Source organism: Mytilus trossulus, chromosome 10 (genome assembly GCF_036588685.1).
Source record: "Mytilus trossulus isolate FHL-02 chromosome 10, PNRI_Mtr1.1.1.hap1, whole genome shotgun sequence".
NCBI classification, from domain to species: Eukaryota; Metazoa; Mollusca; class Bivalvia; order Mytilida; family Mytilidae; genus Mytilus; species Mytilus trossulus.
Window position 1 is genome coordinate 40464679 of NC_086382.1, and position 65410 is coordinate 40530088.

At 32.5% G+C, this 65410-nt stretch overlaps 1 protein-coding gene and 3 long non-coding RNA genes across 6 annotated transcripts in view; 1 reads left to right on the top strand and 3 right to left on the bottom strand.

The window, feature by feature from the left end:
- Positions 1 to 2587: 2587 nt before the first annotated feature.
- On the bottom strand, positions 2588 to 8525 carry LOC134686241 (uncharacterized). Of its 2 annotated transcripts, XR_010101573.1 has the most exons (4): positions 8266 to 8525; positions 6818 to 7029; positions 3355 to 3411; positions 2588 to 2798 (listed from the first exon to the last, which is right to left on the bottom strand). It is a non-coding gene; the product is annotated as an uncharacterized LOC134686241 (long non-coding RNA). The 2 variants fall into 2 exon arrangements; XR_010101572.1 differs by lacking the exons at positions 6818 to 7029; positions 8266 to 8525 and adding an exon at positions 3701 to 3777 and having other exon boundaries at positions 2589 to 2798.
- Positions 8526 to 10346: 1821 nt separating this feature from the next.
- LOC134686243 (uncharacterized) lies at positions 10347 to 13209 on the bottom strand. Its single transcript, XR_010101576.1, has 3 exons — positions 13139 to 13209; positions 11501 to 11711; positions 10347 to 10419 (listed from the first exon to the last, which is right to left on the bottom strand). It is a non-coding gene; the product is annotated as an uncharacterized LOC134686243 (long non-coding RNA).
- Positions 13210 to 13222: 13 nt separating this feature from the next.
- Positions 13223 to 33936, bottom strand: LOC134686242 (uncharacterized). 2 transcript variants are annotated; one of them, XR_010101575.1, is made up of 4 exons: positions 33840 to 33936; positions 26138 to 26213; positions 14320 to 14449; positions 13223 to 13614 (listed from the first exon to the last, which is right to left on the bottom strand). It is a non-coding gene; the product is annotated as an uncharacterized LOC134686242 (long non-coding RNA). The 2 variants fall into 2 exon arrangements; XR_010101574.1 differs by lacking the exons at positions 26138 to 26213; positions 33840 to 33936 and adding an exon at positions 16468 to 17123.
- A 27382-nt stretch (positions 33937 to 61318) lies between these two features.
- LOC134686244 (uncharacterized) overlaps positions 61319 to 65410 on the top strand; it is a 13316-nt gene continuing 9224 nt past the window's right edge. Inside the window, exon 1 of the mRNA XM_063545917.1 lies at positions 61319 to 61380. The gene's annotated coding sequence lies outside the window, so the exon portion shown is untranslated. The remainder of the gene's footprint in view (positions 61381 to 65410) is intronic.

Genomic DNA, 65410 nt, shown 5'->3' on the forward strand with positions numbered 1-65410 from the left:
AATATTTTGACATTTATGTTGCAAAAGATTATCCACAAATTCTGAAGGTCCACAAAAAAACTGATAATGTAACAAAACATCGAATAAATAAAGAAACTATACCTATTCACAGAAACTTAAAACATTGTTTATATAAAATAACAACAACAATAAAATATTAAAGTCACAAGATAGTCATTATTATATCATTATCCTCACTGTAACTAAAAATAACTATAAGGTTCAATCTCTTTCACTGATCTATAACTTTCCTACTTTTCTCATTTTAAAGATAAAAACTCTTTCATTCAATCCAATAAAGAGACAATTTTGAGCATAATCTCTTCATCCTGTCTGAACGCTAACAGTATGAAGATCATTAAACACAAGTATTTGTTTGTTTTTTTAATCAATTTTAAAATTTGACAAAATTGATATCCAAGCAGAATGATTAAGTAAAAGTATTATATCTATGTATATATATCATTGCAAAAATCAAGGTCATCTTTGAATTGAATTTTCTTTTTATATATTAAGTTCTTGCTAAAAAAAAATCAGACTTAAGCAAAACTTTACTGAATTTGAACTTTTCGGATATGTCCCTGTTATACACATGGAAACTTTTTTCTCAAGCTTCTTATACTATGTACATGATATAAGGGTGTATACAATAAACAGTGAAAAACAGTACTCATAATTATGATTTTTTTGTGCATAAATATGAACTTAATGGAAAGAACTGTGTAATACACTCTTTTGTTTGCAATACAGACTCATTTACTCCATGAAAAAATAATATTGAAAATTTGCAGACATAACAAACATTTACACTTAGTCTATCTATTGAAAAGTTGGAAAACTTTAGATGAATAATAATGTAAATTCAAGTCAAACAGAATAAATATATACATCCATGTGTTCTCTTTCCTGATTTTTTTTGTTTGCTTTGCATTTGCTTTGCATTTGCTTTGCATTTGGTCAAACTTATGGTAAAGTTGCATAACATAAAAAAGATCTGCTGTCATAGAACTGCATGACTAAACTAAAGGTCACAATATTTTCTTGAAGGGATTTTGTTATATATTAATATATTTTTTTATATTTTTACTTCACAGGCTTTTTTACTCTTCCTATTATCGACTTTCATCAATAAGACAACAAAAAAATTACGACATTTTGCAATACCATAGTTTTATCATAAGTAGATATACATTCAACTTATTTGAAATATGACACAAAGTATCCTGAATTTGTTGTTTCATATCAGATGAACTTTTTTAAATCTTAATGGGGCACTAGCTACGAGATATATAAAAAAAAATTATATATTATTTTTTTTGCTCAATCACTAATGAAATACAATGGTGAAATAATAATTCGCTTTTAGCAGCAAGTATGATTTAGTTCTGTCAAAATAAGCTAAAATCATTGATAATGAATTATTCACTTGCAAGTGAATAATTCAACCTCATAGAATTTGTATTAATGTGAACTTCAATTTAACTCCTTAGCTTGAAATGGATAACACATGAATTGAATGTGTAAAATTATTTAAAGGAAAAGAATATCAACATTGAAAGTGAAACAAAGGTAAATCAATTGATTGACTGATTTGATCCACAGAAAATCATTCTTATACAGATAAAAACGATGATAAACATTAATGTTTCATCTATAATATAAAATTAAATAGACCTAGAATAATCCAAGAGCATGAATTTGCTTGATCTATTTATATCTATATTTATGTTTACATCGCTTATATGGTCATTGAAAGACTAAGGTCTTTGCGTCGGAACTAAACACATTTATTCTAAAAACAGTTGTTGGCATGACACGGGTTATGTTCTTCTCATATATGTTATGATGGTATGATACTAAACCCCTTACGGGAAGGATTGTGCCTGATGTTCATATGATGAAATCATAATCTTTCAGTCAGTTTAATTGAAGTCTGGAGCTGGTATGTCAGTTAACTGCTAGTAGTCTGTTGTTATTTATGTATTATTGTCATTTTGTTTATTTTCTTTGGTTACATCTTCTGACATCAGACTCGGACTTCTCTTGAACTGAATTTTAATGTGCGTATTGTTATGCTTTTACTTTTCTACACTGGTTAGAGGTATAGGGGGAGGGTTGAGATCTCACAAACATGTTTAACCCCGCCGCATTTTTGCGCCTGTCCCAAGTCAGGAGCCTCTGGCCTTTGTTAGTCTTGTATTATTTAAATTTTAGTTTCTTGTGTACAATTTGGAAATTAGTATGGCGTTCATTATCACTGAACTAGTATATATTTGTTTAGGGGCCAGCTGAAGGACGCCTCCGGGTGCGGGAATTTCTCGCTACATTGAAGACCTGTTGGTGACCTTCTGCTGTTGTATTTTTTTATTTTGGTCGGGTTGTTGTCTCTTTGACACATTCCCCATTTCCATTCTCAATTTTATTTAGAGGTCAACTCAATAATTAATTAGATGGCGGTCTAGACTGCGAACACACGAAATGTAATTTTATACCGTGTCCTCTTAATAATTTTTTTAGACTTTAAATAGGTTGGATAAATGTTAACATTATCCATTATTATAAATCAAATACTAGAAATTAAGTAAAGTCGGTGAACATGCATTTGACAGCTAGTGCCCCTTTAACATTTAACATTTTTTTTTACAAGTTCTTTACACATATCTTCCTTCTTTTTCTTTTTTTCTCTGTCTTGTTTACATATGTTTTCAAGTTTTTAATAGTACCAATATCAGTCAGTCTTACTGTACACTTCTTGGATTCTGCTGCATCTATTTTCTTATTTCCTGATCTTTTTCTGCCTACAAAACATCAACTTATTTTACAAACTAAAAAGACTATTATTATGCAAATACATTGCTTTTAAAACTAGAGGCTCTAAAGAGCCTGTGTCGCTCACCTTGGTCTATGTGAATATTAAACAAAATCTTACTTTGCTGAACATTACTGCTGTTTACAGTTTATCTCTATCTATAATAATATTGAAGATAATAACCAAAAACAGCAAAAATTCCTTATAATTACCAATTCAGGGGCAGCAACCCAACAACGGGTTGTCCGATTCATCTGAAAATTTCGGGACAGATAGGTCTTGACCTGATCATCAATTTCACCCCCATGTCAGATTTGCTTTAAATGCTTTTGTTTTTGAGTTATAAGCCAAAAAATGCATGTTACCCCTATGTTCTATTTTTAACCATGGCGGTCATCTTGGTTGGTTGACCGGGACACCGGACACAATTCTTAAACTAGATACCCTAATAATGATTTTGGCAATGTTTGGTTAAATTTGGCTAAGCAGTTTCAGAGGAGAAGATTTTTTAACCAACTATTATTTTATACTAAATGATTTCTCACCTATTTCTGATTTTTTATCTTTTGTCGATGAATGATTAATAAGTCCTGTAATTGCATCTGAAATGAAAATCAGGATTAAAAAAAAAAAATTCATTCTAACCTTCCCTGAAATATTTGTATGGAATTAAAACAATTAAAACTATTTTAAATTTGCATTATGAAGATGAAACTTCTTTTCACAAACTGTTATCATCCTTTTCCAAATCTGAATAAAATTCTTTTATCAGTCAAATCTTCAAAAGTATACAAGTTGCAATTCAGAATGTAAATAAGATTTAAAAGACAAACTGTGAAAAAAAACAATCTTTGGACTGATATAAAGTTGTAAAAACTTTAGATTATTTACCCTTTTTAGTATTTTTACCAATCCTTTCATATTCTCCAGTAGTTTCACGGATCCTTTCTAAATTTTGGAAAACATCTATTGGATTATTTAAATCTGGAAAATTAAACAGTTGAGTAAAAATGTAAATGAAAAAGGAGAAAAAACAAGCTTATTCCACCAGGGATGATTCTAGGTGTTTCAAATTGGTCCCTAAAACATCAAATTGGGATTTTTTTAGAATAAAATCTAAGACGAAATAACATTGATTTCCTGTAAAAACGTAAAATGTATATCATTAAGTTTAACCTTTACACTGATGTTCATGTAAGTTGTAACATTTTGAATAATTCTGGATGGGCTACTGTAATTACATGAATATTTTTGAACATGAGGCACTTGTCTATCATCTTAGCTATAGTTACCTAGGCCTATTCCAAAAGCATTTCAGCTAACATAAATAAACCACTGAAAAAAATCATTCATCGGGTATTTTTTCAACAGCAGGTCATCTCTATAAATTTACCTTAATTCAAATGGAATAAATTATATGTTTATAGAACACAACCTTCAATGCCATGACAGGCAGATATTGGTTTAATATAAAATAACATATTAAGGTGTATGCAGTAATATAAAAACAAGAAACTGGAAAACAATAACAAAATGTGACAGATTTCTATTATTCAGATAATGAGTATTCTAATGCAATTTGGATGTAACAATTTTTTTTTCATTGGCTAAAATTTGCTGTCAAATCCACAGTTGGTCAGGCTTAACTAAGGAGGGACCCCCCCCCCCCCCCCCCCCATTTTGAATTGATTGAATCAACAAATGTTCGATTACTACTATATAATTGAAAATAAAACAACACCTACCTTGAATTTGGCGTTTTAATGTAATTTTATCGTAATTTATAGCGTACGGGTAAGGTAATAACCTCCAGTTTGTAAGTTTTCATTTGTATGACGTCACGTTTAGCCATGACATTTTTGTGCTAAAATAATTCATTAAATTTCGCGTTTTTTTGTTTCTAATTGTCAAGTTTAGTCGTTTTTTAAAGTTTTATCGTACTTTTTCTTTTTGTAATGCATTAGAATCGGAATAACAGTACTGTACTTGAACAGTTGTCACTGTCAATTTTAATTTGATGGTTGCAAATCACTGTTTTACTGTCTCTGATACTGTCTACTGTGTAACAATTGACGGTGGCAACTCTTCAACTACAGTACTGTTATTTCTAATGTAACAGAAAGTAAAAAAAAATATTGTTTTCTCTCATAAAAGTTGTACCTTTGTTTCCTGAATGATGTATTATGAATGATATAGTGTTGTGCATCATAGATGGAATGTCAGAACTGACAGATAGATTGAAAATGTCTTTATATGTCAAGCTGAGATATGAAGTTAATTCATCTCTCACTTCCTCAGATATGCCTCTAGTGTTGTCAACATAATGGTTAAACAGGATCTCCAACTTTTGGCAATGATTTAAATGGCTTATAATTCTGCAGATACTCTATAATTTCAGCTTTCATTTCTTTTGCTTTTATAACTAAGAAGGTGGGCATTCATGAGGAAATATTTTTCATTTACTTCAATTAAAATAAATAAAAAAAAGTATATAGGAACATGTAAGCTGTATTACTGTGAATTCATTTATTTTCGTGGGTACCAGTTTTCGTGGATTGTGGAAAAATTGTGTTTTTTTGTATGTTTCATTTCATGGTTTTTATTATGTGTTGAAACAAGCCTAGAGAAATTTGTGATTCACCTACACCCACGTTATCCACAAAAATTGGTATCCCACGAAAATCAATAAATCCACAGAATCTTAAAATATAAGCAAATAAATTGTTCCTCCTATTTTTATTGCATACAGTTTAATATCTCATTTCAATTTCACTCATTTGACTCATGTGTAGATCTTACTTTGCTGAACATTTTTTGCTGTAACATTTTATCTCTATATATCTCCAAAACAAAATTGAAGATAATAACCAAAAACAATAAAATTCCCTAAAAAATAACTATTTCGAAACAGTAACCCGACAATGGGTTGTTGGATATGTTTGAAAGTTACAATGCATATAGATCTTAACCTGATAATGACTTATTTTTATACCTAACTTCGCTGAATTTATTTACTTTAACTTCTCTCTATCTATAATAGAATTAACGATACAATGAAATAACCAACAAATCAACCATTTCGGGACGGTTACCAAACATGGGTTGTCCAATTGCACTGTTCATGTTATGGCAGATAGATCTTGTTCTATTACTTACATAAACCTCCATTATTTTTGCTCTAAGTGCTTTAGTGAGATATAAGCCCAAAACTGCATTTATCCTTTATATAAATAAGAAGACGTTGTATGAGTGCCAATGAGACAAATCTCCATCCAATTCACAATGAATTCAAATTTAACAATTGTAGGTCAAAGTAATGCCTTCTTCACAGAGCCTTGGCTCACATCCAACAGCAAGCTATAAAGAGTCCCAAAATGACCAGTGTTACACAATTCAAAAACAGGAAACAAAGGGTCTTATCTATTCACAAAACGAGAAACAATAAACATATATGAAACACACCAACAAACGACTTCCACTAAACAAAAGCCTCCTGACTAAGGACAGATGATATAATAAATGCAACAGGTGTGAATGTTTTAACAGACGCCAACCTTTACCCTAACCTCATTAACCTCATTTACAATAGTATAACTTTACAACATGAAAAGACGCACTAAAAAATTTAATTGAAAATGGCATAATTCTATTAAAAAGACACCAATTTCACAAAAACCACTAAACTATGTTCTTTTTCTTAGCAACAGCATCAAGATTTGTTGATGAATCAAATCATCAATTAAAATTTATAAACTATATACCCTAAGGAACATTCACTTTAAGTCTTTTTGAAGTATTTGACACATTAATTTCAGAACGGAAGATTCTGGAAATAATTCATGAGGATTATAGCAAGTGATGGCATAAGCTCAAATGACTATCTGGATCAAAAACTAAATTTCAGGATTTTGAATGGTTAAAGTAATGGTATTAACTTTCATTGTCCCCTATGTTAGCTTCCTCTTTTTAATGATAATAGGTATATAACATATTTATATTATCACTCACCTTTTATTGCTTTTAATGGAGAACTATCTTCACTTGTAAGGGATTTCCTAGCTTTTAATGGAGAACTATCTTCACTTGTAAGGGATTTCCTAGCTTTTAATGGAGAACTATCTTCACTTGTAAGGGATTTCCTAGCTTTTAATGGAAAACTATATCTTCATTTGTAAAGGATTTCCTAGCTTTTAATGAAGAATTGTCCACACTTCTTTTTCCTATAAAGAAATTAATTGTAAAGTGTTAGAAGTGAGTGTTACGAAGAAACTTGTGTATTCTTTTTTAAGTCAGCTTACTACACAGTTATGTCTAGAACAGAAAAAATATATCAACATACAAAATATAGAAAATACCTACCATTTCTTGCTTTAAATGGAGAACTGTCTTTGCTATTTAAGGATTTCCTAGCTTTTAATGGAGATCTGTCATCACTATCAAAGGATTTCTTATCTCTACTACTTACAATTATGTCATAGTTTATTGTTATACCTTGGTTGTATCAATAAGTGTGTATGCATAAACTGTTTCTTAAATTACTTAAAATGTTAATATTTATATGTTGTATCCTATAAGAACAATGAAAATAGGCCTATTGTGTTTTATTTTTGTACTATCAATTCCAAGTTTACTTTCCACAGCAGTCACTGTGACTCAGAGTGAGAGAAAGTATATTCCACTTCGTATATTATCACCTATTTTCCTACGTTAGTTCTAGGAGGAACCCCATTCCTAACTCTTCAAATAATCAATTTTCTTTGAGTCAGTGATCATGACTCCTTTCCGTACAAATTTATCGGTTCAAATTGCGATCGTTTTAAATAAAATACAACATTTATTGACAGAACGAGCTAATACTGGACATGTCGTTTGACTCAACATTTAAGGAAGTGAGACAACTCGAAACGATAATATGGTAGACTCCATTTCGCCTGAAGGGGTGTTCTATGATGATGACTACATTCATTTTTTTTAAATGATGCATATGATTTACAGATATGCAACAACAATAACCCTCAATAGCAGACATTCATAGAAAAGATCCCATGAGATATAAATTAATTGAGTGGGGAATCCAGAGCTAAAACCCCTTGAAGTCAAGAAATCTATACGCATGCGCATAATTACCAAAACAAACCTTTGAGCAAGATCGTATATTAAATGTTGACTAAACGACCTAGATGGTTCTCTATTTCTTTATGGAATTACAATGATCTTAAATATCAGTTTCATAACAATAACATATAAGAAAAACTCCACTTCATTTCTTATATGACAAAGATAGATTTATCTGAATTCCGAGAACTATCGTATTTTATCAAAACTGGGATTCCCTCTGACGTGTTTCTAAATTGATAAAAACACTCAATATAAATACTGCTTAATTCTGATTTTCCGTGTTGTTAAAAACACGCATATAAGTCAATGGAATTATCAAATAACATGTTATCACTCACCTTGTATTGCTTTTAATGGAGAACTGTCCTTGCTTGTAAAGGATTTCCTAGCAATTAATGGAGAGCTGTCCTCAGTTGTAAAGGATTTCCTAGCTTTTAATGGAGAACTATCTTCAGTTGTAAGATATTTCCTAGCTTTTAATGGAGAACTATCCTCACTTGTAAAGGATTTCCTAGCTTTTAATGGAGAATTGTCCTCACTTGTAAAGGATTTCCTAGCTTTCCTACCTTTTAATGGAATACTGTCCTCACTTGTAAAGGATTTCTTAGCTTTCCTAGCTTTTATTGGAGAAAATTCCTCACTTGTAAAGGAATATACACTTCTTTTTTCTAAAAAGTAATTAATTATAAGATGTTAGAAGTGACTTGTTAAGATGAAATGCTTCTGGCATGCAACATAATAAGCCTGATACATGTATAATTGAGTAGGAAATTTGTAGATGTGTAGAACAACAGCAATAAGTATTTCTAAATACAAATATTTAAAAATACCTACCATGTCTTGCTTTAAATGGAGATCTGTCATCACTATCAAAGGATTTCTTATCTTTTTTACCTAGAATTATGTCATAGAACTTTTTTTTATAGCTTGGTTATCTATAAAAGAACCTAAGTTAAGTGAGCAGGATCACATACCCCACATCCCTATATTGTCACTAGGCAAACAAAATATAAATCTATGATTTTCATCCTTTCCCCCCCCCCCCCCCCTGACAAAGTGGTCCACCTTAACCGATATCCAGCACTTCATTGAAATTTATAGGAAATCCAACAAAAAATAAATGTGCTTTCTACATGTTCTAGGCATAAAGCAAAAATCTATGATCTTTATCCAGTCTCCTCGTGTAAAAAGTCTCCCTCCTCTTATTTCTGTCAATAACAATCCCATCCAAGCTTTTTTGATACCGATGGACCAGTCAAAAATATTTTACCTTTCGTAACTTAAGTTGCATGGGGTATAAAAAATGTGTATAAATAAACTGCCTTAATTGTTAGTATTCTTTGTTATATCATATCTCCCCAGGTTGGCATAAACATGTTTCAAAAATATTGAAACAATATATCTACAGAAACAAGAGTCTCATTAAAGCCTGAAATTACTCACCTCTAATTTTTAGGGGCAGATTTTTTATAAATGATTATATATAATTCATGATGCCTTAAGTACAATTAAATACATTTTAAAAAATGATATTTCATTTTTCTGCCAAAAAGCTAAAAAAATAGATCAAAATCATCTTTTAAGAGAAAAAATGGAATAAGAGGTGAATTTTCAAATTTCAACTTACACAAATGAAAAACCTATCTGGTTTTATACTAAATCAATACAAATATAAAAAGTAAATAATATACTATGCAGAGTTAACATCTTGCACTATAAATGTTACTGGAGCATATTGATAAATATGTAAGATGGTTCAGACTTATCTGTAGAAACCAAACTGTTGTATGTTCAAAGAAATACTTGTGCAGTAGAAAACAGTACTAATCAGAACATTATAAATTAAAATACTTACACAAGTCAAGAATTACTTACTTGATTTAATCTGGTCTGATGTCCTTTTTGAAAACTTTTTGAATATTCTTCCTACAATTTTTTTTAAAAAGTGCTTGAATACGCGTTATCCTTAAAACAATGGTGAAGTTATTACAAAGTCTTAACATAATGTCACAAAGTCTTCATAACTTCCTACATTTTAAAGATTTTGCTTATTGTTGAAGGCCAAACAGTAACCAATAGTAGTTTACATCTATGCAAATTGGTCTATAGCTCATTGTTGTCTCCTTGAAAATCTTTTACACATTTTATATTTTCATTAATTAACTTATTGGAAATAAAATCAATTTGCTCTTATGTCCATGGCCAGTTAAACACGTTTCTACTATAAACCAGCAGAAACCAGTCAAAAGTCAACTTTATAATGATGTCAAACTTGAACTCGTAGAGAGCTTATTTAATACTTGTTCAATGTCGTAACTGGGTTTGGTACCAATGGCAATTATTCCACATATACGTACTTACGTTCAGATGTTTTTTTCAATATTCATTAATATGAAACTCACCTTCAACTGGACATATTAAAGCTTTGCCTTTTCTTGTCTGGCATGGAGAAATCTTATCATAATACTTCTGAGTGTTACTAATATACATATCTAAAACATAAATTAGAGGCTCTAAAGACCCTGTGTCGCTCACCTTAGTCTATGAAGGACACAGATGGATTCATGACAAACATGTGTTTGAAGATCTTACTTGACTGAACATTCTTGTTACTTACAATTTTTCTATCTATAATAAACTTGGCCCTTTAGATAGAAAGGAAAGTATTTTGTAAACCAATTTACCAAATTAATGAAAATTGTTAAAAATTTACTATAAAGGGCAATAACTCTTTCAGAGGTCAACTGACCATTTTGGTCATGTTGACTTATTTGTAGATCTTACTTTGCTGAACATTTATGCTGTTTACAATTTATCTCTATCTATAACAATATTCAAGATAATAACCAAAAAAGGCATTTTTTTTTCAAATTACCAATTGAGGGGGAGGCAACCCAACAATCATTTCTCCAAATCATCTGAAAATTTCAGGGAAAATAGATATTGACTAGATACCGATTCAATCCTTTGTCAGATTTGTTCTAAATGCTTTATTTTCAGAGTTATAATCTTCATTTTACCCCATATGTTCTATTTTTAGCCATGGCGGCCATCTTGATTGGTTGCCTGGGTCACTGCACACATTTTTTTTTCAAAAAGATACCCCAATAATGATTGTGGCTAAGTTTGGTTAAATTTGACTCAGTAGTTTCAGAGGAGAAGATTTTTGTAAAAGTTAACAACGATGTCGACGGAGACGAACAAAGGACGAGGAACGCCAAGTGATGAGAAAAGCTCACTTGGCCTTGTGGGCCAGGTGAGCTAAAAAAGCAATGAAAATTCTTTGATTGCAGCAGTTAAGTTAAAATTTAACCTTAAATAGTGACAAACGTTAATGACTGATGAATAAAACTGAAAGTGCAATGCAATGTGATATATGTGGAAATGCCAATGTAAAAAAAAACCTGCATGTTTAACCCAGCCACATTATCTATGCATGTGCCTATCCCAAGTCAGGAGCCTGTAATCGGTGGTTTGTTTATGTGTAACATATTTATTTTTTGTTCATTTTTATATTTAAATAAGGTCGTTAGTTTTCTATTTTTAATATTCAGACTGGTTACATTTGTGTACCTTCTAATACTTTGAGAGTATTTAAAACAAGCTGCCATGCATCTTTTCTAAAGTAGGTCTTCGCTGAAGTTTGTGTTTCGGGACATATTAAACAGAATATCTGTATGACTCAACAGATTTTCTGGCTTTGTTTCCACTTCTTCTTCAATCACAAACAGTACAGACTGTGCTCTTAAAACAGCATCTAGATCAGCCATATGATGTAAAAAGCCTGAAAAATTAAGATCTAACTATGTAGTTGAAACTTTTAATAAAATTTTGAAAAAGAGGCCATCAATAGGATGTGCTATTTCAAACAAACACTGAATTCAAAAGTCCTCCAGGGGCAGGTAGGAAAAAGTGGATATGACATTTGAAATCATGCAAATGGTTTAATCATTCAAAACAAATAAAACTTAACCTTAAATTGTGAAAAAACGTTAATGACTGATGAATGAAACTGAAAGTGCAATGCAATGTGATATATGTGGAAATGCCAATGTAAAAAAAAATTTGCATGTTTAACCCAGCCACATTATCTATGCATGTGCCTATCCCAAGTCAGGAGCCTGTAATCAGTGGTTGTCGTTTCGTTTGTTTATGTGTTACATATTTGTTTTTTGTTCATTATTATATTTAAATAAGGTCATTAGTTTTCTTGTTTGAATTGTTTTACATTAATATTGTCATATCGGGGCCTTTTATAGCTGACTATGCAGTATTGGCTTTGCTCATTGTTGAAGCCCATATTTTTGTCTCTTGTGGACAGTTGTCTGATTGGCAATCATACCACATCTTCTTTTTTTTTTTATATATAACAATATCATTAGTGGTTCCCCTTTAACAGCTTATATCTACAGTTTTCACATTTGAAATAAGTTTTTTTGAAGAATATTATACTTTTTCACATAAAAATAGACTGTCCATTTCAAACATACTTTTTAAGACAACTAATTTCTTTCAATGGCCACTTTTGTCCTAGCTTACAAAATTGGAATCAACCATATTTCCTATTTTCAATCATTTGGTTTGACCTTATGGTTGTACAGTCACAAACAAACTAAAATTGGAAGAACAAGGATGTGTCCAAAGTACACGGATGCCCCACTCGCACTATAATTTTCCATGTTCAATGGACCATGAAATTGGGTAAAAAATCTAATGTGGCATAAAAATTGGGAATATCATACCATAGGAAACATGTGTACTAAGTTTCAAGTTGATTGGACTTCAACATCATCAAAAACTACCTTGACCGAAAAATTTAACCTGAAACTCACACTTTCATTTTCAATATCTCAACACCATAACTCCTGAACTGTTTTCAGCTGGACCAAATCACTACTTTCTTGTAAAATTCTGGACCCAAATTTTTTACAGTGTAATTTCACCCCCTACTTACAATTTGAGGCATTAAACATGGAGAAATAAACTTGGAAGGGGTATAAAAATTATTGGCAAGTAACCCACTGTTAACACTAGGGACTATATTAATCAAGGGACGACAATTGTGGTCTCGGACCTACCAAATCCCATTGACTTATCACAAGTAGTTGCCTTTAAACAAATCTAAACACAAACTAATACATGTAAACTTAGCAAAATTTCAAAGTCAATATTCTTCTGACAGAAATAAAAGAGAAGCAAAAACAGACAAACCTGAATCAAAGTTGGATGGTCTGTGTATCAAAGTGCATGTAATAGTGACATGAATTAGACTTGGTACATGTATATCAAGGTGTTGCAAGGTGATTGGATGAACATTGTCACATAAATATTTTAGGATTGATGATCTTTGCTCCTAAGTAAAATTCCTAGTTTTATCAGCATAGTCCTCACAACTATTCGCGGGGTCTCCTACTTTTGGCATTAATTTAATGTAGTTGAACAATTTTGAATATATTTCAAAATATCGAGATGCATATTGCTTCTATCCAGCATTAATTTTGAAAATTCGCCTTTAGTAAATTTCTGTGCTTGATCTGACGTATTTTCGGGACAACATAAGAGGTTTTTGTGTTGTTTGTCCTTTGTTGATGAGTTTCATCAATCTTTTGTACATTAGTTGATTTTGTTTCAGAATTGTCTTTTCTTTTAGGAGGTTCCTCTTTACATAAATTTCTGATGATTTCCCCCTACAAATAAATTTAGATCTTTAGATACATTAAAATTGTAGAAAAAAATTTAGAAACGTTAAATGGAACAAACATTATAATGATAGTTTATGACTGAATATAGATCTTTACAAATCTTTAGGTTGTAATAGTGATGTTGGGTTTCCTCTCTTCTTCATTTAAACCCACATACAAGTTTATAGATAACACTTACAGGTTACATCTTCATACTCTGAACATAATGCAAATCATCTGATAAATAAGTATTGTTGAAGCGCAGCAAAATGTGAAGTATACATTGTATCAACAGAATTTATGAGAAAGTTTTAAGTTTTAAGAATTTTCAATTATGAAAATAATGCAAAGTTCATTTCTGTAATCTGAATGTTTTTCTTCTCTTGTGTGATTTTTTCATAATGTTGAGCTTCAATATACATAATATATAGATTTGAAAACAATATCTACATTTATTTCAGTGTTTTTGTTTTTTTACTCTGTAAATGTTATATAATAACAATTTCTTACATATTTAAAGAGGTTAACATCGTAAGCTGTAGGACTGTTTTTTCCTGAGGCCCATAAGAATATACATGTATTACTTAGGTGTACACACATTTTTATATCAATTTGTAGTCCTTATTCAGCTCCTTCATTTCAAAGATTAGTGCAAGAAAACTTTAAAGTTCATACCAAACTACATGTACATTATCATATCATTCACACTACCTTGGCAGCTATTTTAATTACTTTATTCTGCCATTAGCACGAAAATTGCTTGAGGACGATGTGCAGAGCTCACAATTTTTCACATTCACACTGTTATCATTTGTCACTGTACATGTACAATTTATAGCCTCTGAAAAAAAAATCTATAGTATTATCATTTACATCTACTTTACATACCTAGTACGCACAAACAAATATTTTGAACATAGGCTAGCTGAATATATAAAATATACAAATAACCGTCACACTATAAAAGATAAAAATGATAAAGACATTGATGGACATCCATCTCTTAGTTAGGGTTTATTTTATCGGCTTCGGTAAAAAAGCGATTTGTATAGAGTTTTGCTATTTTGCCGGTCTTATTAAGACAAACAATTTTACGAACAAGTAAGAACATCCTGACCTCAAATGTTGATGTGCTTGAAGAAAACCTCACATATAAAATGACAATACAAGTATTAATGGACAAAACAAGCATATAAACTGTTTACTGAGTCACATCTGACCTGATATCTCAAAATAAAATTCCAATCAAGAAGGTCAGTGTTCCTTATACAGAATGCACGATATCAACTGGTGATGAAAGACCAAGCAAACAAAAAACATGCACGAAGAGTGGGTCCAAGGATGGGTGTTGCAGCAATGAATAATTATTAAAACAAACATTTGAAAATCTAGTCTACTTTATACAATTTTCAAAAGTATAATCCTTTTTATTTAATCTTAAAGTCTCAGTTAATGAATATGTGAATTAACATTAAATAAGTCGGGTTTTTTTTCTATTTACCCTCATAATACGCAGTAAATAAATTAGTGCCATATTACTTTAAAGATATAAAGGTCAATTCTTAAAGGTCAAAGACTATGAATTTAGTTTTTTTCTGAATTACGAATTATCTAAAAAGAATTTATGTAATTTATTCTGTAAGTGTTATTACATTAAATAGTACTATACCAAAATAAAACAAACTGCTTAAAGTAAAAAATCAGAAATATTCTTAACTTTGTATGTAAAAAGTCTTAAAAATCTGTAAACTTCCCATGTCAAAGTAAAAAAACTGTAAACTTCCCATGTATAAAGTCATTAAAACTTAAAGATCCTAATGTAAATAGTGAACATAAGGTTGTTGTGTTAGGATTGTTAATTAAGTTTTCCGTTTATTATTTGGTGGTGGAACTGTTCGACATACGAAAGTATGGTTATCCTTTATCTAGTCGAAGACTAAAAGATTATAGAAATCTCACCTAGTAGCCACATATATCATGTGTGTTCATGATAATTTTTTTCAATAAAATGTATTTCATATAGTCCGGAGCCGGCAACATAGCCACTGCCTTTTACTTACCTTGCTTTCGATCGGTAGTTATTATATCCTGCATTCCTTGTTTACCTTTATATGTATTAGTCCATATGGACTGGTGTGAAGCCTCATATAAAATCAAACTAGTTGTTATATTGTATAAAACAGAATCCCGGTCCATTAGCCCTTATTCATGTTCTATCTAGTACATGTTTGCCCTGATTATTATGTTTTGTTGTTGTCTAGTTGCATAATGTTTATTATTAGAACAAAGTATATTAAAGTTTGTTGACAAACAATCGCTGAATATTTGTATTGACGCAACCAATTAATTATTTTCCTGTGATTTGCATAGACGAATTCTGGAATACAATGTATATCTTTATTGATATTTATTACCAATTTGATCTATTCAATCAATTTATGCATGCAGTAAAATAATAAATGACCTTTCGATAAAATATCCAAATTTCCTGATCTTTTGTAAACATATATGAAATTGTTTCACATTCAATCCAGACACTCACTAATCCCCACTGTTACGTATATTTTAGACACGAAAAAATTTAATGAAATTAAAAATGTTTTTTCTTTCTTAATAAGTTAAGGTAGGCTGTAGTATCTATTCGAAATAACATCAAACATGACTTGTGATCTAAACTTTAATTAGAAAGAAACAGATATTACAGTCATTCTTTAAACATTGTTCAAGTATAGATTTCAATTCTTGACAGTGCCCGAAGCGCTAGCCTGACCACTACTACCTAGTCTCTAGACAAATTTTACCAAATATTGAATTTGAATATATAAAAATAAATCGATGAATTATTGTCTTCCTACTTACCAATTGATAATTGACATTTTACATTTAATTTAGAAGCGACAGAGTTATCCGGTCATTCAAGGGTTTCCTAGAATCCTATCTCTCAAGGTCTATCCATAGTCCAAAACCAATTCTGTATCTTTCGGTATATTAACTTTAGACACCAAGAAAAGTTTCTCACAACTTTTTCCTTTTAAATTATCATGCACCACAGAAATAAGTTTAAAACTCGGAAACTGTTACGAAAGATTGAAATATCGTGCTTAATTTTCCTCTTAATTAAACAAAACTCCACGCTTATCCTTTTAGAATCTAACACTAAATTCGTTACAGGATCAAATACTGCTACTGGGGGCAAATTTTTCTCTGTATATTCCTTCTCGCGATCTTCATTTTCGGAACTTGTTCGGCGATGAAGGTCAACCGCCTCAGTTCAAACATTTACGTATCCAAGGTATATATCTTCAAATCAGTTCTTTTAACTGCAATGACAGACGACTTCAATGATTTGACAAAATCCTCAATATATAGAATAACTACCAACACGTCCCTTTGATGGCGATTTATTACTTTTTATTCGGGATTCTTAGGCATTTAGCGTGACGGTTTTCAACACTTATGTACTTGATTAACTCGACGTTCATAGTAAACTAATACACAGTTTAATTGAAATGTCAAATTTAATTTAGTCATTGTATGTCAAATTTAATTTAGTCATTGTATGTCGAAAAGTTTATACAGTGCTGGTATCGATTGTTAAGTCGACGCAAATATATATGAACCATTATGAATAACAAACAGAGGATGGGTTTATGAAGTCATCCCGTTAGTTTTGCTGTAATACAATTTGTGACCACAGAAGATCTATACAGCTCCATTAAAATCTTCCAGACATTAATGAAACTCTTAACTTGAGGCACGAACACATACATTTTGTATAAAAGGTGACATTGTGACAATTGCCAAACCTTTTAGAATACGTATTAACATTTGTACCTCCCTTTTAACGCTTTGTCAACACTTTGAGTCCGTTCATTCGTCCGTCCGTCTGTCGTCCATAGATCTCTCAACTTTAAACATTTTGTCTTCTCCACTAAAACAACTACATGTAGAGAAAAATGGAAATAAACTAAGCAGTAAGTCTTTCATATAATTTGCCCATTCTGACCAGATGGCCAATCGTTGTTACTAATTAACTGACCAAATTGCAATGGCTTCCGTTAAATTTACGAAGGGATGATTTCAACTTCACCATTTGGAACTCTTGTTTTAATAGCTTCCTTTATTAACAATTGGTTGAGGCAAACTCAATGTTGACAAGGGAAACGACAGAATTATCACTTTTCCATTAATAAAGGACTTAACCTATGAACTTATGAACTGTAAAAGTGACGCTCTTCAATTACAAGTTTGATTGTGTTTTGTGGTAAAAAGTATAACGTATAAATATTGTAACATTTGGTCAAATTGTTTCAGCGAATAAGACTTTTTATTTAAAACAGCAACAGGTGCAACCTAAGGGGAAAATCTCACATTCTAGTGTGGGTCAGGTGTGCTAAACATCTGTGAAAATGATTTTTAATCAGAAATCATAAATTACTAAAAAATGATAATTACTAATTCAACGAATTTAAACCGTTCTAACCAATTAAATAATTCGTTATCACAAATTACAAAAAATGTTTTGCACTCTTTTTACACAAAAAAAACCCTATATTTCCGGCCAGACGCGCGTTTCGTCTACATAAGACTCATCAGTGACGTTCGTATCAAAATATTTATCAATCCAAACAAGTATCGGACACGTAACTAGATACCCCAATTATGATTGTGGCCAAGAGTGGTTAAATTTGGCCCAGTAGTTTCAGAGGAGAAGATTTTTGTAAAAATTGACGGACGACGGACGCAGGACGATTGACGCAGGACGAATGACGCCAAGTGATGAGAAAAGCTCACTTAGCCCTTCGAAGCATGCTATCGCTGTTTTCATTTTGAGCTAAACTGCAAACCCTTTGTTATGTTATAGCAAAATTATTGAAATTAAATCAAACATCACTATAGTGATCGCCCTTATGTCCGCGTCTCACTGTCCTGATTTTTACGCCGATGGCAACTCGATTATGGAAATTTTCTAAATCGGGACTAATCGTTTCCAGATCGGGCTATTCGTGGTGCCATCTTTAACCATCGTAGAACCATTGGTCACTTTTTCAAGCCTCCTGGGACAACTTCGGAAAAGGTTTTTAATTTTTAACATGTTCGTAATCTCGTCGTGTTGCCATCGAATACAAGTACGAAGGCGAAAAGATGGAACTACGACGGCATTAAATCCAGCAAAATGTAAGCTTAATTTTCGCGCTAAAATACATTTTAAGTGCCATGCGCGATATGCACAGCTGGTCAGTCTAAGACCACAATTAAAAAAGACGTTCACAAAAAATGGAACTCATATCATATGATGCTATGAGATTCTAACAAAAAAAGGGAACTGCATTGTTTCTATTATTTCAAATAGAACAAGAAGAGCAGTTATTACAGGCTCAGGATTTACATTTACAAGTATTATATTATTTTTTGTCAATTTTTCATATCAAGTAACATAATGAAAATCATAAATGCGCCTCGTACACCAACACTGCAGGTACATGTATATAGGGAAACCAACTTTTTCTTCGTTATTCTGATTATTTATGTATCGTTTGAGTTGTTGTCACACGAATGTTTACTCCATAACCATTTTGTTTTCTATATGTCATATTTTGTCGCATTTGATGATTTCCCCACATCCTTAGCTTCCGTGTGTCTATATTATAATGATATTCAACTGGAAAGAGCTCGTTTTGCATTACCTTACCTTTAAGATAGACCAGAAAACATGGGCATAAATATGGGTGATTATTCAGACTAGTAGACACATTTTACAGTTCAAACAAGGCAATGCCGAGCCTGGCATGTCCTCGTATATCACATATTGGGGAAAAATATGGACACTATATGTGTCATATACATGCAGAAAATTGTAAATTGAACGTAAAAAATATCAGTTCATTACAAGGAGGAAGAACATACCAAATGTGTTTTGAAGCATAATGGTTTTAGAGTGTCCACAAGGGTGATATTGCCATGTATTACAACTGCCACTGTGACCTTGACCTTTGAACTTTAAAGTCAATAGTGCTTAAGATTTTCTTAACGAGTAACACCATACCAAGTTTTGAGCATTTTTGTTCTAGAGTGTCCATAACAGTTAATCTACACGCAACTTACATGTAGTAGGCGAGGGGACAATAAACTAAGTTTCATAAGAATTAGACAAACAGATCGATTTCCCCCATGCATGGCAGCCTTGTACAGATACGATATGTTGTCGAAATTATGTTCGTACCATAAAAAAATCAAAACAGGTAGAACGCCGTTTTGATCGTTTTCATACATGTATTATGTACATACATGTATTTTACCTTTATGCATCTTGTTTGTTTTCGCACCATCGTCGTAATCAATCGTGTAGCATTCGTAATCCATCGTGTACATAGCCTTCGTGATCCATCGTGTAGGCTTCGGCTGAGATATGAAGCTTAAATACACGTCTTCGGTAACCTTCAAATGTCCATCTTTTGCTATCATATATAATTTCGACACCATCGTATAGACTTCGTTATTCATCGTTCTTGCTTCGGTCTCTTTTTGATATTTTAACGAGATCGGGAACAACTTCGTACGAACTTAAAATTTTCCCATTCGGGTGTCCATCGTATATAATACTCGGAATAGTGTGACGCAGGCATTAATAAAAGAGGGAAGAAAGATACCAAAGAAATAGTCAAATTCATAAATCGAAAAAAGTGACAACGCCATGGCTAAAAATGAAAAAGACAAACTGACAAAAAAAATACACACGACACAACATATAAAACTGAATAATAAGCAACACGAACCCCACCAAAAACATTAACTTGATGTATTTCAGAGATTGGTTGATTGATTGGAGGTTAACGCCTTTTTTGGAAATATTGGACTATTTAGTGGCAAAGGCGGGTCCAAGTAGGACCTTTTGTATGACAATTTGGTTGATTATATATGGAATGACCGAAGCATGATTGCCCCCCCCCCCTTTTGTTTGCTCAGCCAGCGGCCTGTCCCTAATAAAAACTATAAAAAATGAAGATGTGGTATGATTGTCCATGTAACATCTTATATATAACATAAAGACACTAAGTACAGATCTGAGAGTACTTGCAGTTACTGAAAATCATTTCAAAGCCACTGGTATATTTCGGCCCTTTTATTTATGTAATTGTGTCATGAAACCCTTACTGAATAACTTGAAGCTAAAGATCGCTCTTTCTTACGTACATGTACAACCGTTTACATCATTTCTTAAATTCCAAACTAAGAAAATATTCAGTTGACGATCGCACTTTCCTACCTTCCGTGCAAGTTTAATATTTCAAAGTCTTTAACTTGCACAATAATGCAGTGATCATGCAATAACTACCCAGAAAGAGTATTCTCAAATAAAGAGCGAACTTAAGCAGAATTTAACAAGAAAGATAATGATGTGTAACTATTGAAGTTGGAAATTGAAAGAGAGTTGGATGAAAAATGCGGAAAGCAAACATTATCTGAATATTTTATTTTGTCAAAATTAATGTCCATTGCTAAAATAAATTTAAGTTGTTAAAATGTAAACGTATTTTTTCTCTTGACGAAAAAAACGTTATTCATAACGAAATGTTCCTTCCGATTAAAACAAAAAAGGAGGTTTTTGTAGAAAAAAACATACAAACAAACTATCGCTGTGTTCATTCTTAACAGAACTCTAAACCAGAGATTTAAACGGTTAAAACCAAATCAAACATATTTAACCAATGATCGCCCATCACTTTTAAAATGTATAGGATAGTTTTATAGATTTGCTTTAAAGATAACGACTATAAAATTACAGATACGAATACACGATTTATATCTTGTTATTCTATCATAAATTCCCATACGAATGACATTCCTTTTGTCGAACACTACACATTGTGACACAGAGTGAGACAAAGGTTGAAATAATACATAGAAACATGAAAATATATACAACTATCGCTGTCTACATTTTTATAAGCAGAACGTCACAAGAAAGATAATGATGTGTGTTAAAGTTGGAAAAGGCAGAATACCAAAATATTCATAATGTAATCATCCTGACATAAACTATTCTCTAGGTAAAAATTAAGTTGTTGATTGATCTTTTGTACCTTAAAGTAAATTAATATTCACTTGCAAACAAAAAAACCCAATCACACTAAGTTTTTTTTTCAATTATGACATAGAAAAAAGATTATTAGCAAAAACAAGAAAAACATATCGCTGTCTTTGTTATTAGAACAACTCCATATCGAACGTTTAGCCGCAAACATAGATAAAACCCGATCGCCTTTCCTATCATTAAAAATAGGATAGTGATGTGCATCAAAGAAAAAAAGCTGCAAAAATGATCTTTTTTTATGTTATTGTGTTATAAACCTTTTACTGACGAAATATAGGCCTTAGCTCTTTCCTACCCACAACCGTTAATTATGTCACAAACTTCATACTTAAAAGAAAATTTAAGTTGACGATCGCTCTTTCCCACCTTCACGCCTTCGATTTAGTGTCATTTTCACTTGAATAAAAAATTAAACTTTCTTTTTACAATTATGAAACAGAAAAATAAAAGTTGACAAAAAAACCAACAAGAAGCTCTCAAGAACTTGAATCTTTCACCTGTAATTCTTTTATCTATGATTTTTGTTTGTTTTTCAATATAGTACATTAATCAATGACTTAAAATTTCCTTTGAAATGATCTTTGTATCTGTTTTATTTTCTTCAAAATCAAAGAAATGCACTTTACCCATATGTTCCATTTTAGTCCTAGTTGCTATGGTTCTTGACAAAGAAATTAAATATAAAATTTATAGTAGATACTTTGAAACTCATTCGGCCCAAATTTGGCTGAAATTGTTTCAGCAGTTTCAAAGGAGCAGATTAAATAAACAAATTGTGATTTTTTTAAAAGGGCAATAACACCTTTAGGGGAAAATTGACAATATTGGTCATTGAACTTATTTGTTGATAGAACTTTGTTTGAAATAGTATACACTAGACGCACAACGACGACAGACGGAAACGACGACGACAGACGGAGTCGATGAACGCCAAGTAATGGCTAAAAAAAGAAACAGATATTTCTGTCTGCGTTATAAAAATAACTTGATATCGAATTAATATTGATATATATATTAATAACAATCGCCCTTTCCATCATTCACAATATGACGTAGAGATGCATCAAGAAAAAAAAGCTGAAAAGGTGGAATGCCAAAATGATCAATGTTCTTCAACTGCGTACTTTATTTGACCTTTTAAACATTTTTGAATTAGAGCGTCACTGATGAGTCTTTTGTAGACGAAACGCGCGTCTGGCGTATATACTAAATTTAGTCCTGGTATCTATGATAAGTTTATTTGATGTTATTGAGAAATGAACCCCCCCTCCCCCACCCCCCCCCCCCCGCCCCACTGAGAGACTTACATTGTACATTTAAAGATCGCACTTTCCTACCTACTTCTTTTTAAATTCCGTCATAATGGTTTTTTTTAATATTCAAGTTGCCGATCGCTCTTTCTAGACCATCTAGATTGAATTAATAATTTAGCTTCCGGTGGCCTAGTGCTTGTTCTAAAAAAGATCAAATTGATAAATATGTATAAATATATATATATATATATATACAACTCGTCTAAACATCAACCCAACAATGTTAGATCTGTAAATTTGCATTCGCAAATATTCTGTTCTTCCCTCGCCGGGATTCGAACCCATGCTACTGTGATATCGTGACACCAAATCGCCTGCACTGCGGCCGTCCCGCTAGACCACACGGCCACATGGGCTCTACAAAAATAAAGCTTTCAGTGGCCGTGTGTTACCTTTCCTCGTCAGTTTTAATCTAGCGTCGTACTACAGTACATGATATATAAGGCATGGAGATGTTATTGTTACTTATATATGAATATCAATTATATGGTCAGTTTTATAAATTTTCTGTTTACAAAACTTTGAATTTTTCGAAAAACTAAGGATTTTCTTACCCCAGGAGTAGATAACCTTAGCCGTATTTGGCACAACTTTTTGGAATTTTGGATCCTCAATGCTCTTCAACTTTGTATTTATTTGGCTTTTTAACTATTTTGATCTGAGCGTCACTGATGAGTCTTATGTAGACGAAACGCGCGTCTGGCGTATAAAATTATAATCCTGGTACTTTTGATAACTATTTACACCACTGGGTCGATGCCACTGCTGGTGGACGTTTCGTCCCCGAGGGTATCACCAGCCCAGTAGTCATCACTTCGGTGTTGACATGAATATCAATTATTTGGTCATTTTTATAAATTTTCTGTATACAAAACTTTGAATTTTTCGAAAAACTAAGGATTTTCTTACCCCAGGAGTAGATAACCTTAGCCGTATTTGGCACAACTTTTTGGAATTTTGGATCCTCAATGCTCTTCAACTTTGTATTTATTTGGCTTTTTAACTATTTTGATCTGAGCGTCACTGATGAGTCTTATGTAGACGAAACGCGCGTCTGGCGTATAAAATTATAATCCTGGTACTTTTGATAACTAATTATATATATATATATTTCTCTAATTCTTCGTCAATTTATCCCTTTCTGTACCCATTGTATACCAAAAATTTAATCAATGTGTGGTTCGTTTGATCTCAGTACTTCATTGGTTAAAATCAGATTGTGACGTCGAATTTTCTTGCTTTCCTCTGAATTTCCTATTGTGACGGCATGAAAAAGGCGACCATGCCTGACGACGTCACATAGAAAGAACACATCTTTTTGCAGATCATTCGAAAAGAAAGAATATGTTTGCCTGCATAATGTTAGAAAATCATTAGAGAAACAGATTCCACCACCAAATATCGTGTAATACGATATTTATCCACTCTCAACAGTTAAATTATCAATTTAAAAGTCCTTGCTGAGGCGGCTCGGACTTAAAATTTGAAAATGTAACTGTCTCGAGTGGATAAATATCGTATTACACTCGATGCAGTGGTAGAATCTATATACAAATCAAAAAAAGAAACGATACCCAACATTTTTTCATAATATTTTTTATTGACAAAATAATATTTATTGCGACTAGTTATATGTTCGAAAAGAGTCATAAGTCTGTAGGGTACTTCACTTTTGTTTTTATTTTACCGGACAATAACGTCATTTTAGCGTCTTTTTGAATTCGAGCCGAACCACATTTATGCCGTCCGAACAGGGGTTTTCAATTTAATGAGGGTGATTAAATATCCGGTCAACACAGGTAAACAAAAGGTGATTGAAGGTGACATTCACAAAAGGGGATTTCATATGCCTCGCAAACATGAGCGTGATAGAGCTGTGGGAATGGTACAAGCAGATATGCGTCATATTGACGTCGCAAACAACGTTGGTGTTTCTAAATTGACAATAACAGGATCAATGAGTCGTCTAAGACAGACTGGGTTCTCAAATGACAGACGACGTAGTGGACGTCCAAGAGAAACGACGTTACGCCAAGATCGTCGAATAAGATTCACACATCTCAGGAATCTTTTTTTACCAGCTACAATTACCGCTAGACAATCACCTGGAAGCCATTATCCAAGGATATCAGCCCAAACAGTACGTAATAGGCTAAGAGAGGCTGGTTTACGTTCACGACGTCTAGTAGTAGGAGCCATTCTAAAACAGTGTCATCGAACTGCACGCCTACATTGGGCAAATGCACATTTGTATTGGAATCGTGTAAGGTGGCAAAACGTCATTATTAGCGATGAGTCAAGATTTCTCTTACGTAGAAGTGATTGCAGAATGAGAGTGAACCGACGTCAAAATGAACGTTATGCAGACGCGTGTGTACATGAATGTGATCGCTTTGGTGGTGGTGGTGTGATGGTTTGGGCATGCAGGAATCACGCATTGTGGACGAACTGACTTGACATTCATTAACGAAAGCCTTACTGGAGTTCGTTATCGTGATATATTTCTCTCTCCCATTGTACAACCATTCATTGCAAGGCATAGAAATCGGCATAGTTTCCAACAGGACAATGCTAGGTGCCACGTGGCACGTGTATCAACACAATATCTTGGACAAAATAACATTGACATTCTTCCATGGCCAGCTTTATCACCAAATCTATCACCCATTGAACATTTATGGGATGAACTTGATAAACGTTTTCGCAGACGTCATCAACCACCAGAGTCAGTCAACCAGCTACGAGCCGCTTTAGTGGGAGAGTGAAATAACATTCAACAAGCATTTATTCTTAACGATTACTTGGATCAATGCGTCGGCGATTGACTGCTTTTATCGACGCAAGAGGTGGCCATACGCGATATTTACTCTTCAACTTTTGGTTTTGACAACAACAACTTCAACAGTCCGTGCAATAAGGAAAATTATTTTTGATTTGTTATCTTTATTAAGTTTGTGTGCTTTGATGTTATTGTTTCATAAAATACAAAACAAAAACAATATTGTTGAAAAATAAAGTAGATATTTTTTATAAAAATCAGGTATCGTTTCTTTTGTGGCTAGTATATATATCATTCCTAAATACTGAACAAAAAGTTCAGTTGACGATCGCTTTTTCCTACCTTTTCTACCTATGTGTATTTTAATTCTAATCGTTGTGTTCATAAAAGATCAGTAACTGTATATTGCCCTGCAATTCTGAAACAAAACAAAAAAGACTGGTATAATTCGACCATAATCAAAACAAGGGGAAACATACTGCCGTACAATCTAACTATCAGTCAAAATGTAACCATTGGAAAGTATATACACAGTGTACGGTTTTTAAATATTTTGGTAATTCGGGAGACTACATGTCAAGCGGGGTTCCGACATTCGACAAAAAACAAGTTGCTTGATTAAAACTTTTATGAACCAGTATAGAAGTATAGTATGGGTAGTATAGTTTGCCAACGATTGCAGAGTAAAGCTCTCAAGTGATTGTACAGGAAAGTTTCAAGTGATTGTACAGTTAGATCGCAAGCGATTCAAGAAAACTATTCGACATGGATAAAAATAATGTATTTGGGTTTTTACTGCGACAATGGTTTTAAATCATCAAGACAGGTAAGACTATAATATACCAGAAATGGTACACGTGAACATTCTGGTAGTAACGATTGTTTTCTTGATGTTTTTTTGACATTTTGTATCGCTTTTGTGTGGCAGTTTCGATCGTTTTACTCGGAGCTCCTCCATCCTAAAGAACACGTTAGGATGGATATTTTTTTTTTACCATTTGATTGATTCATATTTATATGTTGAATGTTTTAGCTACCGAAACTTGAAGCAGAAACGTTAAACAGTAAGATGAATTTCATAAAAATTTTCATCAAGCAGCTTCATATGTCATATGTCGGAGCCCCGCTTGACAGTCTCCCGAATAACCAAACTATTAGAAAACCATACAGTTCCGTCCCCAGCTTCCCACACTGTAATATACAGTTGATACATTTACAGATCGGACTAATGGTCTAGATTTTATTTTTAAATATCTAAATGAGTTGACCTTAACGAGACGTGGGTGTTATTGGCAGAGCCCGGAACTGTATCAGTGGAGCCTAGGGCGACAATACATTGGTTATGTTTTAAGAATGATAAGAGCAAAAACTATGTTTGCATATTATTTTATTTGAAGAATTCATAAGTGTTTTTTTCTTGTTTTTTGCTTTGATTTTTATAAGAATTTGCGTTTTCCTAAAAAAAAAACTTTTTTCCGAAAATAATAGTAAATAATAATAAAAAAACAACATTTTCCTGGTTTAGATTTTTTACCAATTTTTGTTTGAAAAAATAAATTTTCAATTTTCAGAGAAAGTCATGATATAATTCGGTCTATTCTCATTTTTTACACTTCTGGTCTGAATTAAGATTACTGAACTCTTAAAAATAAGAAGTGTGTTGGTCTCGTAAGTTATCTCCAAATGAAACATTGTTAAACTTGTTAATTCTCCAAACAACGTAAATAGTTATTGGAGTGCCGTGTTTCTGTAGATATAAACGAACAATGACTTTTCCATATCTGGTTTACAATTTTAATTTGATATCTGCATGCTACAAATAAAGTCTATAATATATTACAGAATGAGATTTAGAACGATTTGTATTAAAATAAAGACCTTACAATTGCCCTTTTGTTAAATGATAGAGTAGTTAATTGTAGTAGTTGACAGGTAAATGTTAAACTTTAGTGCACTAATCATATAACTTGCTGGCCTTGCATCGTGGTGAAATTGATTTTATACAAATAAAATTTAGGGATGATTGTCTACTTAAATAGAAAATTGCGCAAAAAGATGTCAACACGGTCGATTAATGAAAATTTATGTCACGTATATTATAGATGTACATTTTTGTATTTAAAGAAAAAATATAACATCAAAAATATAAATTTTCATTCACTAGAATAGATAACTGGTTATTGATCGAATGATGACCGTGAAAGAAAATGCATGTGTGTTCTACTGACCGTTTATGAATGTACACGCTGAAGGGTCAAGAAGAATTCCCTGACCAGTTTTAACAAGAAAATTTCACAACCTGTACATTTATAGAAAATATTTAAACCGCAACATTTTCGATACATGCGATAGTCGGTTAAAGAGCTCTCGAATGGTGCTCATTTGTTGTCTGGTATTATGTATATCATATGTCAGCTTAAAATAAAACTTACTAACTTTCTTTCGCGTTATAAACAGTGAAAAACATTTGTTTATCTCTTGGACGATTCATTCATTGAATCTTCCGTATGTCATATTTCCAGAGAGTTCGCCAAAGTACACCCAGCTACATGTAGGTCACGCGTCTACTTAACACGCTGGATCACACATTCACGATTTGTACGTCCGTCCTGTTTAAAATTAAAACTTTTATTAAAACTTGAAAAACCTTCATTTAATCACAACAACAATCAGTTTGTTCTGGAAGCGTCAAAACAAATATTTTCCATCCAAACTTGTACCGATTATCCCGTCCTCCATCCGATTTTAGTCCGATTTGCATCTTTCCCATGGTTAAAAACGACCGAATATATCTCGACAGCGTCCCTATTAAGCTGTATGCGACGCAACAGACATCAGACAGTGACCAGACAGTGAACCGACGCTGATGGAAGATATCCGTTAGAAAACTGTCTCTATATTTGGGATGATCAGGTACTGTCGGAACACAACCCTATCACAGTTTGCTGGACAACATTTCAAACGGCTTTGTATAGACTCATATCGTGTTCTGTAATTTTCAGGATTCAGACGAGGGTCCTATTGCTAATTTCGTATTAATAACGGGACTGTTCCGGAACGGTTTCGTCACAGACGGTTCGTATTCAGGATGTGGATTCAACCGGCAAAACATAGCAATGACAAATCGCACCAGATCATGCCCGGTCCATAGGACAAAGTCTACATTGTAACTCAGAACATTGTTACGATTTTGATCCGATACAGCAGAGTCTGTCGTGACATAATCAAGATTGTAATCCGACTAGACAAAATCGGATGAGTGTTCCCGAATGTTACGAGACGCATCTAACTATTTGGGGTGCTTCGATCCGTTCGAATATGTAACGAATTAATTTCGAACGTTTACAACAGCATTTAGCCAAAAAAAGGACACTCCAGATCATTGTGGAATCCGACTTTTTTACTTTTCGTGTTTAAACGATGTCTGATTTCAAACGGGAGCAATAATCGGCACTGTGTGAACGCCGCGTAAACGTTTCAATTTTCAGTTACAATTCACAGGATCTTAATCAGACTTGGGACAAATTCGAATCTAGAATTGTCCTGTCAAGGACAACAGTAAAAATCTAAATTAAAAATCGTGAATGTGTAACCCTGGCTTAAATCGACTCTATTTTAATGTTTCCGTGACAAATTGTCAGCGGGGCTTATTTTTTTATATCCCTGTCTTTCCGCCTGTAAATCTAATTTACAATAACAGTGGTATATATATTAAATGCTACCTCTCTATCAGCATATATGCTAAATCCCAAGTTAAGTTAAGTTTCTGCTTCAATGTAAATTTTTTAAACATTTTTGAAATGGGTTATCTAAGCAAAAGCAAATTCAGGATATGATTTAGATGTTTTTCTTTCTGTAGAACCTCTAGTCTTGTTTTCATTCTGAATTTTGCCCAATATTGTAATTATCTATAGGCGAGCGCCAAAACACGGATTCTGAGGGTTTTAATGCACCTACCGAACCCTATATACTAGAATATATATAATTGAGTTGAATTTTGAATAGGGAAGTATAAATCCAGAGTACTTCATGTGGCTGTTTCATATCTCTATCTTTGTTTCGGGTTGTCTTTTCTTATTTGAACAACAATAGTGTATGTTTCTATAAGGGCAACTACAATACTCAGCTTATATTGTTATGTAAAGTATTTGGAATTTGCTTTTATGCATTATAACAAAGGGACAATCAAACTCATTACCAGAAGACAAACTAACATCGCACACACGTCATAGAAAAAAATCAAACAATAAAAAAAGACCAGCGCCAGTCTTCAAAGCACTACACAGAAACCTAAGGATCAACAAATACCTAACAAATACTGGAAGAGGTCTTAGATGCCCCTAAAGGGTTAGCAGATCCTGCTCCACATGTGACACTAGTCTTGATGGTCATGTTTAATTCAGCTGACAAGTCTCGAGCATTCTAAGTGATGTCATACTTGAGAAAGATTACAGAGGAATGTGGTATCAACACTTGGAAAATATCCGTGTCTCAGATATCCCCTAATGTTCAACCAACTCGTGATGGGTCCGTAAATCAGTCAAGGCAGGACTGCAATTTTATCTGGTCGATATCCTAGGTTTTATGAGCTTCTTTGTAAGCAGCAACCCTCTACCACATAAATCATGTAAACTTCATAACATGAAATCAATTTGGATATTTCCTCCATATAAAGGAACTTCATCCATAGAAAATGTAATGTTCACAATAAGGAAGCTGAAACTATAATTGTAAGTCTACTCACAATAGCATTCCCCAATTCCGCACTACTCTATGCACATCCTCATGTCTTGTACTATAACCGTCCATCCTTCTATACCAAACCATTCGTTACGGAGGAGCTGCGTTTACCAGACAAATTAACAGACATGCAGACCAAATGACAGATGGACACGGACACACGAATGGATGGACATGGTGATTCGTATACACACCTAAAGCTTTGCTTACAGGAGGTATACTCATGATTCCTTTTGTATTATTCACAGCAGACCATATATAGCTCAAGGTTAGATAAGGTTTGTAAACAATTATATCTGTGTTAACCTTGACGTTAATTTGATGTACGACGAATCCAGAGTCACATATTTGAAATGTTTAAACTTAGATGATTGGCCATGGCCAAATTATTTTTATTTCAAAAGTAGTCAATTATATTTTTAGTTAACGTCGCTCGACTCTGGTAATCTTTTAGTAACGTGAATGCTTTGCACGTATACGTATGAAGTACTAGGGTCGTTCTTGGTCGGCTATTGGTATTTGCAACCCGATCCCAAGCACGCACTCAGTTGGGGCGACCTGGTAGAAACCTATTTTTCATTCTTCTATACTATCAGATTATTACGTGGCATTTCCCAGATAAATTATGGGATAACCTTTGTACATTCATGGTTTCATGAGAAATAAACTATCTAATAAACTATTTATCAGCAGAGGGATCTGTGTCAGTCCTCGAGTCTTTGCGTCGTGGGCTTACATTGACCGAAGAATTATAATACATCTGTGGCTGTGTCAACGAAACTGTCATATAACTAGGACGTGTCTTAGGATGGTCTCAGAACAATACATTGTTTACTTAACTATAGAAACCACTAAATAAATAACCAGCAAAGCCCCTGAATGACTGCGGGTACTAGGCAGAATAACCAGTGGCAGATCACGAGGGCCGTAGAGGGTGTACGCACCTCTTACTTGCACTTTTCTTTTTATTAGGACTATACTATAATTAATCCCACTAGATATCGTTGTTAACCTTGTCATTTCACGTATATCTATTTTGTATGGGACAATTCGTTATATATAAATAATTTGTTTGTTTCTATTTACGTGTAATAAATTATTGATTAATATTTCAACGTAACATGATTTGGCAAATTGCCACCGTGGAGTTGACCAACGTCCCTCGGTCATTATTAAAGTTAATAAACTCATCATAGATACCAGGACTAAATTTTGTATATACGCCAGACGCGTGTTTCGTCTACAAAAGACTCACAAGTGACGCTCGAATACTCAGGATTGCTTAGGTTAAAAATGACAGGCTTGATGCCTTTAAAGCGACAAAGGATGGAACAAGGACGTATTGACCCCTATTTCACAATTCCACCCAACAGAAGGTAATACTCTATTACAGTCACATGATAACAAAATGTTCCACAGCTTAAGTATTTACATACAAAACATGTTTAACCCCACACGCCCCAGTCCATTTGTGCCTGATTGATAATAATCCCCAGTCAGTAATTCCTTTTATTAAATTTATTAATTTATTATTTTAAATTAAAAGTCAATAGTACGGACCATTTGATTTTCTCAGAGGGGAAGGAGAGGAAAGGGTAGGGATAATTTTGAACTTGTTTGTTTTTGAAACAACTATGATTGTACCTTGGTTGAAAACAGTAATCTAGTCCATTTGTTTTTCTATAAGACAAAATTAATTTCAAACAAATTCATTATTTGAATTTTTATTTTTACTATTTTTATAAAAGAAGACCAACGTATTTTTTTTTCGCATGTAAATCCCAGGCAATCCCCCTAAAAATCAAATGGTACGTGCCTTAACATTTGTTGGTTTTTGAATTACTTTTCTTCTTTTCCTTAATGTTTTTAACAGGATATGACTGTAACCGGAAAATCTGTTTCGCCGAAATGTTATACTGAGTCCTTTTTGCAAGGACCGACTGCAACTTGCCTACTGGGAATCCCCCTTTCTCAACCGTCATTCACAACTTAATTGTCATTTAAGACTCATTCGTATAAAGCCTTTGATTGATATTGAACCACTCATTTCCCTTGTTGGGTGAAACATTTCAACCGTACATTTGAATAAAAAATGCTTGTTTGTCTTTCTTTATTTAAGTCGCGGTCGTATCTTACATTTCATTAAATGACCGTAAATCTTGTTTACAACAAGAAAACTGTGAGGTTATGCTAATTAATCTTACAACAAACGTCAGTCACCGTTGCAATTATAGTCATCTCTCCTTCGACTTGACTAGGATAGTGATCCGGTTTTATCCTGCAATATTGTGTCCTACACTGTAAAAACAGTGTTTAGATCCTAAACACTTATCTAAACACTTTTTCTGTGTACGTTTTGAAACGCGTTTAGCATCTAAACATGTTTAGATTTAAACAAGTGTTTAGATTTCAACAAGTGTTTATATGTTATATGTTTAGACCTTCCAACGGTTAGCCTACTAGTACTTTGATTTCACAGGAACTACTTGTGCGGTACAGCACTACAGGTTGAATAGTCCACACTGTTTTGTAAAATATACTATGCACGTGTACATTTCTGCTTTCATGTTCTTGCAATGATTTTTACCCTAATAAAATTATTTTACTATACAGATACAGCCTACAGCCCTACATATATCGCTATCTTGTATCTGTATACTATACAGATATTGCTGTAAAGCTCCGCCCACTGATGGACTGAGTATTGTATGAACCTGCGTGACCTCAGAATGTGTATTGCAGTCGCATTCCAATGACGTATTGTTTGACCTTATGCGAATTAATGATTACTTTTATACGTTGTGTTTGTTTTCAAACATTGCATAAGAGCAATACGAATTACCCCAATTTTGTGATAACATACACACACGAACAGCAGATGACAATTGTCGATTTCAAAACTTGAATGTGTAACAAAATCAACCATGTAAATTTTAGCATGCATGTTTAGTGAATGTCAAGTCTGAAGCGTAAGACAACTCATACACTTCTGTTTCAAATTGGACAATGTTTTGTTATTTGTTTCTACTGTTAAAATAAGTTGTTATGTTAATAGTTATCAAAAGTACCAGGATTATAACTTAGTACCCAGACGCACGTTTCGCCTACATAAGACTCATCAGTGACGCTCAGATAAAAAATATTTAAAAAGCCAAACAAGTACAAAAATGTACAAAGTTGAAGAGCATTGAGGATTTAAAATTCAAAAAAAGTCGTGCCAAATACGGCTAAAGTAATCTATGTCTGGGATAGGAAAATCCTTAGTTTTTCGAAATAAATTAAAGTAAAAGAGATAACTATTCACCTTGAGCGATGTATTATTGTTGACCATTCCAGATTCTTTTTTTGATAACCAATCTCCAGCTGAATATGTGATTTAATTTTACTACTCTTGCCTCAGGAGATTTCAAATCGAAAATAAATGCAAAATAAAGTGATTGCTTGTGTCATTCAAAAGACAAACAATAACAGAATTAATTTCAGGATAAAGTCAATAACTGTTCAGTGTCTTAAAATATCAGCGGTATTTGTACTCGGCTCGAAACAGAAGAAATAGCCTGCTTATGCTCGCATTACACCTGTTTCTTAGCCTCGTACAAATACAGCTAATATTTAAAGACACTTATATTATATTTATTGTCTATTTAACTTCACTTTTACACTATATGTTCACGTAACAAACCGTCAAATATGTGCTAATTTATGTTTCGGCCAATAAAGGGTTAGTAATGTTTTTGCTTTGCTCCGCTAGCCGAAAGATTCTATTCTACGTCTCCTTTCCAAAGTCCTGATTATACCATTTCTTGTATCCGAGAAAATATGATATGTCATTGTATATCAAAGCTGTCCTAAGATACGTAGTCATACCTGTGCATGATGCTCGTATGGCTGTCATGACTTAGGGACACATTTCCTTTGGTTTAAATAGACAAAAACAAATAAAAAAATGACCATTCTCATTATTTACGACTCTGCGTTCATGTTTTTTCGAACCGGAATGATTATCTGAATATATATAACGACTCGTACATCGAGTACCTACATTTGTACTTAACGAAATGCCGCGCAAAAAACGTTTATAAAGTACTAAATAAGGAAAGATATAATATGTATAGTTATTATATACAAAATCATGGGTAAGAAAAATAGTCTAAGATTTACGTAGCAGGAAATCCAAATTTTAATTGACGAAGTGGAGAAAAACAAATCTTTACTATTTAGCCGACTGAGCAACACAACTATTATTTCTATCATAATTAACATGAAAATAATCACCGAAAGTAACTTACATTTTAGTTGATAACCATAAGGCCATCACCAGACGGGTCAGTCATATCGGGAAAACTCTTCAATTCTTCAATTCTCAATTTAAGATTTACGAAAAATGTTATGACATATCGTAACTTTGGACAGTTTTGAAAACAAATCTTATGACTATGGCATGTCCTACAGCTATCATAAGACATGGCTCAGTCAAAAGATATTTTTGAAAACCAAGCCCTTTGTCAATAAAAATATTAAAAGACCTGATTATCATAAAAGCGAGCACTAAAAAACATAATAAATATATTATTGATTATGGACTTTTTGCACTTGCAAGTATATATAGTCTTACATTTCCAGTGCGAAATAATAATCTAAAAGAGTACAAGATATTATACTTGAAGTAAAGAATGTCAAAAAACACATATGATCGCACATCTAATGACTTATCAAAACCAGCCGGTATTTAGGTAATAGGAAGATGTGGTATGAGTGCCAATAAGACAACACTCCATCCAAATAATAATTTATAAAAGTAAACCATTATAGGTTAATGTACGGCCTTCAACACGGAGCATTGGCTCTTGTCGAACAACAAGCTATAAAGGGCCCCACAGTTACAAGTGTTAAACCATTCAAACCAGAAAACCAACGATCTAATCTATATAACAAGAACGAGAAACGAAAAACACGTATAATTACATCAACAAACGACAACTACTGTACATCAGATTCATGACTGAGGACAGGTGCAAACATTTGAAGCGGGATTAAACGTACAAAACCTTCTCCTTATTACTGAGACAATAGTCACAACATAGAAAAACACGCGATAAAATATCAATTGGAAAGCTTGACTCAATCAAAATACGTAAATTAACACACTATGAACGAATAAATTTGAGATGCGATAACTGAATGCATATACATAGTACATTGTATAGATCAGCAACACTGCAATAGACATATCTTGACGAAAATTGCATCTGGTGCAATTAATTTGTATCCATAGCATTTGTTCATGTTTGGATTTTAATAGCATGCAATCTGTATTGTTTGTGGTTTGTTCTTGGTTGAAGGTCAAATAGTGACAGCCCATTGCTTCTACGGGTGTGTTTAACAACATTGACTACTCATGAAAGTCCTGTGAGTTGTCAATTTGACTATCATATCACATTTCCTGTATCTTTCTATCAGATTTCCTCCATTTTTGTACACAATATTTGACACTGAACGTTAGACGCCCATTTGTCACTGTCAGTATTGTGGTGTCTTTTTCACGTTTTTGCATGCCGTCTAATATATATATATATATAATGATGGTGGAACTTTCTAAATCATGATTTTTTTTTATGTGTTTTGTATTTCAAAATCAATGAATATATACACATGAAAAAAGTAATGCAACGCCGTATTTTCTTTTTAACCTTAGAGACTAGCCTCCTTTTTTTTGGATAAGATATGATAAAGTATTTGTATAATAATAAATAAACATTGTTTTAAGATAACTGGATTCGATTTAATGGTAGATTTTTTTTATCGTTTCTGTTAAATTTATACTCAATTTTTATATAAAAAAGTGACGAAATTGTGTAGAGACCTCTATTGTTGAATACTACTATATGTTGCCCCCTATATATGTCCTTAACTTGTGTTTGTTGTACGATTGCTGTCCTATTGACGTATAATCTACATCTCCAGACCTACAGTTTTAGTTCGGTTTGGTGTAATTTTTGAATATGTTAGAAAAATCAAAATTGACAGGGTTATTGAGTTAAGATAAGTTGCATTTCATAGATATACATCACAGTTTTGCCAGAGATTACCAAAAAAAAATGTGTTTTTATCGGTTGGACTTTTAAACACTGATTTGGATTTACATTGAATACAAAAATAAATCATACATTAAGTTCCCACCTATTGAATGGAAAACAAATACAGTGTTTAATCGTAAAATTGTCAAAAATTTTGCTAGTCTCGCTACACACGATGATGTTGTTTTTTTTTTTTGTTTTTTTTTTTGTTTTTTTTTTTTAAATCAAATGGAATTACACACCTTTCAAAATCCAGGGTCTGCTCCTACAGGTCAGAGTATTTTACACTGTGCAAAATATCTGATGTAGTTTATGCACACTTTTACTGTGCATTATCCATATTATAGCACAGTAATAAAAAAGAGACTTTACCCAGGTTATGTGTTGAAAACAATGAGGATAAACGCAGTTGTTATGCTGTTTACGGGAACAGTAAATAGAACTTATCGAGTCGACATTTATTTCGATTAAACTCAAGCGATGTTTAAATAATGTTTAAATAGTCCTATTTCAATAACTTATATCACAAAACAATATAGAGCGTTTTTTATTTTCAATTTCAAAATACCTTTTTCCATGTGTATTTATAGACTGTTCAAGAATCTTAATGATGAAACTTATTTTACGGCAGTTTGTAGGATGTTAGACTAGAAGTAAAAGTCGAAGTCTTTTGGGCTTCAGGTATATAGCTAGCTAGGACACACAAGATGTTGTTTCAAGGTTAATATAGTTAAACCGATTTAAATAGCAATTACAGTCAATCTTATGAAAAGACAGAGTCACTGCGGATTATTAGAGAAACTATGATGAGCTGCGTATTGATAGTACAAATGTATAACATTGTCATTTTGTAACATTCAAATAACATCGACCTAATAAACATTTTCGTAAATTCCATATTCTACAAGCCGTGCACTTGCCTGTCTAAACTGATTAGTGTATTAATATGCAATGTAGGCATTTTAATTACATCATTTTGAAATTGGCGTACCACACGGCCGTTTCTTCATTGAAAATGACACATTGTATTATCATAACAAATATTAGGTGAACACAAATTTAAAATAAACTGAAAATAGGTGCATATCCCTTGTTGATGTGTGCAAATGTTAAATGCTTATTCAGCAAAGTGAAATTGCCTTTTAAATTTGTTACACACTATATTTTCTAAATAAAACGTAAAGTTGTCACACATTATTTTGGTACTAAATTTTATATTTCAAACTGTCTAATTATATTGATTTCTATTATGTACATTTCGTATACTGCATGCGTATTTAATTTATTCAATAATAAGAATGATCTCGAAAGTCGCTATGAATTTACATGTCCGAAATATTTGTTTACATCTGAAACATGTAAGATCATAAATTTCTGTTTGTCAATAACCTTTTAATCTTTAAGCTAATGCAAACATGTTACAAGTTCGTTATGCAACTTTTATACGGTCATATCAAATACATGTATACACATGATTTATTTCACCGATAGATTGATCACCTATCGTAATTCTCTTTGATAAACGTATTCAATTTGTTATCTAATTTCTGTTGACGAAATGACCATTACAAACTTTGTTGTAAGCAACGCTATTTGGTATTTAAAGAAAGATAAATGTATATTCAGGAACTCCGTTTGGATATGCCAACAAGAGCACATGAACTGCGTTCGGATTTTCCATCGCATTCATATACATTGTTTTTGATTTAAAATAACTAAGTTGTAATACTGATACTTTATATTTGGACTTAATAAAATGAATTTGGACTTTACCAATTTGTTTATGTTTACTGTATTGAACTGCCGACTTGTGTGTGAATAAAGAGCTAGTACCCCGCATTGTGGATCGTTCCCAAAGACGGAATCTCACCCAAAGCCGTTCTGGCCATAGTTATTTAGAAAGTATCAAAATCTTTCTTCATAATTTGGTGAACTTTCTTAAACCTATACGATTGTCTTTTCTATGAAAAAGAAGCTTATTGTGCACGCCGCTTGATATGCATGACACAATTATGTAAGTATTGAATAAAGATGTAAAATATTTATCACTGAGGCAGCAAACTAACAGACAAAATAAAAACAAAACACATGCGTTTGGTACCCATCTTCTGATTTTCTTTGTTGGAATCAATATAGTTCAGCTCTAAATCGATTAGGGTGTAAAAAGGGAGTCGTAACATCTAAAGGAGAGATATTCCATTTCATAAAGAACAAAAACCTTAAGTTGATATGACGACTTTTATTGTTCACGGTTTTTGAGATTTTTTTCGAGGTTTATAAATTTTGATGATTGATAAACTATAACAAGGTTAATGAGAGAACATTCATTGAATGCATGTGCAATATTTACCGCGCTGAAGTATGTTCATTATTCATTTTTCATTATTAAGAATTCAATAATGAATAATGAAATAGTTCATTATTCACTATTCTATGTTAAATCATGAATAATAAATAATGATATAGTTTATATTTAATTATTCAAATTGAAAAATGCCTAATGAAATAAAATAAAAAATGACTGTAACACTAGTACTTAGTCTTTATGCCGTATTTTGGAACTCGTCGATTTGGTGCTATCCAACAAATATTCAAACTAATTTACTAGAAAAAAGCCACTCTTTGAAATTTTCCTCTTTATCTTTTTTTTTTAACTTTCGGAGCTTAAACGAGGTGATTTCCCTATCTATTTTAACAGAATTTTCTTTGTAAATGATAATAAACGATATAAACGACCTACATATATACCAAAACATTGAAAAAAAAATATCATACATTGTCTTGTTTTTAGTTTACAGATATATCTTATATCACATTCGAAGCTCACCAAAAGAGTAATAAAAGGTATATAATAAATATGTTCCACGACGCCTATTAGAGGAGTTACGGAAAACCTAAATGTCGAAATACGCGTGAACATTAAAAAATAGCTTATTTTGAATAATGGACTGCTGCGACCCGCCATTCCTTACGGACAGAACACTTTATACACCTTCTGAAAACTTGTTGATAGAAGAACAAAATAGATATAAAACAATATGTGCCACAATGACGTAAGATAGGTTATGGAGGACATAAATACTAAAATTCGATTGAAAATTCAGAAATAGCCAATTTTGAATAATGGAATGGACATTTTAGATAAAGGAACGGATTGCTGTGACACTTTAAAATTACATATATGTCTTATACCTTATTCGCAAGCTTATCAATAGAGGAACATAAGGTACATAGTAAATATGTTCCGCAACGCATATTAGAGAAGTCACGGAGAACATAAATGTCAAAACACGCGTGCATTTTAAAAAAAAAAAACTATTTTAAAGAAAAGAATGGATTGCTGCGACCAGTTAGCCTGTATTTTCATACATATATTATATAAAAAAGAAGATGTGGTATGACTGCAAATGAGACAACTACCCGCAAACAGACCAAAATGAAACAAACATTAACAACTATAGGTCACCGTACGGCCTTCAACAATGAGCAAAGCCCATACCGCATAGTCAGCTATAAAGGGCCCCGATAAGACAATGTAAAATAATTCAAACGAGGAAACTAACGGCCTTATTTATGCAAATATATGAACGGAAAACAAATATGTAACACATAAACAAACGAAAACCATCGAGTTACAGGCTCCAGACTTGGGACAGGCATATACTTAAATAATGTGACGGGGTAAAACATGTTAGCGGGATCCCAAACCTCCCTCTGACCTGGGACAGTGGTATAACAGTACAACATAAGAACGAACTATTAAAAATCAGTTGAAAAAGGCTTAACTCATCAGATAGACAATAGTTATCAAAAGTACCAGGATTATAGTTATATACGCCAGACGCGCGTTTCGTCTACATAAGACTCATCAGTGACGCTCAGATCAAAATAGTTAAAAAGCCAAATAAATACAAAGTTGAAGAGTATTGAGGATCCAAAATTCCAAAAAAGTTGTTCCAAATATGGCTACGGTAATCTACTCCTGGGGTAAGCAAATCCTTAGTTTTTTCGAAAAATTCAAAGTTTTGAAAACAGAAAATTTATAAAAATGACCATATAATTGATATTCATGTCAACACCGAAGTGCTGACTACTGGGCTGGTGATACCCTCGGGGACGAAACGTCCACCAGCAGTGGCATCGACCAAAACATACAAAACATACAAGTGGACGTGGCCGGGTACTTATACATCCCGACACAAAAAGACACAATGAACAGATCTGAGAGCACTCGCAGTTTTCTGACAGCTAGTTCAAAGCCACTTACAACTAATAAAAAAATCTTGCCTCTAAGACTAAACAATCAATCCGTACACATCCAACATACAATGGATTTAGGGGAAAGACGTCACAAACAAACAGAGAAAAACATTATACCCAATTCGAAAACTCATCAATAGAGATACAATAGGTGAATTGTAAATATGTTCTGCAACGCCTATTAGAGGAGTAACGGAGAACCTAAATGTCGAAATACGCGTGAACATTAAGAAATAACTTATTCTTATAATATAACAGACCCATCAGCCATACAGAAAATGTCGTACACCTTTTGAAAGGTTGTTGATAGAGGAACAAAATGGGTATAAACAATATGTGACGCAACGACAATAAGGGGTTACGGAGGACCTATATGCCAAAAATTACGCATGAAAATTCAAAAATATCCAATTTTGGATGATGGAATGGATATATTAAATAATAGAATGCATGGACTGCTGCGACTCTTCATCCCATAATTAAAAAAATAGTGTTTACACCTCATTCGAAAGCTAAATAATAGAGGAGCAAAATATATATACATTTAGGTGTATAGTAAATATGTTCCTCAATTAGAGGAGTCAAGGAAAACCTAAATGTCGAAATACGCGTGAACATTAACAGAAATAACTTCTTTTAAATAATGAAATGGACTGATGCGACCCACTAGTCCCTTTGTTAGAAAAGTTTATACACCTTAGAAAGCGTGTTGATAGAAGAACAACATGCATGGATATGATAAATATGTGCCGCAATGACTATTAGAGAGGTTACAGAGGTCATGAATACCAAAATACACATGAACATTTAGAATTAGCCAACTTTGAATAACAAAAAAGACTGCTGCGGCACTTCGGGCCATAATTACAGATGTATTTTATACCTCATTCGAAAGCTTACCAATAGAGGTACACAAGGTGTAATTGTATATAGTAAATTTGTTCCGCAACGCATATTAGAGGAGTAACGGAGAACCTAAATGTCGAAATACGCGTAAACATTAAGAAATTGCTTATTTTGACTAATGGCATTGACTGGTGCGAGCCTCTAGCGCCTATATACATAACAGTAAATAAACTTTTTAAAAGCTTGTTGATAATGGAACAAAATGGGTATACACAGTAAGTGACTTAATAACAATATTAGGGGTTATGGAGAGCATGAATGCCAAATTTAAATAAGAAAGAGCCATTTTTGATTAATGGAATGGACTGCTGCGACTCTTCAGCCCCTTATTACTTATATGTCTTAGACCTCATTCGAAAGCCAATCAAAAGAGGAACCAAAGGCATAAAACTAATATGCCCCGCAACGCCTATAAGGAGAGTCACGGAGAATCTAAATGTCAAAATACGCGTGAGCATTAAGAAATAGCTTATTTTGAATAATCCAATGGACTGCTGCCACTAATTACTAAAATATTATATGCCTCATTTCAAAGCTTACCAATAGAGTATCTAGGGGCATGCTCATGCGGATTTGAACATATAGCTTCAAATCTGTTTTGTTAATTCCTCTTTCAACAATCTGAAAAGGGTGAATAAACTTTCTGTAGAAAGGGTTTGCGGGTCCCAGCAGGCCATTTCATTATTTAAGATAAGTTATTTCTTAATGTTCATGCGTATTTCGACATTTAGGTTCTTCCTTTCTCCTCTAATAGCCGTTGCGGAACATATTGAATTTATACTTTTTGTTGCTCTGTTGATTAGCTTTTGAATATTTCAAGTAAACAGAATCGCTGTGCATCATGTCACTTTAAGCCTTTTTCTTGAAGCACATGGGGGTATCTGGTTTAGTAGCTTATTCTTAAATGACTTGGTTAGTATCTTAAATAGATAATATAATCGCAATTTTACATTAGACGTTTTACTAAAACACTTAGTAAATTAAAATAGGGAAGTAAAAAGATGCAGAGAGAGCAGAACAGCTCTTCTTATTCCACTGATTGAAAAGTTCTAACCGACTTTTTTAAACTGCTTCTGCCACTAAAATTCAGTGCAAAAAATGATGCTGCAATTCATCCACTTTATATCAAACCAATGTATCGTTCTGTCATTAATGAGTTTTATTTACTTAATTCAAATGGACTTAATTCACAGGGACATATAGGTGTAGAAGATTTTATGAGGTTATTGCATGAACTTAAAACCTATCATGCTCATCATTTAGTGCACATTTTACCAGTTTGTTTGAGATGCACTGGATATAGACATGAAGGACTAAATCAGCGTTCAGAATGTACTTATGCGACACCTTACCATATTCCTATTATAGTCCTGTCTGTCCGATTTACTAGTAGAACTACAACAGGTCATGATACATAATTAGTACACAATTGATTACCATTTGTCTTTATTTTAATCATATATAAGTTACTAGTAGTTATTGATTTGTTGACAGAAAAAAAACACACTGAAAAACAATAAACAGAAAAAAAGATTTGAAAAGGCCATATTTTGAATGAACATTCATTTTTTGTAGCATTTTCAAAGGTCTCAAGGTCTATTGATTCACAGAAATGTGTGTTTTTTTATGTATTAATGAAACAATTTCTCATTAAATTTCCAAATAAAGGCAACCAATGTTCAATATTCATAATTCGATAAAAAGGAAACAAATCTAGGCTGCAAACAAAAACTAAGGGAAACGCATCAGTCGCTAAAAGAAAATAAAGGAACAACCGAAATACAAAACTTCAAACAAAATATCTATGTAAAACAATCTCTTATAGCCTGGCCAAAAGAAACGCTCGAAAGCTTATAGATACGGACCAACTAATAAACAACTGTCACATTATTGACTTGGTACATGCCATTATTTAAAAACAAATAGAAAAATGTTTTAGTTCAACCAGGTTTATGTGTTTTTATTGTTTGTTATTGTTTTAATTTATTATTGTGTATCATTCAGCTTGTTGATTTTTTGGCTTTGTTACTTTGTTACTTGTGTAGCTCATTTGACAAAATAATGTCCTTTTTCAATTACTGTTGTACAGGGAACTTAGACTCTCTTGATTGGGTATTTTAAAGTTTCTCAACGTGACAGTTTTATTTCTTATTTTCCTCCTTTAAAGTCATTAATCCTACATGCATACCTGGAATAACTTTTTTAGTTAGGTAATTAGGTTTCATGATTGCTTATGGTCTACTCACCAACCAAAGACACAAGGATATGAATATTACAGTATAGCCTTCATCATGAACAAACTCTTTGATTGTCTTTAAAGCAACAGAAGTATACCGCTGTTCAATAGTCATAAATTTAAATCTAATCAAACAATAAAACAAATTCGAATTACAAGTCAAAACCGAACAATCAATTAATAAAAGGAAAACAGAACATCAAAAGCACTGAACTACAACGAAAACAAACGGCAAGTTGAACATACATAGAAACTGTATTGTCAGGAATAACATCTAGAGAAACAGTTCAAAGAGATTATTCAAAAGCAGAGACCAAGTTAAGGGTAAATGTTGATTGAGCTTCTAGCATATTAAAGCATATAAAATATCAGGACCCTATCATTTCTGTCATCAATACAAGTGTTATCTACAGATAAAAGATCAATTTCAACCGGTAAATAAGCCATATGGTACTAGAATCATATTCAAAACAGTGTGGTCCTGGCCATTGATTGACGACCTAAATTATCCCATTGACTGGGACAGATTAGGTGAACGTTTGTCTGTAACGACCATTGCTTACTTCTTACTTCTTACATAATTTAAACTTTGGGGTCACCAAAGGTTCTTAACACCTTTAATAATAAAATAATTCAAAAAATTATTCAGGAATAACCTTTATGTTTTGATTTATATTATTGATATAAATCAACACATCGTATTAATCCGGATTCGTTTTTCGAATTGCTTTATTTAGGTGTTGAGAACCTTTGGTGACCCCACAGATTCAGTGTCCTTAACAAGTACATAGTGAGCAGTGATTGTTACCGACTTCCTAATCTGTCCCAGTCAATGTGATAGTTTAGGTCGTCAATCAATTGCCAGGACCACACTGTTTTATGATTCTAGTATGAAACATCAGCTCACTTAACAGACCTAAACAAAAATTATATGCTTTCTCCGAAAATTGAAGTTTTTTTTTTAGCATTGATAGCATAAAGAACTCGCATTACATTTGATAAACAATGCGCCTCCGGAGTACAGATGGGTGCGGTCCTAACCTTGACACAAGTTAACTTAGAGTTAACTTGTTGACTGCTTTCTAAGTTAACTTGCGAATTTTTAAGCAGTCAAGCAAGTTAACTTCGTCGTTGGTGGACCAGACCTACGGTCTGCTTTTTTAGGACTGCTGCAGACCTATCGACAAGTCTGCTCCAGACCAGACCTGTGGACAAGTCTGCTTTTGACCAATCCTGAGGACAGGTCTGCCCCAGACCAGACCTGTGGACAAGTCTGCTTTTGACCAGTCCTGAGGACAGGTCTGCCTCAGACCAGACCTGTGGACAGGTCTGCTCCTGACCAGACCTGAGGACAGGTCTGCTTTTGACCAGACCTGTGGACAAGCCTGCTATTGACCAGACCTGAGGACAGGTCTGCTTATGACAGATTATCGTTATAAGAGTTTTCATATCAGACTTGAGCTTTCATTAAAATATGTAAACAACATTCGCATTGTTTTTCCACAGATATCATTTATTATTCACTCGCTAGACTCTACTAGATATTATACAAATGCTCTCTTTTATTTGATATACATGTATTCTTATATAAATAAAAAATGGCTATACGATCGCACAGAGTTTTTTTTGTTAGAAGGCGGATAGAAAGGTTATCCAACGCATCGGAACAATATTCTTTTATCACGGGATATCGGCAACATTGTCTACGTTACTTCGTTCCCCGTTGTTTACCTGTCCCTTCCTAAATTTTACTTTATGCATAAATTTATACTTGCATGGATATTTCATTGATATTCAACTTGTTTGCATTGGATTTACTATTCTATTTCCCGCAGAATATTCTAACAGAAATTGTACAGTGTCCGTAAGCATACGGTGTGGTAAAACTATCAACAGTCTCGTCAAATTCGTCAGATTTATCGAGAGATTTGTCATTGCCGATATTTATATGGGACGTCTTAAAATTATACTCAATGCACACTTTAATGAAATAGTTGCCACTTGACGTTTAACTATAAACAAAATCAATCAACCGACATAATAGATTCCAAGAAGAGAACCTCGTATACTTTTTTTTTATTAAATCATTGTAAATAGTATGAATTCAGACATGTCAGTGTTGGTACTTTGATGATGTGGCATAATAGTTTTGTTTTACACGTACACCATCATGAACTCCTATATATGATGTGACTGTTATCATGAATAAAGAGATGAAATTCTGACATTCTCAATTTATTCAGAATATTTTTTGCATTAATAGTTTTCCAATATTATTGATTACGTGTACATTTACGGTCCTACCAAGGATTTGTATAGTTATACAAATCCTTGGTCCTACTAAAATGTGAACAGGAGCGCCAGGAGAAGACATTAAGGCACTCGATACAATGGTGTGCGGGTATATAGATTTGCAAATAGAAGTGCACATATGATCAGTTTTGGTCAAATAGTTTTGTTTTCCAAGTCAGCATGAGGTATATTAAAACTACTGAAATTTTGTTACGTATAAATATTTTGAATAAAAGGAGGACACGCTGGTATCCTAAATTTATGCGAACAAAAATTTGTTGTTATTAAATTGCAATATTGCTGTCAATTGTCATGATTGTATTATACATTGATTCCTGACATAAAAAATATGGCAGATTAATACTATGTGGGTACGTCATGGTGTATTTAGATTTACAAATTAAAGTGCACATATGGTCAGTTTTGGTAATGCGGTCAAATAATTTTGTTGTACAAGTCAGCTGGAGGTATCAAAACTACTGAAATTTTGTTACGTATCAATATTTTGAATAAAATGAGGACATGCTGGTATCCTAAATTTATGCAAACAAAAATTTGTTGTTATAATATTGCAATATTGCTGTCCATTGTCATGATTGTATTATACATTGAATCCTGACATAAAAAATATGGCTGATTTACTATGTGGGTATATAGATTAACAATTAAAGTGCACATATGGTCAGTTTTGGTGGATGCGGTCAAACAATTTTGTTGTACAAGTCAGCTGGGGGTATCAAAACTACTTAAATTTTGTTACGTATCAATATTTTGAATAAAATGAGGACATGCTGGTATCCTAAATTTATGTGAACAAAAATTTGTTGTTATTATATTGCAATATTGCTGTCCATTGTCATGATTGTATTATACGTTGATTCTGGCATAATAAATATGGCTGATTAACTATGCGGGTATATAGATTTACAAATTAAAGCGCACATATGGTCAGTTTTGTTTGATGCGGTCAAATAGTTTTGTTGTACAAGTCAACTGGAGGTATCAAAACTACTGAAATTGTGTTACGTATCAATATTTTGAATAAACTGAGGACATGCTGGTATCCTAAATTTATGCGAACAAAAATTTGTTGTTATAATATTGCAATATTGCTGTCCATTGTCATGATTATATTATACATTGAATCCTGACATAAAAAATATGGCTGATTTACTATGCGGGTATATAGATTTACAAATTAAAGTGCACATATGGTCAGTTTTGTTTGATGCGGTCAAATAGTTTTGTTGTACAAGTCAACTGGAGGTATCAAAACTACTGAAATTGTGTTACATATCAATATTTTGAATAAACTGAGGACATGCTGGTATCCTAAATTTATGCGAACAAAAATTTGTTGTTATAATATTGCAATATTGCTGTCCATTGTCATGATTGTATTATACATTGATTCCTGACATAAAAAATATGGCAGATTAATACTATGCGGGTACGTCATGGTGTATAGATTTACAAATTAAAGTGCACATATGGTCAGTTTTGGTAATGCGGTCAAATAATTTTGTTGTACAAGTCAGCTGGAGGTATCAAAACTACTGAAATTTTGTTACGTATCAATATTTTGAATAAACTTAGGACATGCTGGTATCCTAAATTTATGCGAACAAAAATTTGTTGTTATAATATTGCAATATTGCTGTCCATTGTCATGATAATATTATACATTGAATCCTGACATAAAAAATATGGCTGATTTACTATGTGGGTATATAGATTTACAAATTAAAGTGCACATATGGTCAGTTTTGGTGGATGCAGTCAAACAATTTTGTTGTACAAGTCAGCTGGGGGTATCAAAACTACTTAAATTTTTGTTACATATCAATATTTTGAATAAAATGAGGACATGCTGATATCCTAAATTTATGTGAACAAAAATTTGTTGTTATTATATTGCAATATTGCTGTCCATTGTCATGATTGTATTATAGGTTGATTCTGGCATAATAAATATGGCTGATTAACTATGCGGGTATATAGATTTACAAATTAAAGTGCACATATGGTCAGTTTTGGTTGATGCGGTCAAATAGTTTTGTTGTACAAGTCAACTGGGGGTATCAAAACTACTGAAATTGTGTTACGTATCAATATTTTGAATAAAATGAGGACATGCTGGTATCCTAAATTTATGCGAACAAAAATTTGTTGTTATTATATTGCACTATTGCTGTCCATTGTCATGATTGTATTATACATTGATTCCTGACATAAAAAATATGGCTGATTTACTATGCTGGTATACAGATTTACAAATTAAAGGGCACATATGGTCAGTTTTGGTGGATGCGTCAAACAATTTTGTTGTACAAGTCAGCTGGGGGTATCAAAACTACTAAAATTTTGTTACGTATCAGTATTTTAAGTAAAAAGAGGACATGCTGGTATCCTAAATTTATGCGAACAAAAATTTGTTGTTATGATATTGCAATATTGCTGTCCATTGTCATGATAGTATCATACATTAAATCCTGACATAAAAAAATGACTGATTTACTGTCCTGGTATATAGATTTTCAAATTAAAGTGAACATATGGTCAGTTTTAGTGCATGCGGTCAAATAATTTTGTTGTACAAGTCAGCAGGAGGTATCAAAACTACTGAAATGTTGTTACGTATCAATATTTTCAATAAAATGAGGACATGCTGGAATTTTAAATTTATGTGAACCAAAATTTTTTGTTATTATATTGCAATTTTGCTGTCCATTGTCATGATTGTATTATACATTGAATTTTGACATAAAAAATATGGCTGATTTACTATGTGGGTATATAGATTTACAAATAAAATTGCACATATGGTCAGTTTTTGTGGATGCGGTCAAACAATTTTGTTGTACAAGTCAGCTGGGGGTATCAAAACTACTAAAATTTTGTTCCGTATCAATATTTTGAATAAAATGAGGACATGCTGATATCCTAAATTTATGTGAACAAAAATTTGTTGGTTATTATATTGCAATATTGCTGTCCATTGTCATGATTGTATTATAGGTTGATTCTGGCATAATAAATATGGCTGATTAACTATGCGGGTATATAGATTTACAAATTAAAGTGCATATATGGTCAGTTTTGGTTGATGCGGTCAAATAATTTTGTTGTACATGTCAACTGGAGGTATCAAAACTACTGAAATTTTGTTACGTATCAATATTTTCAATAAAATGAGGACATGCTGGTATCCTAAATTTATGCGAACAAAAATTTGTTGTTATTATATTGCAATATTGCTGTCATGATTGTCATGATTGTATTATACATTGAATTATGGCTGATTTACTATGCTGGTATATAGATTTACAAATTAAAGTGCATATATGGTCAGTTTTGGTTGATGCGGTCAAATAATTTTGTTGTACAAGTCAACTTGAGGCATCAAAACTTCTGAAATTTTGTTACGTATCAGTATTTTAAGTAAAAAGAGGACATGCTGGTATCCTAAATTTATTCGAACCAAAATTTGTTGTTATTATATTGCAATATTGCTGTCCATTGTCATGATTGTATTATACATTGAATCCTGACATTAAAAATAAGGCTGATTTACTATACTGGGATATAGATTTACAATTTAAAGTTCACATATGGTCAGTTTTGGTGGATGCGGTCAAATAATTTTGTTGTACAAGTCAGCTGGAGGTATCAAAACTACTGAAATTTTGTTACGTATCAATATTTTGAATAAAATGTGGACATGCTGGTATCCTAAATTTATGCGAACCAAATTTTTTTGTTATTATATTGCAATTTTGCTGTCAATTGTCATGATTGTATTATACATTGAATCCTGACATAAAAAATATGGCTGATTTACTATGCGGGTATATAGATTTACAAATTAAAGTGCATATATGGTCAGTTTTGGTGGATGCGGTCAAATAATTTTGTTGTAAAAGTCACCTGGAGGCATCAAAACTACTGAAATTTTGTTACGTATTAGTATTTTGAGTAAAAAGAGGACATGGTGGCACCCTTAATTTAGGCGAACAAAAATTTGTAGTCATTATTTAAATGAATTAAACTATTGCTGATTGTGGCTGCATAGTTCAAGGATGTATAACTCACAAGGACGTATACACCTAACATCAAATATACTTCTTTTCAAAAATATACATAATATGATTGAATTTGATCTCGGAATATATATATATATATATATATATATATAAGTACGTCTGAGTCAGTGACAACTCTACAACAGATGTATCCATTGGATCGCCATCAATGATGGTGATACATGGCTGTGTACATAATGTATATACAACTCGTCTAAACATCAACCCAACAATGTTAGATCTGTAAATTTGCTTTCGCAAATTTTTGGTTCTTCCCTCGCCGGGATTCGAACCCATGCTACTGTGATATCGTGACACCAAATCGCCTGCACTGCAGCCGTCCCGCTAGACCACACGACCAGCTCTAGCGGGACGGCTGCAGTGCAGGCGATTTGGTGTCACGATATCACAGTAGCATGGGTTCGAATCCCGGCGAGGGAAGAACCAAAAATTTGCGAAAGCAAATTTACAGATCTAACATTGTTGGGTTGATGTTTAGACGAGTTGTATATACATTATGTACACAGCCATGTATCACCATCATTGATGGCGATCCAATGGATACATCTGTTGTAGAGTTGTCACTGACTCAGACGTACTTATAAATATAATTATTTTCTGTGACTGTATATTACATTAATTTGTAGGATCCTTTACTATAGATAATTTAGCTGATCTGTAACAATAACATCTTCATGCCTTATATATCATGTACTGTAGTACGCCGCTAGATTAAAACTGACGTGGAAAGGTAACATACGGCCAGCGAAAGCTCTTTTTTGAGAGCCCAGCTGGTCGTGTGGTCTAGCGGGACGGCTGCAGTGCAGGCGATTTGGTGTCACGATATCACAGTAGCATGGGTTCGAATCCCGGCGAGGGAAGAACCAAAAATTTGCGAAAGCAAATTTACAGATCTAACATTGTTGGGTTGATGTTTAGACGAGTTATATATATATATATATATTCAGTGCCTGTTATCATTGTAACCGAGATCGTTAGATGGATTGTCAGATCACAGATAAATTTGTGTTACGTTATGTGCGTACTTATTTTCAAATATTTGTATTTAATCCTGTTCATAAAACGGAAGTATTAATTTTCAAATTACTTTATTTTCGATGTTTATACTACGAAACAAAGATATTAATTTTTTTTTTTTATCAACGAAGAGCGGTCCTGGTTACAAGTTAACTTAGTGTTGAGCAGACCAGTCAAAAGTTAACTTGGGAACAGGTCTGGTTTTGATCGGATTTGTCCAAGCAGAAGTTAACTTTGTGGCAGGACCGGTTTCCAAGTTAACTTATGTTAACTTTATGACAGGACTGGTTCCGAAGTTAACTTATGTTAACTTATGACAGGACTGGTTCGAAGTTAACTTATATCAATAGCGGACCTGTTTCCAAGTTAACTTTTGGGCAGACATAAAAACAGTCCTAGGACCAAGTCCGCTTTTCAAGTTAACTAGATTTTGGTCCTAGGACTGGTCAGAGCAGTCCTATATTCGGTCACAGGTTAACTTTGACCAGTCCAAATGACTGGTTATCAAGTTAACTTGCTGTACAGGTTAGGAGTGCACCCATCTGTACTTTTATGAATGCTTCTTCAGCAGGAGAGCTTAAATGAGTTAACGAATGTCTATGCACAGATTTTGAAATGTCGACTACTTTTTTTTTGGCACTTATCTCTAAAGTTTGATTCCTCCCACACCAATGAATGAGAAAGTGAGTTTAACATGCTTAAGTGGAAGAATCGGAGTTACAAATAAATAATCATGCATATTATATATACATTCGGAAGCATAGGTATTTCCTTCCAAAAATCCTAACTTTGCACGAGTTAACAAATACTACTGTATCATTTTGTCCACTATCGCAATTGCTATTGTGACTATATTGAACGCATCTATCCCATCGAGCATGATATAACGGATAAAACAGATACAGTTAAGTCGGCCTTTATCTTGACTTACATCTAAACATTGACAATGAGGGTCTTAGTAGTGCACATTCTAGCAGCCAGCGCCTGCATACTGAGTATATATCTCTAAATTGATACGGTTTTCCCGATCTTGTATTTCCTATCAATACAGGATTTTCTTGGTAGAGGATTGCTGCTCACAAGGAAGTTATTAAACCATGAGTTCCAAATGGTGAAGTTAAAATCATCCCTTCGTTAATGTAACAGACGCCATCACGAGACGGGTGGCCGTTATGGAATAACAGTTTCACAGATGATATTGTATATGTTCCTTCAGTGCTAACATTAATCCCCTTTCATTTGTGCATGAATATGACCTACCGAAGTAGACTATATACCGGATGTGTAATAACATAAACAACACGACGAGTGCCACATATGGAGCAGGATCTGCTTACCCTTCCGGAGCACATGAGATCACCTCCAGTTTTTGGTGGGGTTGTGTTGCTTAGTCTTTAGTTTTCTATGTTGTTTCATGAGTACTATCATTTGTCTGTTTGTCTTTTTTTTTCTTTTTTAGCCATGGCGTTGTCAGTTTATTTTCGATCTACATGTATGAGTTTGAATGACCCTCTGGTATCTTTCGCCCCTCTTTTGCAAACAAAGTTTACCTTATATCCTCCTCCTTGCGTTGTGTCATACATTTCATATTACAGCACTTATGAAAACAGTTTGTTACTGAAGTCAGACTAAGATAACTGTTGACAACAAAACAATGAAAAAAAGGTATATATATTGCATGCGTCCAAAGCGCTTTTCCGGGTTGATCTTAATCATTTACGCTCAGAACCTGATATTTGAAAGACGAGAATGTAAGAAAAACAACAGAAACAGTTGAAGAGCTATTCGACCAAAAGAGCAAAAAGATAAGACAACAAAGTTGACTGTCAGCTGCACTTGGTGGACTGAAATATTAGTTTTTTTTTTATTTAAATATTTATTATTGGACAATTCTAGGGAATCAAAGGAATTGCAGAATAAAAACTCCTTTTTTTGCTGGCATGGTTTCTTAAAAAAGAATCGAAATAATATCTGTTATAACAAATGTAATTTCAACTGATCTTACGCTTTAATTTTCATATGAACAGTCTATTTGAGCATGTGTGTGATAGGGATAATTGTCGTTACAACTATTACTGATTCTAATCACTTATCAGTGTCACCACGCGGATACATAAAAGAACTGACGGTATGATACTAGTATGGGACAAATAGTTGAACACTAATTAATGAATTTATCTCAAAAACCTGTATATATACAGACTGGTCCGTGATGACAGGTAATAACATCAGAGCAGTTAAAATTAAATTAGAAATATATTATAATTGCTTCCTTTGTTGAAACACCATTTAAAACAAATAATATAAAAGGTCAAACACTTATTCAAGCATTTAGGAGACAAAAGTCAAAACATAAAAGCGCTTTAAATGCTGAAATCACCTGAACGTTTGAAAAGTCCTTGATTTATCCTTTGTCTAAAGCGTTTGAAAGATAAAGAATTTTGAAGACTTCAAAATGGCGCAAATTTATTTTTTATTTATAGTTAAATGGCAAAAAAATCATTTTTTTCTGTTTTATAAATTGCAATAAGAATTTTATTTAGAGAAAGAATTATACCAAAACAGGAGGAAACATCAGGAATCTTTTACGTGAGTATTTCTTTATATTTGACTTGTTTTTCTAGTTGTTATAGGTATGATAAAATGTAAACAAAAAATCTACTGAACCCATATGGTCATGAACAAGTTCTATAGCTGATATATATGTGTTCAAACAGCACAGTCAACTGTTGTTTGTTATACATTTATTCAAGTATTTTTTTATTCATATTTTGGACATCTTCACTCGCCTGTCCAAAGCCAAACTGACCCCTCTTTAAGTTTGTCTTGTCTTGACTTAATCTTAATGGTTTACATATTGTTATTAAAACAAACGACGTATCATATATGTAGACACAACATTAAATAAACAGTACTGGTATACAATATGAATTTGAAGTATACAAAAGGAAGATGATAACAAAGATTTAGCGATAATACCGTGTCATAAATATGCAAATGCAGCTATTGTGTTTCTTTGAAACTTTCATGTAAACAAGTACCTGTGTTACTTAGTATTCTGAAATCAAGATACAGGGGCAGATCCAGCCTTTATCAGAAGGGGAAAAAGGGGGGTTGTCTAATAAAATTGAGAATGGAAATGGGGAATATAATATAGTTATAGTACATTGTATAGTAACAGGCTGCTGATACCTAAGGCAAACTCAGAATTCAATTGGCAAAAACATCGACAATACCGTGTCAAAAAACGTGAAATATCGAAAAGAATACCAAACCTTCTCAAACCACATCATACCTACAGATTAGAGCAATAAAATCCCACAAAATGTCGATAAGTATAATTTGATGATAGACTATTAAGCATGTTGATGCCAATTTATGAATTTTGTGAGAAATGCGGTACGTTTAAGTGCTTTTCAAAGGTACCAGGCTTATAATGTACAATAAAGTATATTACAATAAAATCAAATTGCAATTTTTCGAGCAAAATGTAATATTTTTTTTTTCTAAAAATTTAGCATTTTTGTTCATGAATTAACTGTTCTTGTCCAAATTGCTCAAACAGTTAAAACTCGAGCCAATATCATTGAAATGAGAATCTTTGAAAGCTAAAAATTAAGCACTGAGTTTTGAATGTAAAATTTCAGTAGGCTAAAAATTTAGTTTATTGTATAATTTAAAATGTAAAATATAACTTACAAAAAGGAATGCTAAAATTTTAGTATGTATATTATTCATTTCTTTTTTTATTGCAGGATGCATTTGAAGGATGTTGAGAATTGCCTTTTTTTCTAAGATTGATATAAAGTTGTTAAAACTCCTAGATTTCAGGCAAAAAAACCCTAGAATTTTAGCCAATTTGCAAAGATTCAAAACAATCCATTTTGAGAACGAATATTGCAGAGTATCAAAATTTATTGCAGTCCGTTAAAGGTCATCGCTGTTTCACATGAATTTTTTATTTGTCTCGTGTAAATGTTGTTTTCAGATTTGCATGATATTAACATTTATCAAGGTTTGTAGTTGATTCTTTTAATCTATATAATGCTTTAATTTTAAAGTTATGTAAACCAACTTAGTATCGCGGCTACTTTATTTCGCGTACAGTCCTTTCTATTCCATTTCGCGATTCTTAACTTTGAGAAATCTTAGTTTTACATATTCGCGACGATTTGTATTCGCGTTGTTTGTCTGTTCGCAAAAATCGCGATAATAAGTCGCTCGCGAAAATTAGTTGGTATACAGTATTGAGTAAAAATATAACATGAATAACAAATAATTGCAAGATTTGTATTAACTTCTGTATTTGGTAGTTTTGTTAATGTATCGCTCCAATCTTTTTCAACTGATTAGTATACTCTATTTTACAATATTTATTCCTGGTATATATGATGAGTTTATTTCCACAACTAAATGTGTCAATTCAAAGTTATAAGCCTGTAATTAATTTGTCGTCTTTGTGTAAATCACGTCTGCTTTTCGTTTAATACTTTATACTTTGTACATAAATCATGCCATGTTATTTTCTTGTATGAACTGTTTAAGGTTGTTGATTTCATTTACCTGTATAGCGTACTATGATGCATTCGATTTGCTAATATTTTATTATCATAGGGTGATCTGTACTTGTTAACTTCTACTTGGTTTATCTCTGGTGCTGGCGAGTTATATATCTGCAAACGTGCCACACCTTTTTGATATTGTTTTAAATATCAATTTTCAATTTGTTTCCGGATTTTCTGATAAAAAAAATAGATATTACGGCGAAATAGTCGTTGATTATATAGGGAAAACAGTTCCCATTTCCATTTTCAATTTTACTATTACATTTCCCAGCTTTAGGTTTGCCTTTTGTGTACCCAGGGCATGTGAAGGAAGTCAAATTAGGAGCGATGTGATTGATGTTTTCATTATAAAAAGTAGTTAATTTAGAAAGAGTAAGCATTGTCGCCAAAACAGAATAAATAGTACTGTTTTCCCTATAGGTTCATTGCTTGTGATATATTATTTGTAGCGATTGAAATGTAATCAACGTTTGCATTCTATCGAAATCCTGTTTGTCCGTTTTCGCTAGTGTTTGGACACGAATGATAAGATATCAGATAAAATAAATTCTAATGACAAATTGAGATCTGAATGACATCGATGGTAATAACAGTTTATAATTTGATTTGTTTATAGATTAAAGGGGCACTAGCTGCCATATGAAGTTTACCGATTCGACTCAAATTCTCATATTTAATTTATTTCAATGTTAATTTTTTTTCCAAACTATCAAAAGTATAAAATAAACAAGTTACAGGACATGGTATCAATAAGATGAAGCTTCGTTTCGTGTGAAATTTAGCCAAGACGCCATCTAAATAACTATCGAATACACCTTTTATCACCATGTAAATTATGTAAACATATACACAGATGTCAATAGATTAAGCAACTCGTGCAATTGGATTATAATAGTTCTGTTAAATTTTGTACTATAGATAAACATGTATGTTTATCGTCGTTTTTGCATTGCTCATTTTTTTGGATCGAATCAGTCAATAAAATTATTTACCTTTGTTTTACTTGCAATGTTGACAGTCTTAAACTGGAGTTCATATAAATATGAGTTTAATGAGGTCGAATTATTCACTTGCAAATGAATAATTTATGCTCAATGTTTATTAGCTTAATTTGACAAAACTGACCTAATTTAGCTGATAAAGGCAAGTTGTTATTTTCACTATTTCTCTTCCATTAATGATTGAACAAAAAAAAATCATACTTTATATGTTGTATATATTTGTAGCAATGGCCCCTTTAAAAACAAATATTAACGACAAAAGACTTAATTTCAGCTTCAAATTTTGTAACTGTATCATCATTCAAGCATCGCTTTCATTCCAATAGATATATCTGTTGACCCAGGGCTTGTATAATTCTACATTTGAAAATGCCTTTACAAAGTCAGGAATATGACAGTTGTTGACCATTCGTTTCATGTGTTTTATCATTTGATTTTGCCATATGATTAGGGACTTCCCGTTTGGAATTTTTCTCTGAGTTCAGTATTTGTGTGATTGTAAATTTTTTAGAATTCCTAGACAAATAGTTGCTGACCACAAAAAGGTTTTGATATAAGAGATCTAAGATTTGAAATTATAGTCATCTATTCCTAATATTACGGACGCCATTACGAGCTTGTTGGCCGTTATTCTAACATATTTTTCATGCATGACGACGAATAACATTCATTTTTTGTGAGTTAAATTTTTCTTCTTGTCCAAATAAAGACATGAAAATGAAAACCAAGGATGCGAGTTCATTTGCAGAATATCTAACTCAAGATTTGTGAAAAATGTCATTTATTCAGAATATCATAAAGCATTATATTACTGACAGTAATGGACAATCATGTCATCAAACAAAACTGAATAAATGACAACAATTGCAAAGGTGGGGAATAAATACCGCCACTCATTAATAAACAAATTACAAAACATAAACAAAAAATTATATACAATCAACAAAGATATGATAGAATGGTAATACTAAAAACTTTCTCTTTTTTTTAAATAAGAGGGTGAAGGTGGGTGGGAAATTGAAAATCTTTACTTGACTGGCAAAACAAAAATAGCGTCTAGTAGCATTCAGTGCAAATGCGATAGTGCGGGCGCAACTTGACTCTTGTTGAAAGTTAGCATGCACTTTAACCTCATTGGTCAATTAAAATATTTGAGGCCAATGATAATTAGTATTGACCCTGATCATGCCATGACCATGCTGACCTTGACTGCCTGTAATTGAAACTTGCATAATTCTTAGACAAAGACCATGGAAAATTTCGGTTTCTTATCACACGATTGATAAGAAATAAAACCTACACAAGTAGAAACTGAAGCCCACAAAGCTAAAAATTAGTGTATAAAAATTCACTGCCAAAAATGTTTTTATTATAATCAAACTTATTTTCCGTATGAACATTTTTTTTCTTTTTTACAGAGTGTGACAATCCGTGTTAGACTTATATCCGGGTTTGCACTTATACACATGGGTGCAAAGATGACACATATGGAGCAGATCTGCTTACCATTTCATGTGAACCTGATATTATCCCCGTTTTTTAGTTGGGTGTGTGTTGTCCAGTCTTATGTATTTTTACGTTGTGATTTATAAATTGTTGTTATTTTGACATTTTTCTCTTTTTTGTCAAGGCTTTGTCGGTTTTTTTATCTTGATTTGTATTTTCATCAGTTGAATGCGATTTGCTTTGATAAACACTCAAGATATCAGCGTTAAAATCTTTTCCGCGAAAAACAGTAAAAAATTGATAAAGACAAAGAGAAACGTATTGGTCTGTTACTCTGGTCATGATATCACTTTTATAAATTTTATTCTAAACAATTGACTAGCGTATTTAAACTGAATTGGGAAGGGAAAAGTCTACAGACATTTTTGCCTGCAGTTAGTTTTTCGTCTTTTTAGGCCATGTAACTTTATGTACCCACAAATGAATCGACTAACTTCATATTGGAAATAAAACGTACAGTTTTGCTTTTCTTTATTTCAGGACAAATTACAAAGGCTATTCTAAGAATAGCTGCAACATTATGAATGTGAGTATTAGATCTGTATTACAGGACAAGATTGATCAAAATGCTCTACCCTTTCGCGTTCTTAATTGAATATTAAAAAGAAAATAAGGTATAATTGCCAATGAGACAACTCTCCACAAGAGGCCAAAATAGCACAGAAATTAACAATTATAGGTCACCGTACGGCAAAAACAATGAGAAAAGCCCATTCCGCATAGTCAGCTATAAAAAGCCCCGAAGTAACAATGTAAAACAATTCAAATGAGGAAACTAACGGCCTTATGAATGACTGGCAGAATGATTGTTTTACAAATTTATATCAAACAATTTGTATTTGTTACATATAAGTTCGGTCAGGTCATAAATGATAAATTACGGCAACAAATAAAAAAAGTCATCATAACAAATGCAACTCGTTTGTTTAAAAATTGCGGCAAATGATGATTTGTCATGCATTTTTTTTTTAAATTTAATAAGCAATTTTTAGCTCATCTGGCCCAAAGGGCCAAGTGAGCTTTTCTCATCACTGGGCGTCCGGCGTCGTCCGGCGTCCGGCGTCCGGCGTCCGTAAACCTTTACAAAAATCTTCTCCTCTGAAACTACTGGGCCAAATTTAACCAAACTTAGCCACAATTAATTTTGGGGGAATCTAGTTAAAAAAATTATGTCCGGTCACCCGGCATACCAACCAAGATGGCCGCCACGGCTAAAAATAGAACATAGGGGTCACAACCTCGAATATTTTACATAGTAATTCAGTTCAAATGAAGAAGATGGGACGCTACGTCAAAGTAGTCTATCACATTGTTGAGTTCTTGCTGGTATATGCTTTCAGTAGTTGGGGTCTATAACTCTGTATTGTTGTTAATTGGGTTTTTTTTGGGTTTTTTTTTGTGGATGGGTTCCTGTTGACTGTTGGGTTCTGTTCTGTCTGGGTCTTCTTGAGTTACGCAATGATTTCGTAGAAATTTGGGTGGACATGCTACAGTTTCTTATCTTTTTTGCTGTACAAAACCTCCAGGTGGATGGAGATACGGGGTCAAATAAGGAAGTTGTGGTTCCATATAAGGACGAAAGAATAGAAATGGGGAATGGGCCAAGGAAAATAGTAATTATTTTTAGAAAAGAATATACCGCTGCCACCTTTTATTGAGCAAAATAAATAAACGTATTTTCTGCAATACATGGACATGAATAGTATTTTGGACAATGCTGAAAGTAAAAAAATGATGATAACGACGTGTATATTTCAATTAAAAAAGACAGAAAATATGTAGAAAAAAATCAAATCTCACCAAAAGATAAAATCTCTATCAACTCACAAATGCACAATTGGTCCTATAAATAAAAAGTGTTCGTGTAATACATGACCAAATAAGCAGCAACTTCTGAAGAAAATTATTCAATTTATGTCAAAGTAGCCATTGCTACAAATATATAAACCATCTAAAGTATGATTTTTTTTGTTCAATCATTAATGAAAGTGAAATGGTGAAATAATATCTTGCCTTTATCAGCTAAAAGGTTTCAGTTTTGTCAAATAAATATTAGTTTGACGACACAAGATTTGATTTCAGCTTCAAATTTTGTAACTGTATCATCATTTCAGCATCGCTTTCATTCCAATAAGCATATCTGTTGATCCAGGCCTGTATAATTCTACATTTGAAAATGCCTTTTCAAAGTCAGGAATATGACAGTTGTTGTCCTTTCGTTTGATGTGTTTTATCATTTGATTTTGCCATATGATTAGGAACTTCCCGTTTGGAATTTTCCTCGGAGTTCAGTATTTGTGTATTTTTTTCGAATTCCTAGACAAATAGTTTCTGACCACAAAGAAGGTGTTAATATAAGAGATCTAAGTTGTGAAGTTAAAATCATCTATTCCTAATTTTACGGACGCCATCACCGGCTTGTTGGTCGTTATTTTAACATATTTTTCATCCTTGACGACGGATATCGCATAAATATAAAAATGCAAAATAACAAAAAAAAATCAGTTAGGTTTTTCTTCCCTTTTTATCAGAGGCAATGTTGTATCTCATAGAGACAAACAGGATGGAAATATTTTGGCTGGAATTATAGATATTTGCTATCAAATAGCAGAGTGGAAAAATAGGTGTTTTTTCCCTTTGTATCAGAGGCAATTCTGAACAGCATAGAGACACACAGTGTTGAAATTAACACTATTATTCTTTGGTGTATTAAGTTAATTAAACAAATATCAATAATGTCCACCTGTTAACACCTACATTTTGTACGTCATACAAACAGATTTATATTTGACCAAAATTATAGTTATTTGCTATCAAATAACAGAATTGAAAAATACAGACGCATGTACTCATCGTTTTGTCAATTTTTGTCTACATTTAAGGTAAGTTTCAATTTATTTCAAATTTGAAAAATATTCCTTTTTTTTCAGATTGCTATTTTTTAACTTTTTTCAGTATAAACAGATCTGTTTTATTTAATTTTTCATTCTTTTTTTTAATAATATATTTACCAAATTATATACTACATGTAGAATTGAAAACAAATCGCTGTTTATATAATTCACAACCAGTAACAACTTTCAATTAAATACAATAATTTGTATCCCTTATTCCTTGTGCTATTTTATCTCTCTTGATCTAGCGAAACTATGACTATGCTTATCACGGTCATCCTTTACTTTTTACAGTTTTTTTATTTTTATTTCAATTTTTGTTATTTTTATTATTTTTAAGAATTACAACAAATACAACAAATCACACATACCTAAAGTAATATAAGCAATATATTTGAATATATTTTTTTATAACAATAAACATTGTTGTAAATTAATTTTTATGTATATATGAAAATGATTACGGAAAGAAAACAAAATGTGAGGTGAATGTGTTCGTACATGGACATCCTTTATTTGTAATTTTATTGTTTGCTTATGAAAAAGACTTTTGGAAGAAGTAAACGCATAATTTTCAAAGGTAGATTAAACAATTGTTTTGTTTTTTCAATCTTTTATAGAGGGAATGGAAATAAATAAATTGCTGTATAATTTATTCATGTAATAATTTCCTAGAACACATCCGCGAAATCGTGGGCATTTAGAACTTGGTTTAAAGTATGTTAATATTGACTGAATATTTTTCAAAATATTTTGCACAAATAGTTATTACATTTAAGGCATCTTAAATACAAAATATCAGTCTGATTGGAATATTTTGGATTTGGACCATTTTAAATGGTTTTATCACAGACTGGCTCTTAACTAGTGGGATGAATTTTTGTTAAAAGATTTTATGACTGCAGAATTTCGGTCATAGGTACTAGGGGACAGAATAATTTAATTTTAATCATCCCCCTTTTACCAAAATCCGTTTTTTTCTTGTTTTCTTCTATATACTATGAACATTTTAAATCTAAAACTATTAATAGTTTTCATAGGTACATATATATACTATGAATAAGAGTATTTGCTGTTTACTACCAATCCACGGCAGTCAGTGATAGTAAATAGCAAATATTATTTATAGTATATATATATGCTCATAGTAACGTAAACAGTCAAAAATAATTGTCCTGTCCCCCAATTACCTATGAAAATTGTTTAGAGTCAGATTAGATTTAAAAGGGGATCCTAAACGGAAGTCTTGTCTCTGACTAAAAGTCTGTCCGATGACGAAAGCAATATCCGGACGCATTTATTTCGTTTTTCTCCCAAAATAACCTAAACATAAGAGAGCATGACAAATGCGACTATGTATGATACCTATAGGACACAGAGGTAAAATGATTAATTAATTGGGGAAGGAAGAAAAGCGAAACAAAAAATCAGGTCTGCTCGTTTAATAGTATAGGTATATAGTTACGAAGATAAACCATATAACTGTCAATGTTAAATCTTTAAATTTAGAAAACATTGCCCTTACGACCTTACCATTAATTAGGAACACATCAGTCAGTGCATTTAAAACGTAAGACAACTGGAATCCAACCACAGTAACATATGACTTCAATTGATTATCCGGAAAAGAGTACACTATGGGACCGTTCAATATATATCAGATGAATGGACCGGTGCAAAATGGGGCTGGGCAGGCACTTTTTTGTGCAAATATTTGGATGTGCTAGAACTTTTTTTAATTTGTTTAGTGGATGGGCCAGAACTAATTTTATAAGAAAAACTTTGCTATTAATTTTGCCGGTGTGTAGGAATTTCTTTTTGCAACACATGTCTCAACCAACTGGTAGCTTGGTTCATTTCTGTCAATTTAAGAATTATAATTTTTTGTTCGGACTAACTTTAAAATGTTTTTGACCTTAAAGAGTACCAAGTTGTTTAATTGAATGGTGTCTTGCTGTTAAATTTATGTATTTTTAAAATTGAAAGGTAAAAAAAAACAGCTTAAACTTTCAGTTTTGGCTAAATTTAGATAGTAACCTTAATATTTTTATATAACCTTTTCAAATCAACTTGGATTTTCATAAAACTCTGCAGCTATTTGATTTATATGTTGATCTTATAGAAAGCCAGATTGTTTGGTTGTTTGGTGTATTGCTGTCATTTTTATTGAACTTATAAATAGGTTAAAAAAAACAGAGCAAAAATTTTCAGTTAAGATTGAATCCAGATAGTCATCTTTAGAACTTTTTTAAATCAACTTGGTTTTTCATATAAATTTACAGCTATATTATTTATATATTGATCTTACAGAATATTTGGTTGTTTTGCATTTTGTGGTATTGCTGTCAAAACTAGGAATGTAATTAATGTGTAAAAAAAAAGCTGCATCAAAGTCAAAAACATGTGTTCCTAAATTGCTTTAAAAAGACTTTAATTTCTTTCTTTCTTGGGAAGACGAATGGATAAAGGGACATTGATATTTGTAATAAAAACATATTTTGTATTTAAGACAAAAAATAGTTATTCAGCATAAGATAATATGGTAACTTAAGTCTAAAAGTTATTGCACTTATTTTAAAGTATTTCATTTATTTTAAATTAATAGGGTATTTTGAAAATTGAATACAGATTGAATATTTACTTTATAAAATATTTAAATTGTTAACAATAGTTTGAATCAATCTGCATGTCCTATGGTCACAAAAGGGGAAAAAGTGGTGACCCTCCATTGTTTGATTTAGAACAAAGACATAAGAAGAGATACATTAAACTGCTTCAAATTTAAAATAACCTCAAAGGTATAATCTAAGTCTATTTGATATTAAGGTTAATATTTTCTTCATATGTGTTTTAACTTGCATAAATATTGTTAGCACTTCTTTTAGCCTCCAAAAAAAACTGGCTGATGTATGATGTAATTGCTCCAAGAGGAGGGGCAATTTGAGGGGTTTATTTTTTATTTCTTATTTTTTTCAAATTTCAAATTTTTTATTTTTTTTTAAGACAAAGTCTTTGAATCATAGTGAGTAATTACAAGTCCGATTTTGACAAATACTTGTAAACACAACTTCAATGAAAAAACGAAACACAAAATCTCATAAATACACATCTTTATATCTAGTACGATAACCAATTTTCGATAAAAATTAATTAAATAATATTTTTGAACAACATATATCAGAGGATGGCTTGAATTTAAAATAGCATTTAAGGATTTATGGAAACAGCCCTGTTGTAAACAGGAAATTCTAATTGAAGGGATACAATTTTGGGGGGAAATCTTCTATAATACTGTCAAATATATTTCTGATGGCAATAATTCAAATATTATGAAGTTATCACACATAATCTTTTCCAGACTCGAACAATTGACATAGAATTACATAAAAAGGATTAATTAACATATGAAAAGTAAATTTAAGTTTTGTTGTATTAGTATATAAATTAGTTCAGCCGCTAAAATTTCAACTGGGTCCCTGAAAGAATATTTTATATGTATGGCCCCTGGAGAAAAAAAGTATCTGAATTGTACAGTATTGCGCAAAAGATTTGTAAGATCTGTAGAAGTTTTTGGGCATGTTTTCAAATTGGTCTACATTAAGGTCCAAAGGGTCTTAATTAAATGATCTTGTTAGATTTTAACAAAAATTGAATTCTTGGTTTGCTTTGATATACAGAATCTAAAAATGGTTTTAGATTTTTGATTATTGGCCCAGTTTTCAATTTGGTCCAAATTGGGGTCCAAAATTTAACTTAGTTTGATTTCATCAAAAATTAATTTCTTGAGATTCTTTGATATATAAATGCTGAATCAATCCATGGCCATGTATTTGGATTTTAGCGTCTGGCGTATAAAATTATAATCCTGGTACTTTTGATAACTAATTAGATACTGTACAACAGAAGGTAAATTTAAATATTTAAGTTCATTAGACCACATTCATTCTGTGTCAGAAACCTATGTAGTGTCAACTTTTTAATCAAAATCCAAATTCAGAGCTGTATCAAGCTTGAATGT